This window comes from Glycine max, chromosome 20 (genome assembly GCF_000004515.6).
Source record: "Glycine max cultivar Williams 82 chromosome 20, Glycine_max_v4.0, whole genome shotgun sequence".
NCBI classification, from domain to species: Eukaryota; Viridiplantae; Streptophyta; class Magnoliopsida; order Fabales; family Fabaceae; genus Glycine; species Glycine max.
The window spans coordinates 45,846,652-45,916,810 of record NC_038256.2 but is presented as its reverse complement, the minus strand read 5'-3'; the positions used below and the strand labels follow the sequence as shown (position 1 = coordinate 45,916,810).

At 31.8% G+C, this 70,159-nt stretch overlaps 9 protein-coding genes and 1 pseudogene across 15 annotated transcripts in view; 2 read left to right on the top strand and 8 right to left on the bottom strand.

Annotated features, from left to right (window-relative positions):
* Positions 1–850, top strand: part of LOC100809527 (PRA1 family protein E) — a 1,418-nt gene extending 568 nt beyond the window's left edge. Inside the window, exon 1 of the mRNA XM_003556425.5 lies at positions 1–850. This exon is cut by the window's left edge and continues 568 nt beyond it. Coding sequence (XP_003556473.1) covers positions 1–354 — 354 coding nt within the window. The 3' untranslated portion in view covers positions 355–850.
* Positions 851–2,451: 1,601 nt separating this feature from the next.
* On the bottom strand, positions 2,452–3,798 carry LOC100499849 (uncharacterized). The gene is made up of 3 exons (NM_001249945.1): positions 3,713–3,798; positions 3,499–3,609; positions 2,452–2,828 (listed from the first exon to the last, which is right to left on the bottom strand). The coding sequence occupies exons 1-3, from the start codon at positions 3,719–3,721 to the stop codon at positions 2,568–2,570; spliced, it is 381 nt and encodes a 126-aa protein (NP_001236874.1). The 5' UTR covers positions 3,722–3,798; the 3' UTR covers positions 2,452–2,567.
* Positions 3,799–4,940: 1,142 nt separating this feature from the next.
* LOC124174248 (uncharacterized) lies at positions 4,941–10,360 on the bottom strand. Of its 2 annotated transcripts, NM_001401259.1 has the most exons (8): positions 9,931–10,241; positions 9,735–9,859; positions 8,992–9,091; positions 7,693–7,972; positions 6,977–7,479; positions 6,840–6,890; positions 6,001–6,073; positions 4,941–5,263 (listed from the first exon to the last, which is right to left on the bottom strand). In NM_001401259.1, the coding sequence occupies exons 2-8, from the start codon at positions 9,853–9,855 to the stop codon at positions 5,090–5,092; spliced, it is 1,302 nt and encodes a 433-aa protein (NP_001388188.1). In that variant the 5' UTR covers positions 9,856–9,859; positions 9,931–10,241; the 3' UTR covers positions 4,941–5,089. The 2 variants fall into 2 exon arrangements, with proteins under 2 accessions (NP_001388188.1, NP_001388189.1); NM_001401260.1 differs by having other exon boundaries at positions 9,735–10,360.
* A 4,496-nt stretch (positions 10,361–14,856) lies between these two features.
* Positions 14,857–15,587, bottom strand: LOC100815211 (wound-induced protein-like; annotated as a pseudogene).
* Positions 15,588–21,062: 5,475 nt separating this feature from the next.
* LOC100500393 (pathogenesis-related protein PR-4-like) lies at positions 21,063–21,815 on the bottom strand. Its single transcript, NM_001250418.2, has 2 exons — positions 21,387–21,815; positions 21,063–21,310 (listed from the first exon to the last, which is right to left on the bottom strand). Exons 1-2 carry the CDS (start codon positions 21,666–21,668, stop codon positions 21,140–21,142), a joined length of 453 nt encoding a protein of 150 aa, NP_001237347.2. The 5' UTR covers positions 21,669–21,815; the 3' UTR covers positions 21,063–21,139.
* Positions 21,816–25,071: 3,256 nt separating this feature from the next.
* LOC100808101 (pentatricopeptide repeat-containing protein PNM1, mitochondrial) lies at positions 25,072–29,700 on the top strand. 4 transcript variants are annotated; one of them, XR_001387011.3, is made up of 3 exons: positions 25,072–26,709; positions 28,045–28,166; positions 29,269–29,700. XR_001387011.3 is itself a non-coding variant. In XM_003556422.4 (2 exons), the coding sequence occupies exon 1, from the start codon at positions 25,158–25,160 to the stop codon at positions 26,685–26,687; it is 1,530 nt and encodes a 509-aa protein (XP_003556470.1). In that variant the 5' UTR covers positions 25,079–25,157; the 3' UTR covers positions 26,688–26,709; positions 28,045–29,700. The 4 variants fall into 4 exon arrangements, 1 of the variants encoding a protein (XP_003556470.1); XR_005890331.1 differs by lacking the exon at positions 29,269–29,700 and adding an exon at positions 29,022–29,156 and having other exon boundaries at positions 25,079–26,709; XR_005890330.1 differs by lacking the exon at positions 29,269–29,700 and adding an exon at positions 29,017–29,156 and having other exon boundaries at positions 25,079–26,709.
* A 1,105-nt stretch (positions 29,701–30,805) lies between these two features.
* LOC100499872 (AUX/IAA family protein) lies at positions 30,806–33,740 on the bottom strand. Its single transcript, NM_001250283.2, has 4 exons — positions 33,351–33,740; positions 31,346–31,681; positions 31,199–31,260; positions 30,806–31,115 (listed from the first exon to the last, which is right to left on the bottom strand). Exons 1-4 carry the CDS (start codon positions 33,596–33,598, stop codon positions 31,078–31,080), a joined length of 684 nt encoding a protein of 227 aa, NP_001237212.2. The 5' UTR covers positions 33,599–33,740; the 3' UTR covers positions 30,806–31,077.
* Positions 33,741–46,297: 12,557 nt separating this feature from the next.
* Positions 46,298–51,399, bottom strand: LOC100807570 (transcription factor UNE12). 2 transcript variants are annotated; one of them, XM_006606398.4, is made up of 7 exons: positions 50,750–51,399; positions 50,511–50,639; positions 48,594–48,719; positions 48,363–48,428; positions 47,905–47,970; positions 47,405–47,482; positions 46,298–47,054 (listed from the first exon to the last, which is right to left on the bottom strand). In XM_006606398.4, exons 1-7 carry the CDS (start codon positions 51,050–51,052, stop codon positions 46,824–46,826), a joined length of 999 nt encoding a protein of 332 aa, XP_006606461.1. In that variant the 5' UTR covers positions 51,053–51,399; the 3' UTR covers positions 46,298–46,823. The 2 variants fall into 2 exon arrangements, with proteins under 2 accessions (XP_006606461.1, XP_003556469.1); XM_003556421.5 differs by having other exon boundaries at positions 48,594–48,716.
* Positions 51,400–53,522: 2,123 nt separating this feature from the next.
* LOC100807037 (sec-independent protein translocase protein TATA, chloroplastic) lies at positions 53,523–56,585 on the bottom strand. 2 transcript variants are annotated; one of them, XR_005890345.1, is made up of 3 exons: positions 56,154–56,585; positions 53,912–55,457; positions 53,523–53,758 (listed from the first exon to the last, which is right to left on the bottom strand). XR_005890345.1 is itself a non-coding variant. In XM_003556420.5 (2 exons), exons 1-2 carry the CDS (start codon positions 56,439–56,441, stop codon positions 55,317–55,319), a joined length of 429 nt encoding a protein of 142 aa, XP_003556468.1. In that variant the 5' UTR covers positions 56,442–56,585; the 3' UTR covers positions 53,523–55,316. The 2 variants fall into 2 exon arrangements, 1 of the variants encoding a protein (XP_003556468.1); XM_003556420.5 differs by having other exon boundaries at positions 53,523–55,457.
* A 1,684-nt stretch (positions 56,586–58,269) lies between these two features.
* Positions 58,270–61,639, bottom strand: BZIP89 (bZIP transcription factor bZIP89). The gene is made up of 6 exons (NM_001250156.2): positions 61,190–61,639; positions 60,359–60,455; positions 59,857–60,076; positions 59,291–59,366; positions 59,056–59,181; positions 58,270–58,848 (listed from the first exon to the last, which is right to left on the bottom strand). The coding sequence occupies exons 1-6, from the start codon at positions 61,538–61,540 to the stop codon at positions 58,507–58,509; spliced, it is 1,212 nt and encodes a 403-aa protein (NP_001237085.2). The 5' UTR covers positions 61,541–61,639; the 3' UTR covers positions 58,270–58,506.
* Positions 61,640–70,159: the final 8,520 nt, after the last annotated feature.

Below are 70,159 nucleotides of genomic sequence, written 5' to 3'. Positions count from 1 at the left end.
ACGCTCCTCATCGTCTTCCTCAGCCTCCTCTGGCACCCTATCTCCATGATCGTCTTCCTCCTCGTCCTCGTCGCCTGGTACTACTTCTACTTCTCCCGCGACGTCCCCCTCGTCGTTTTCAACCAAACCCTCGACGACAGAACCGTGCTCTGCGTTTTGGGATTGCTCACTGTCGTTTCGCTCGTCTCCACTCACGTCGGCCTCAACGTCCTGCTCTCGTTAATCGTCTCGGTGGTTCTCGTTGGCTTGCACGCTGCGTTTAGGGTTACCGAGGATTTGTTTCTTGACGAGGAAAGTTCGTTGCTTTCCGTTGTGGGGACTCAGCCTATCAGAACAAATTATACCCCCATTTGATTATATTATATTCGCTTCCGCAACCACCATCGAGTTCTTGACTTCCCCCCCTTAATTTGACAAGTTTAAATTCTTAATTGAGAAGGCAGAGTTCAAATTTCGAAGATGGGTCCTTTGTTTCGGAGACCAGTCACTTATTGAAACAGTGTTGTAACTGTGTCTGTGGTGAGGCATTGATCAACATTGAATTGGAATTTGGAATTAGGTGTGTTATGTCAATTTCTGTCAGAGAGATACGGGAATTTTCTGAGGAACTGGATTGGTTAAAGTAGTGACTCACAATGGAGTTATTTTGCTTGTTCATCTTGTTTTTCAGTTCCTTGTTTAGTTTCTATTTGATAAGTTTGAGTCTCTTGCTGCTCATCCTCATTTTTTATCGTTGTTAATGTATCTCACTGATGGTTCTGTTTTTGTTGGCTGCTGTGTTGCCCTTGGTAATTTTGATCATTTGCTCGACCTTCAATTGAATTCATTGCGAAATGCTGATTGTATTTTACACTTGTGGTTTTGTAAATGTTCGTTTTCTCATTGCATATGGCTTAAGTTGGTTTGCCCTCTGTTGATTGCATAGCTATTTATACGTCAATTTTCTGTAAAATAAATTCTGGGGTATTCTCTTGCTTCTTTAAGCTAAAAGTAAGAGAAAGCGAAAAGCCTTGCTCATCATTGTTGATTCGTTGAATGTTGACGGGAATGAGGTAAGGAGCACAGTATGGGGGAAAAGGAGGATTTTGGTAAGAAAGCCATCGGAATATTATAATGAAGCGTAGTAAAAGGTTGGTGGATGATTATTATATGCGGATTAGTATGTGTGGATGCAATGATGAGTATCACATGTTCTCCCTAGAATTGGAAATCAGCTTTGCTACCTCTGGGTTTATTCATGTTTATGTGAGGAAAGAAGATCAACGCAATCATGAACGGTGGTGTGGGAATATCATTTCTGTCTTCACTTTTTATTTTCATTTTTGGTGATCTTCAGATGTGATTATTGATTTTTATGCTACTGTGAAATATTAGAATGCCAACTCTAAAGTGTATGCTTATTGCTTACAATCTCGGATAACACGCATCACTGCATGATGTAAAAAATAAATGTGATAAAATCTAACCAAAAAAAAATTGAATTTTGGTTTTGGTTTAATATTATTAGTTCTAAAAATTTCTCATTGGTGAACCGGACAATTGCACCTATCAAAATAACTAAAAGGATTATTGAAATTAGTTCAAATGGAAGAAAAAAATCTGTTGATAAATGAATTTCAATTTGTTGACAGTCCCACTGTAGTAGATATTGGGCTGTCCATTTTAACAGTTTCCTAGTTTATGATGAATGCTTGTTGTACACCTCCATGGCATTGTAGATGGTGATTATTCACGATAGAAATCTGTTTGAAAAATGCACAACTTGAACCTATATTTCATGCTTTCGTATTGTCTATTTGCACTTGCTGTAAACTTTCTCAATTGTGGAGGATTCCTTTCAATGATAAATCTATAACGTACGGATAAAAAAAAATTAAAAAATGGTGACAAGTTGATGCAGTGCTTGAGGAACACGATCGGGGGTCATTGCGAAATGACATGAAAGAATTGTGAGATAAAATGTATGATGCATTTTATGTTAATACTCAATAGAGTAGATTTTACCCACGAGATAATCATTCTTCTTTTATTAAGTTTCTAAGGTAATTGTAAAGATTTTCTAATAAAGAAAATTGCTATATGAACAAACAACTAAAAAATATATAAAACTATTATCTGTACCCAAAACATATATATTAAACTATATAACTATTATAGTTTAAACAAAAAAGTATACACCCAACACGCTCTACTATGCTATGTTGTTTAGATAGAACACGCTCTACTATGGTATGCTGTTTTCTCTTGATAGTTAGTATTAGTTAGTTATCACTTGGGCAGCAAAATATCTGTTTTCATCCATTGTGCACTTTAATAGAAGTCAAACATCTTGATATTCTCAAACCAGAAAGGCAATTTCCCCCCTTTCAGGACACAATAAAGGGAAAATGAAATTCACACAAGAAGCCAAAGAAAGCAGAAACAGAGGCCAAGGAGTGAAAGAGGTTCAAGCAAGATAACATACATTCTAAAATTGAAAGAAAATAGGCAGTGACTCAAAAATGCCAAAGGTCCTTAGGTCATATTAACAAGAAAACAACAACTAGAAATCTATCAACAAGAAGTTACTAATCCTCCTCAAGATTGATCGAGTCATTGAACTTCGCATACAAAATTTTCTTGAGTTCAGCCATCTGAGCAAGCACAGATTCTTTCTCCTCTTCAAGTTTTTCTAATTTTTGGCTTGTCACCTCTTTTATCTGTTCTATCCTGTTCTCAACTTCGTCCTTTGGCACATGAGCAAAAACCTCTCCTATTTGAAACCGAATGACCTCTTCATCTGTGAGAATCAACTCGTTGCTTGCATCCTCCAAATTATCGTTTGTTTCCTGTAAAGATTGAAAATTAGAACCTTGCCGTATTTGCATCATACTATGAAAAAAAAAGCCTACAATGGGTTTGCCATAGCAAAATGCCTGAATAGCAGTGAAATTAAAACCACGACAGAAATTGCAGAGCAGACACTTCAACAACTAAATCTCATTAAACCAAACACAGAACCAGAGAGCAGAACAGATTAATTAAGAAAACTCTAAACCTTATGTGTGCGTTTAAAGAAAAGACTCAAGCAAAGTTAGAATTAGTTAGTCCACATAATTAATTTTGGAGGATATAATTATAATCATGTAATCGTCGTCTATTTTTCCTCCCTCCATTTTCCCTCTAATTTGGTGATGAAATGGGACTCAATCTTTTTCTTAACTTCACATATTGCATAAAAGTTCTTTTTAGTCCACTGCTAAAGATTGTAGGCAAGATAATTTTTTTTCTTTTTTGGCTAATGATATGATTAATTCCTGATACAACTCACACCTAAGGTCTTAAGTTCTTAATCTTAAGCATACAGTGACTTTGGAGTAATATAACTAAACAAGAAGTGAACAGAATTTGTGCATAACATAACCTTTGATGTTCTGCGCATAATACACTAAACACAACACAAGGATGAGAATGATAGGTGCAGAAACTGAAGTGGAAATAAAGAGTTGAATAGATTACCTTAGCGATTTTGATCTCATCCTCAAGCTCGTGAAAGCGATTATTCAACCTTCCGAATTTGTTGATGTTCTGCTGGTCCTCCCATGTCACTTCCGTCTCCGAGCCTCCTCCCTTTTCGGATCCCCAAAAAATAAATAAAAAGAGATCAGCTTTCACATGAATCCGTCGAAATAACAAAGTGTGATCTCAAGATTTATTAGGGTTTTTTTGTTACCTGCTGCATGTTGTTGATTCGAATTCAATTTAGGGTTTTCGATCCGACAACAGTACCAGTACCACTACGAGGTTGACTAATAGCCCTTTGCGTTTATAGGATTTCGTGGATTTAAAAACGAAGAAGTGCTTAAAAAAAAAAGAAAAAGAAAGAAGAGGTATACTAAAACGTTTTTTTAAAATATTCATAAAAGAAAAGAAACAGTAAAAATATTATTTTTTATTTTTATTTAATTTTAAAAAATTAAAACAAATTTTTATTTATTATTAATTTAAAGTAGATTAAATTGTGAATTTTTTAAAATTAAATTAATCAGAGATAAACTTTTGTTCTTTCACTTTACATATTTTCTAGCCTTATTTACAAGCACCAGGGCAAAGTGATCGCTTTGTTTGGAACATGATTTTTTTTTTAAATTACTTTAAATGGTATTCAACAAGTAAAAATGTAAAGTGATTATTTGTTAGAAAGTTATAAAAGAAAGCGTAATTTTTTTTTTCATATGTACTAAGTAGTCAGCCAACACCAATCCTTTTTAAAGTGAAGAATTCTTTAATTTTCATAACACTTTAATGATGCCTTTTCCAATTTAATTAAGCACAATATTTAATAATTTATTTAGAATCAATCACTTAAAAAATAAAATTTAAAAATCTGGAAGAGAATCTGGGCCTTTAAGGCCCTGCATTAACTAAATGCAGAAAAGAAAATAATTTAAATTTAATATATTATTTAAAAGTTATACATTATTAAAATTTTACATCATGATTCGATTTTATAATGATATAGTAACATAAATGTATGATGTATCGTTTGCGATGGTATATTTTTATTTCACTTATTTAATTTTTTATAATCATTAATAGTTATACCCTTTCCATTAAAAACAATGTTACTTGGGTAGAAAATCACGGAACTTCAATTCTTTTTTCATTAAAATATACATTATGATCAGAAACATCACAATTCTCATTTCAAATAACCTCATAAGATTTGGTTGTATTAAAATTAAAATAAATAATATTAACTATTTCATATAAAAATGATTGCATCTTGGATTAGAGAAATTTTGGTAGAGTACTTCCTGATTTATAACCACTCATTTTGATTCTTACTAAGGGGAAAGGCATCATTGGATCAAAAGGAAATAGTAATCATGATCCAAAGAACAGCAGCAAATGAAGCAGAAGAAAACTGAAAATTGCTGGCTGCACATATTCAGTCATGAGCAAAACAAAATCATAGATTCCTCGCATGCTACTAAATGAACAAATCTCTAAGCAGTAATATCGGTGAGAATGCTATCAAAACAGTTGATTGTGTATGTATGTAAAGTAGCGGAGGGAAAATGATATATAGATAGAATAGGAAACTTTGTCAAGGAGGCAAGGCCTTTCGACAATATGATAAAACCATGACAAAATCTTTGGCTGAGGAACCCACTGATGCTGGTATCTTTTTTGAGGTTGATGCTGTCCGGAACCATAGATCTACTAAATTATGCAGTTGTAAAGATGGGAGCACTGGCTGACCTCCGCACATTATTTCCACCTGCGCAGATTACAAAACAGTATCAATCTATAGCACCAGGAATGCACCAGCCAATAACTTGAATTATTATTTTTGATTTGGAAAGAAAATGTGTTGTCAAAATAGAAAAGTTCACATAGATTCGTGGGACTTTAGGAAAAGGGTTGCATTGGAGATGACAAAATTTCAGACCAATATATGGGAAATTCAGGTATTGTTTTCACCTGGTAAAACCTGGACCCAAGGTGAAAGGACCAAGAGTCATTATTTCAGTACCTTCAATGTTATTTCAGCACCGAGTGCCTACTTGGTGACTTGTTAAAACTTCAACACGAGAATTTTGTTTCCAATATTTTCATTTTCATTACATAGCTAATCATGTGGGTGCATGGGATCATGCCAGTGGAGACTCTATTTCTCTTCTACCCAGTTGTTCGTAGTTGTGCATTTGTAATATATTATGTAGAAGCATACAAAGTTGTACTAATTTCTCAAGATAGCCTCAGCCCCCAGACAATGTCCACAAGGCTTGCAATATGTTGCTTGACTTCCTGGAGCGATATCTCAGTTATCACTAATTAACAACAATAAAGACACACTAGACACACCTTATACAGCAAAATGATTCAGGACAACAAATTCTTACTACAATTTACACCCTTAAACCAAAGTAAGAGAAAACAAGAAAACATAAAGCAGGAGAGAGAAAGTGCCAACCATTCTTATTTCTTAGAAGGTAGTAATTACAATTTACTCACCTCTGCTTCACTGGCAAGATTAAGTTTCTTCATAAGGTACTTTTGAATAAATGAGACAGGCACAGTACCATCCCTGTGATGAGGTAAGAAACAAAGAATTACAATTATCACCTATAAATTCTTATAAGGGAATATATTGAAGAAAATTAAAAGAGAAAAGAAAGAGGACAAGCAAGTAAAGCAACAATAGAATGAAAGAAGCCAGAAAAATCAACAGATTTCAAATGAGTTAATATAGAAGCTAAGTTTCCCTTTAATAAAACTGTGATTCAGACAATAACCACCAATCCGTGCATCTGCCATCTAGAATAACACAGCAAAATCAAATCAACATATGACTTATAGCCTGTTTGGCTTCACGTCACAAAAGACTCATGTTTAATTCCCACTTAAAGGGAGAAGCTACATAAATTAGCATTGGTTTCTGAGTCTCTTGTGTGTGCTGTAGCCTATGGGACACAGAACCAAACAGGCTGTAAGACAATGATCTAATCTGCTGATTTTTGAATCTATGGTTGTTCTAAAGAAATTAGTCAGTCCAAAACCAAGTTACAAAATATGGAAGACTAAATTTCACTATTTGCTTCCTGAAAAACATGGTGAACATACTTTCTTAGAATGCAGCATGGAAGTGTTTATTTGAACATCTGTCAGTAACACTTTTTTTTCTTATCTTATTATTGTTTGTTAGCTTGATTTTGACACCAAAATGAGAAAAGTTATATTCTATTCAATTCACAGACCAAAGTCATAGTCACATAACAGAAAAATAAAAAAAAACTTAGAATAATAAAATAAAATTAGATAAACAGAATGGCAATGAGAGTCACAAGAATTACTTTATTCGTAAGTAACATGCTGAGATCTGTGGCAAGGGAAAATCTCCTTTCCTGAATAATAACATCAATTTCTTTAATGACTGCAGAAGCTCAACATTTTATAATTAGTACGGTTGTTGTATATATAAAAAACTTACTGGTCCTCTGAAGCAACTAATGAAAACCAAATAGGACTGTTTTTTCTGTTGCACTTGCCCCCTGTTGCATCGAGTGGGGCTGGGGATGAGGCAGACATCTCAGATGCTGCAACCCTTTTCTGACCAGCAGGACGCAATCTTCTTCGCTTCACTGGTCCTGAAGGCAAGCTGTTTGCATCCTTGTCATCTCCAAATATTGGTTTAAGTCCAGTATCCTTATTTTTGGATTTTGGAATGTTTAATTCACTCTGGGCAGAAGCAGGTAGGTCTGTTTTGGTTGTAGTTTCAGATGCATCCTGTCCACCATGAGGAGTAGTTGGGGACTCTAATTTGGCAAGAGGAGTTGCTTGTGAATTTGACCTGGAGGACTTTGTTCTGTTGGCAGCTTCAACAAGACAGTTCAGTGGTGTCCAAAGATCAACCTTCCCTTCTGTATGTTGCACACTGTTCTCTGTATCTTCATGGGGCTTATGCTTCTTAGAATGCTCAGGCATGGGAGAATCCTATAATATGGCGAACCAATGATTATACATAACCATTATCGCATTATACATGGCCATTATATGAAACAGAGGCTTAATTAATGTCACATAGAAACCAGCAAAAGTCAAAAACACAAATAGAAAAGTAACACCAAGTCCTGTTGCCCCCATAACCCACACCTGACTTTCATTTTAAGAAGTCATATTTGATGAATCAGGTAAAATTGAGCTTACCATATTATCATCACCATTTGTTTGTTCCTTCTTTATTGATTCGTCGAGAAGAAAACTGCATCCACGTAAAGCAGCAGCCTTTCTTGTACTGTTTTTTGTTCTCTTTCCTGTAAAGCCAGGCTGCATTGAAACTTTGGGAGCACTGACTACCAATGATGAAAGTGATCTTTCCTTCCTTTTTGCAGGCAATGATATTGAAGACAAAACTTCTTGGGCTTTGATCTTTTTTCTTTTAAAAGGGAATATTTTTGCCCTTATATCATGCAAATTATGGTCCGGCCTGCATATAATTAATAGGAACCCTTGATTATTTTTGCAAAGATCTTCCTACAGATTTACGACACTGCTGGTTTTTAAAAATCGACAAAATAACTTATGCATGCAACCTCTAAGAATAACTCATTCAAATCTAACATGCTTGAATATGGGAACGACATCACTCTGATTGTGGTTTTCATAATGAAGATCCATTATATAAAAATATTAATGTTCACCAAAAATCACAAGCTGCAGATGAAATTCACATGTAAGACACAATTTCATGAAAATGCTAAGCTATTGGCAGTCTTTAGACTTTAGAAAGAAGATGCCCTATAAAATATAATAGATACTATTTGTACTAAACAAAACTTTGTATCTGCATTCTGAAAGGTCAACAGTTAAACAATTATCTGTGACACAAAATAAGACAGATGAGACAAATAATACTTTGTGATAACATTTCTGAAAGTAGGGAAAACAAAAGTAGAAATCTTACTGAAAGAAATAGAATGAGTTTGGCGAAGTGTTTCGGCAATACATTGGGAAAGATATTTAAGGCAATGTTATCGATGACAGATGACGGAACACAGTGGAAGACCAAAACTCAGCCATATAAACACACAATTGCGGCCTATGGTGCCACTGTAGCGGGCCTCCCTTCACAAATTGACTATGGTGGTTGGCAAAATAATTTCCTAACATTCCACCATGGTGGCCATAGCGCCGCCATTTAACACTGATTTAAGGCCACAACTTTCATGCGCTCATACTAGATAAATATGTTTTATAACAAGAAAGAAAAAAGGTAGAGATTGATCATGAGCATTCATAAACATTTAACAGCATGTTCTCTCATACAAGCAAGCAACAAATACTAACAAGAGAAGGAAGGAGAAGACAAAACAGAGTAAACAAAGTACAAATATTAATTTATCTCCAACCAGAAATTGCAGTGGCATGTTTGTTCAGTCTAATTCAAAGAAGTTATAAGTCGCACAAATTGCAATATTATGTTGGCAACCAAAGACAGCAGCCGACCTGAGTTTCTCCACCGGAAGGCAGCCTAAGTCAATATGGCACACAGGACAGCAATCCATCTCCTCATCCGAGAGTTTCTCATATATGCACTTCCTGCAAACTGGTGTAAGGTTCACAGTTCAGTGCATTGCACAGAAGATCCTTGAAAGTGTCAACAAATGATCTCAAAAACATGTGCAAGCAATAAGGTGCAAGTGCGTGATTCAGGAATGTTATAAATATCGCACGCTGCTCGAATTACAAAACAAACATATTATGAAAGTCCATTGCATCCTCAAAAAGAACTTCATAACAGTAAACCAGCTCAAGACACAAATTAAGATGATTTCATTCCTTACCCGTCAAATCACAGAAACCCCACAGAAAAGTAAAACATGTAAGCTCAGGTATCATGTCAATCTTATTGCTCTACCACAGTAACAAAACAATTTTTTAACCTTCTCTTCACGCAATAGCAATGATAGGAAACCGGATCATTGAAATCACCAATCAGAAACAATTAAGGAACCGCATTGAAAACCCAAATCAAGAAAATCCAGGCAATTGAATATAAATTAAAGAGAAGAACAACGATAAGCAAGAGACCGGGGGGGGGGGGGGGGGGGGGGGGCAAACAAAGAACAATGCATTGCAATTAGCGGGGGTAGGTAAACAAGAGCAACGTCAAAATCTAAAAGAGAGAAAGAAAGAAAAAAAATCAGAAGCAGCATCGAAATCGAAAGAGCAGAGAGAGAGAGACGAACAGGTGTGAAGGCAGAGAGAGATGGTGGTGGCATCTTTGAAGAACTTGTGGCAGAGAGGGCATGTCATGCATGGTCGTAGCGTATCTCTCTTTACTTTCACCACCTGGCTCGACGACACCATCTCGCTACGATAATTGATTATTAGTATTAATCAATTAAACTTGCATTCCAATCTTGTCTAATGAATAAAACACACCACACCGATTCGACGTGGAAGCGATATGGATCTGGGGAGGGAATTCAACTCGCGGGGTTTGAGGAGGCGAAATCGCAAGATGGGATTCGATTGTTGCCGCAATAATTACGTAAAGATGAAGCCGGCACCGTTCAATGTTGTTCTTGTTGGGTTTGGGTGTTGTTGTGTATTAGACCAAGACAAAAAAAAAGAAGAGAGCATGAAGAGTTGGAGAAAGAGAAGAAGCAAACAATACACACGCCATACATACACTACTAACAAACCAACGCTTACTTCTTTTGTGCCGTGCGTGTGTTTGCGCGTGTATTCTCACATTTGACTTCAACTCTCTCTCTTGTGTCTCTTCTAATTTACTGTTTATTATCACTATTCTTCAACCTTATGCCACCAACTTCCTATTTTTTTTCTTTTCTATGTTGTTGTTTTGGCCGAGGTAAACTCATTTTTTTCGTGAGAATTTTAATTGATCGCTGAGGGGGTGTGTTCCATTAAAAAAATAAAAGACGACTTATTAGCATTATTTTGATTCATTATCAGTTTTAACTTTTTTTTTAGTTGTGGATTGTTCATATGGAGTTCTTATAAAATTGGACGTAAGTAACTGAGCTGTGTTGAGATGTTTGTGGCTAATACTGCGTAACGGTGTAACCTTACTTATTACTTAATGGATACAAACACAAGTGTTAGATGGGTTGATATGTTTTGAGTACAAAATATTGATAAAAATGGTTTAAGAATTTCTAACAGAGAAGTTGACTTTTTTTATGAAGACTAGATCCTATCTATCCATCATCTAACTAATAAATCACGTAGAATAGTAGTTATTTATGTGGTCGTTGTTAACTTGTTATTAGACGCTAAGACGCTAATTAGCCTTTCACTAATTAGGTACTCAACGGATTTATTTATTTATTGACTTAATTATATTTTTGGTTTCTTTAATTTCAATTATTTTGATTTTCATCTTTCAGAAAAATTTTAACAGTTTAAATATCTCTATTTTGAAAATTAAATAAATTTGGTCAGAAAAATTTTAACAGTTTAAATATCTCTATTTTGAAAATTAAATAAATTTGGTTTTATCAAATATTTTCTCTGCTTAAAACACTTGAATTTTTATTTTCTATTTAATATTTTACGGTTTATCATAAATTTGGAATATGAATTAATTTTAAAACTTATGAAACTAGAAATTTGATAAAACCTGAAGGATTTTTAAGATTTGAGAGTAGAATTTGAAGATTTTTTTTTTTTTGTGAAATTTCATATTTTAGTTGGTAAGTTTTAAGTATATTAATATTTAAAATAATTTAATCCATTTATTTTGTGAAAATTTTCAGTAAAAAGATAATTTGTGAATTTTATTGAGAAAAATATATTGGTAACACTAAATCGTCCAATTTTAAAAGCAAAGGAGCTTAGCTAAACTTAACTGGAAAGATTTAGGAGATCAAAATCATATACAATCTAAATCAAAGCAATCCAAAGTACAATAAAAATTAACTAATTTATTTATTTTTATCGTATTAATTAGTACTTCATAAAAAAAACGTAGATATGGCAGAAGTTTATTACAAAACACGTAATGCTACTGCTTATTAGGCTAAGTTCATTTATGAGAGGAAAAAAAACAAAATTCACCCTTTTATTCCATTAGATTTATATATAATTATATATGGAACAAAATTAATTGACGCCAAATGTTAACTTGTTGCACTACATTACCTTATAAGTTTGGTACAGTATAAAATTAACCAATTTAATCATTAAATTAATTTTTTTATAAAGTAGATTAAATTTATAAAATTTTGTTAATAAAAAAACTAATTAATACTTCGTTACACTATTTTATTTTAATGAACAATATGTTATTTGAGATATAAATATCGGGCTGTTACTAAATAATACATAAGCAAATGTCTAAATTAAGTATATAAAATTTGGTATATATAATCAAAATGATAATATCAAATAATTTAATAACAGAAATTAGAATTGATTAAATTTTTATTTTAATAATATATATCGATTACTATTAGACCTGTCCCATTATACATTCAGGTCAGGGAGGTTACTTGACGCACATTTGGTTTACTTCTGGCTTTATTATCTGCCATTTGGAGAGCAATTTGTTTTATTTGAAACCATCTTCTCTTTTACTTTAATTATTAAAATGTATGAGATGAATAATAATTTAGCCTTTCCTTGCATCTGTGTGTTCTTTGGTTCTCAACACCACTGAGTAATTGTAAGAAGATTGTTTGGTATTAAAAGATACACACGCAATGTGCAAGATGTGGCTGATAAGTATTTCTGCAATCAATTAATGCTGTCACCATTCATGGTGCATGCAGCTAATGTAACTAATCACATGCAATCTATCTATCTATATGTATAATTATGACCATATATATATATATATGCCAAATGGACATTTGCTCCTTTGCCCGCTAACAACTTGGAAATAAGAATATGTGAAACAACTACTTGTTATTTCACTCATAAACCTATCAATTTAATCTTGTTTTATCTGATTAAACCTTGCACAGAACGTGACCTTAATTATCATTACGTTGTATTGGAGAGCAGAATGGCTGAATGGGGGGACTAATAAAAAAGAAAAACAAAAGGAAAAGGGCCAAATTCCTCAGTTGTCTGTTTCTAATATGATAATATATATTCTTTACTTGAAATTGTTTGTGGCAAGTGATTACAACAAAACAAAGAAAGCATCTTGAATGATCAGATCACAATCATACCGCAACAACATAGGTCAGAGTTATCATCCATCATTGGCATGTCTATATTTATAAGACAAAAGAAATGCTAGTTGGGTATATCCAATGAAACAAGCCCAGCTCCACAGCAAGTCCAAATGACAAATATTATTATCCCATCTTCATGGCCTCAACACAATTTTATCTGTGTTGGATTGGGTGAAGTGAAGACTAAAGACTAGGAGCATGATTATCTGAAGTGAAGATTAAAATACACACGGAGGGGCTCCTATCTTTCTAACTCCTCCAATCATATATTTTCCATATTTCTCAAACGACCCACACAACTAGGTAAAAAGTTCCTCTCGGATTGTGATCTTCTTAACCACCCCTTATTTTTAAAAGAAATTGTTAATGGTTAAGAAATTATATTACAATTTTAATTATTCATTATAAATTTTAAATATAATTAATATATTAAAAATGTTTCTTATTATAATTTAAAATTATATAAAATAAATATTAATCTATTATAATTTTTAATTATATAAAAATAAATATGTATCTTGTACTAAAATACTGGTTATATATAATAATTGTTGGTATAAATTATCCTATCACTGTTTTTTTTCTGAAGAATCACTGGTTAATACGCATTAGCACACGAATTTGAATTTAAAGAGAGATTTATTAACAAATATATAACTGTGACTAAAAATTGAAATTCGGTACCGTATGAGAATTAAAAAACATTGCATATCCAATTTACCCTGATTTTTCTTAGTGTACATAATGTAAAAAAAAAATATTCCCAATGTCGCATCAATCACAAAAGTTGTATATTTCACCAACAGCATTGTTTAAGGTTACGTATTTTTTTTAGACAAATAAATTTATTTCTTGTCATCAAGAGGATTAATACAATTTGAAATATCACCAAATTGGATGCAAGTATAAAACCTAGAAGTCTTAACAAGAGAATGAACTACTTCATTCGTTTGTCTCTTATGATTATAAAACTCACCTTTGAGACTAAATTTAAAAAAGCATTACACCTAGCAAGGATTAGATGGAATTCAGACGAGCCCTTTTGGGAAGAATAGATGCCATCAACAAGGGATTTGCAGTCAGATTCAAAGATTACTTGAGGGTGATTCATATCTTGAGCCCACGATATAGCATGAAAAAGACCTAGGGCTTCAGCTTCTCTCGCTAGGTTCAGGCAAACCTGGCAGGAAAATTGTTTTTGCTTTTACGAATTGGGCTTGGTTGTCTCTGATGTAAATGCCAATACCGAAGTGTTGCTGGTCCTCAAAACTTGCTGCGTCCACATTGAACTTGAGGAAACCGTGTTTGAGGCTTGTTCCATGGGGTAGTAGAATTGACTTGAGCTGCTGTTGATGGCGCAGCTTTCTTGTAGCCATTCATAGAGGAATTGCAATGACAATGAAACTGATATATTTGGTGCAGTGTCCAAGTCATCCCACAGTTTTTCATTCCTTCTTCGCCATATACACCATAGCATGATAGCAAACTTCTGCAAATGATAGGGCTGGAGCATGCCCAAGATTTTGAAGATTTGGTTACGTATTGACTTCATGATTGTAGATATATTCCTTAAAAGAAAAATGTTAAAATTTACATGCTAAATCAATCAAATAATATTATATGTTTTCTGAATTTTTTTTTATTAAACTCATATATTAGAATCTTTATAAAAGCTACTCTCTTATCTTGGTATTGAGGAGGCAGAAACACCCAAAACAAATTACAAAGCATATAAGCAAACCCCACAAGGGTTGATTCTAAAACATGAAGTCCTACAATATAAAAGCTACTCTTGGTTGGCCTTCATAAAATTTATCGTGCCACGGTATCAAAACCAACGAACTCGTTAATCTTAACCAAATATACACTTTATATATGCATCCGATAAATGGCAACTTTGATTTCAAGCTCGAAAAGGGAAATAAAAGGAAACACTTTAGAGAAATCCACTTTAGACTTTTATTATGAAAAATGAAATGAAATAAAACAACAAACGACAACATTCTTCCTTACAATTTCAGGCAATTGGTAACTACCTAAAATAACTTTATTATGATCGTACTTTTGCTAAATCTACTAAAAATAAGCAACCCACGGGAACCAATTTTCCTGGACTTGCTAGCTAGTCGTTGCAATTTGAGCTCAATTAACAAAGACATGTTTAGTCACCACAGTCCACAAACTCATAGTGGACTATAAGATGGCCTTGAGCATTTCCACTTCCGTCCGAGTCGAGTCTTTGGAACACACCAACGTCCAAGTCCAACGCCCCATTTTTGCATTGATCCACAATTCTCTCTTTGCTGATCTCCTGTTCGAGTGTTTGTCACCTACAATTACCCCCATCAACAAATTATTATCCTTTCTTAATCAAACAAAAGCAAAAGTAAAGAAAGAAAGAAAGAAAATTTAGGATATGTATGTAACACATGTTAAATGTAGTAGCATTTTTGTGGGGTCAATAAGCAGTAGACTGTATATATGCATCTACAATGCAGTACTATTAAGGAGCTTGCTTAGTGCATGTTTGGATACCAAGCAAAATCGATTATAGTCCCAAAAATCATAATGAATAGTTGGAAATGGAAAAATAAGTAAGGTGCGGTGACCATACTGCCTATCCAAAGCTAACACTTAATTTGTTTAACAGGGAATGAGGGAGTAGTGCATGCATATATACCCTCAAGCACCTGCCACAAGAAGGTGGGCCTTGAGGCCCAACAGGTCCACAGAAGGCTGTCCAACCATATTTGCTTCTCCATCCCAAGTGGCGCAATAGTTATGCTGCTCAGGTTGGTATAAATGATACGTAAACTGCACAATGGCACTTTGCGCAGAGGCCAAAGCAAGTACACACACCAATAGGATAAGCTTTGCCATCATTGTTATTTTTGTTAAGCTTGATTAATTTGCCACTTTGCCTTGCTGTTGAATTAGATGTGCTGCTTGCATTTATAGGCTTCATTAGGGCCGGCATGAATGATGATAGTAAAAATCAAACCTTATGCAAATTGCCAACTGATTTTGTTTCCTCGTATAGCATTGGAATTACATTACAATATTTTACATAGTCTTTAACGCATGCAATTCGTGAATGATATCTTATTTTTAGAAGGAATATTCAATCCTCAGATAAAAAATCATGCATGCGGTAAATTAATCATTTTAGACAAAAGATAGAAGAAAGAAGAGAAAAGAAAAAGCATAAAAGTAAGAAATATTATTCTAATTAAGAATTGATGACAAATCTGCTGTGTCAATATAATTTATTTATTTTTACATTGTTCTTCAATTATATGTGTGTGTGTGTTTTATTTAAAATTGACTATGTAATAATACTATTTGGGAGCGAGGTTAAACTACTATAAGATGAATACATTATAATATAAAATAATTTTAGAATAAAATGAGTATAATCAAAATTAAAATATACTGTTAATTATATACAAGTTTATGAAAATAATTATTTATTTTTATATTTTCAGTTATAATACATTATAAGTTATAAGAGAATAATGTTAGCAGCACATGCAAATGATGCAGACAATATATATTCTGTTATTATATGAATTATTTTATATCAACAATGTATAACTATAAAAAAAAGTTAAATTAGTTTTTTATATGTAATTTCTTATTACAAGGGTTGGTTTTGGGTATAAGTCACTAAATCTAATTGTATTTAATAGGAGTGTTTGCAGCGGGATTTGATTTAATAAAATTTACATTTTATATAAAGCTATTAATGATGTAACTTTTAGTATAATTTATATTAATTAGTCTATATATCCTACCAAAAGGGAAAAAGGTGTTATATACCTATATAGACTATATTTAATAAAATTAATTGATAAGTTATCTTAATGTTGAAAGTTGTTATATATGTCAACTTATTTAAATTAAAAATTTTAAGTAAAAATGGCTAATAAGATTGTTGAGGAATATAATATAATTACATAAAAGACATGTTTATAATACATCATTATATATATATATATATATATATATATATATATATATATATATATATATATATATATGAGTTTTTTAAGTTATTATAGTTTTAAAATTTTTAATTAATTTTGTTTACTTATAAATTTGGTTTAAAAATTTACTAAAACATGACTTATGTATTATTAAAAGATTAGTTACTCAAATAACTAACATAAAATTAAACGAAATGGTATATCGAATTTTATTAAAGTGTGAATAATAATAATAATAATAATAATAATAATAATAATAATAATAATAATAATAATAGTAAACTATAAGTGTTCCCAACATTATTGATGCATGTTTTGGATTTGAGTTACTTAAAGAAGTAGTCTGGGCTTGAATCCGACTCTTAAGTATCATGCATGGAAAAAAAAAATCTATTTGAATTAGGCAATCTACATGAGTGTCATCAAATCTCCCAAGGGAGAGATTTGTCTCGGTGAACAACTAGTTATATTTCTTACATTTATGTACCCAAAAAAAGTCAGTTTGAATCTAATTAATAACCCTATAAATTAGTTAAATTAAATTTATTTTATTTCTCACATATATTCTCTTTTGAAGACAATCAGATTTGAAGCATGATGAAACGCATCACTAATATTATTACTTATCTTATCTGAAAGGAAAAACATTAATATATATGCATATATACAGAATATGAGAGACCATATATATAATTATAATCTATTAGGAAAATTGTGTACATACTACATATACTTTAATTTCTCTCCCTTTAGAATCCACCAAACATGAGAATAAGATAACACGCACCCAAAAAATAATGATAATGAGATACATGCATGTTTGATTAACACCAGTGAAACCATTGTGATCCAAAGATTGCCATTGAAAATTATGTGGAATATAAACTGATTGATGACGGTCACGTTAAGAAGTTGATTTAGGTTGAAATTTCCAGTCAGGAATAAAAAATATATGATTTTTGAAGCTCTTTGTCTTAGTTTCCCTTGCACGCGGCGAATAATCAATATATAATTAACTCTCAATTAACCGAGTATTTGTCCTTTAGAGATTGTTTGGATAAAACAATTTAAGATTAAAGTAATTTTTCAAGAGAACTTAAATTTTTTTAATAGAAATTTAAATTTATAAAATTTTAAAATAAGAGTTTTAAACAACTAAAAATATAAAATTTTAATTTTTTTTAAAACGTTAGAGATTGAAATTCTTCTTTTATATAGGCTTTTATCTTTTTCGAACCTCCAGCTTTCCCTCTTCCCCTTCAAACCCCACACCCTCCATTGCTTCCGTCACACAGCTCCACGTGTCCTCTCTCACCTCCTCCACCCCTCCCCCACCACCACCTTTGGCAAGACCATATTCTTTGATGGCATGGCCTACTACGGCAACCTTACAACGAACCTCCTTCTTGATTTCACCCTCTTTTGACTTCCCCTGACCCTTGTCACGGTCTCACACGCCATGTACTTATGCTACAGGTTCATCACCTCCACGTGACCTGATCTCGAGCCTCACGGGGCAGGACCACACTGACTTCGGCTACAACGTGATCAAGGACGTGCTGATCGTGCAACGCTTCATCAGAGAGTGGGGCGACGTCGTTATAACACTCAAGGAGGGCATCAAGGTCGATCTCAAGAGTGTTTCCAAGTTCAGAGAAAACGTCAAGTACTACCTCGTCATGACTCAAAAACCCCTCATCTTTGACGAAACTGGACCCAAAGACTTCTAGGTCCAAACACAAAATTTTTAAAATTAAAAAAAATAATTTCTTTATCCAAACACGGTTATGTTTAACGGATTTTGACACAATTTGAATGATTTAGTACTACTCCATTATGTTAGTAGTAGTGGTGCTCAATTATGTTATGAGCATAGTACATTATGATAACATAATGGAACACTACCAAATCAAACAAATTGTGTCAAAATTCCTTAAACATAATCCTTCGGGTGAGGTGTATTTTCTCTCCTAAAACACTCTTAATTAAATTTCGCTATCTCGCACATGCAACTTGAACAATGTTTCTGCAATCCTATCTGCGATTTTATTTAAACATGGACTGTTTCCACTTAATTTGTAGTTTATAATTTCTTTCTACCTTCTAGAGCTATGCTTATGACTGAGCATATATGATGCAATTTTCACTGGATTGAGATGGGACGAAAGGTTCAGAGACAAAAATTAGAGCTAGCCTAGGCCTAGCCGCAAATTGCGCATTTCTTGTCTTTAGAATGTGAATAAAGGAATTGACACAAAACAGAGTAGTTTTCCCAGGCAATGTTGTCTTGTCCAGTTATGTTCATGGATCTCTTAACCATATCAAAGAGAGCTTGGATTTTGTTTGTCACATGTGAAAAAAATCGAGTGTATTATGGTATCTGAAGCAGGCTTTATTTTCGCCTTTGATTAACCTTGTATTCTATACAGCTTTTATTTTATTATGTTTGAACACCTCAATAATGTAAATCTTACATTGATACCTATCATTTTGATTTATTTTCTTATTGTTACATTATTAGATCATCTATCACATCTACAATATCTTTAATGTCTTTGCTTATTCTTTTTCTCTTTGGGTCTCTTTTAACATGAAGGTCCTTAATGATTTTTCTTATTTTATATTCAAAACACAGTTGGTTTACAGTGGTAAATATCGCAAACATGTATTAAAATTTAAAAGTGTCCTAGTTCAAGAATTAAGAAATGTACTAAGTTTTATTTAAAAAAATACTTCCTTTAAAAAACACTAACACCAGTATTTATTATTTAAAAAATCCAGATTTAAATACATTATTAATAATGGTTTTAAAATCCTAATTATTATTAATACTTTTTTTGTTTTTAGATATTTAACAAATATTGAAAATACTTCTTAATAATTGCCTTTTAACGTACGTAAGCGTGTATCTCTTGTCGCATCACATTCACGAATTCTAAAATAAAGTTAACACCAGTTCAATTTCACCACTAATATAGTATTAAGTGGGACCACACTAATTAAATTTTCATCTACTTTATTTATTTCGCCTGCTAAACGTCAAATATCACAAAAAAAAATTTCAAAATGGGATGAATACCATAAAATTCTTCTTATTCCATTTGCTCGAACAGTATTGCTAATCAGTTGAATTAGATACTTTTTTTTACTTTATTAATTATACTTAGACATTAAAAATGATTTGTTATAAGGCGAGATGTGCTTTGTAAATTGAGCTCTCTCCAGGCTGCACCACAACTCTTCTTTACATAAATGATCACATAACATAAGACCTAAAACCGTGGTAAATTAAACTCATACAGGAAAGCATTATAATAATCTATCTTTATTAGTATATTTAAAAAATCTTCAATGAAATTCCTGAATTACTTAACTTTCATTTTCAAACAGTTGTGATGATTTCTTTTTAATAAATATAGGGTGTAGGATATTTAAAATTCAGTACAAATGCAGCTTATTTGGTTGTATCCTTGCGTTTATCATTTATATGACTTACGGTTATACTGAGTTTTGCATAAATATATTATTATATCCACAATTAATGGGTTAAAATATTTATCCAAAAGAAAAATATACTATACATTAGCCATCCATCAAATTTAATTTTAAGTAATTATATTTTTGGTTAGTAATTTGCCAAATGAGTGATTTCGATTCCTGGAGTACTCAGTTTCAATTACTTAAATTAAGTTCTCATATCTTTCAAATCAATAAAGTTTGGTCCAATCATTGATATTTTATTTACAGTAATTTTTTAACATTTAAAATAGTGCGAATCACTTTTGTGACGTGACAATAACATTAAGTAGCATAGTAATTAACTGTTAAAGTATAAATTCAATTCAGTCATTACTAATATTTTATTGAATTATTAACAAAATACGCTGATGCAGTGATGTGAATAATTTTGTGACATAACAGCAGTTTCATGTAATATAGTCCATCTTGATTAAATTTATCGTCACGACAAAAAAAAATGCATTTCATGTCAATATAATTTTAATTAGACTGTATTCCATTGATTTGAAAAGTATAATAAAGAGCTAACTTAAGTAATTAAAATTGTCACTCGTGTTTCATACTGCATGAGTATATAGAATATGATAAACGTAATCGCGGCTATTTTTTTTACTGGATCAGTTTCTTTCCACCCTAGAGCATTGACGCTCACAAAGATTATCGTTTTATGGTGCTCTGCTGCGTGTGTGTATATATATGTATATATATGCGGGGCTATATATTACTTGTTTAATTAATGTCTGAAATAGAAGTTTTGCTTATGGCTACCCTACCGCCAGAGCCAAAATACGTGGCAATTAAGTTATATATAGCAGATGAGGGAAGGGAAGAAGAAGTAGTTCCGAATAGCACCGTTTGTTTAATTTGAATTTAATTCCAACAGCGCTTTATTTTATTGATGGTGTAGTCATAGAGATAGCTGAGATGAGAGATATTTCGTCAATCAGCGCAATTGACGAAACGATAGTTGAGAGTAAGGTGACCCTGCTGGTTCCCGACTCCATTAGTGTCCAATTGTCGGAACACGTTGACGTCCAAGTCCAAGCCTCCATTAGCACACTGATCTACAATCCTCACCGTAGCCTCAGTCCCAGTTCCGGTATTCGTCACCTGATTAATTAGCAGCACGTACAATTTCTTAATATTAAAAATCATCATCATGCATAAATTAATTAGTAATACATACCCTCAAGCACTTGCCGCAAGATTCTCTGCCACGAGGCCCAACGGGTCCGCAGAAAGCAGTCCATGCATATTTTTTACGCCAAGCCAAGGGCTTGTTGGCATCCCATGTAGCGCAGTAGGCACTGGCAGTGACCAAGTTCCAACCAATCTGCTCAGGGTTATATAAATGATATGTAGCCCTCACGTTCTTCGCACTCTCACCACTCACTAACACTCTTGTTCTCGTTCTTGTTGCCATCATCACACACCACACCACACCCAACAATCTTAAGCCGCTCCGCATTCTCTACTCTCTACCTTCTTAATTATCTTGTTCTAGTTTTTGTGTCTAACAGACTAGAGCCTGTTCTACCTATATATAGTAAAGGTAGGCAGTCCTAGGAGATTAGTCATTCATTTTTTATGAATCTTTCTATATAATATACAGATTAAAAAACAATCTGAACCCAACGAGATTTGTACCTAAACAAATCTAAGCCATATTTATAAAACGATGAGGCTGCCAAGACTCTCGTCTCATGGCCAATTCGTCAATCTTGGCAGCTCAGAGGCGCACTAACCACTCAATCTTCCTTCATTCTTTTTGCCGTTAAATTAATATGCATAAGCACTAACTAATACTCCGTCCGTCGTTAATTTTCAGGTCAAATTTTTACCCCCTCTATTTCTTTTATATATATATAATATGATATTAAGTGTAATGTAAGGTGTATAATTGATAAAAAAAATTATCTTAAATTTTAAAAATAACAGATAAAAACAATTTTTTTCTTAAAATTCAACAATTAAATAGAAAAAATTATATAGTCATCATATTACAATCTTATCTGTTAAGAATATACCGTGATTTAAGTATTGAGAAATATTGCTTTTGCTTCTTTAAAAAAAAAAATTGCTTTTGTTTTATTTGTGTAAATACCATATCGAGAAAGTAAGCTATCATTTCAATTTTGAATAAGCAGTGTAAATTGAAATTATATGTTTCTTTTGGCCAGTGAGAAGGTAGGTATGCTTGAAAATGAAAATAAAGTAAACCAGGTGATTGCGATGGCTGAATAAATCCATTCGCATACTAATAGCGAATTTAACTTTTGTCAGCAACGGATTCACCCTATCTATTCCATGATTGTAAAATAAATTATTGGTGGATTATTTTGTGTACAACTTTTATAGATGGTAATCCATTAAACTAATCACAACACAGCAATCAAGAAGCATGACGGCTTTTGATATTCTTTTTTTTAGATGTCAATTTTCTCACGGAAGTTAATAATTCTCTCGTTAAGAAATAATTCTCTCGTGTTTTTATCCAAAATAATTAATTTAATTTGTATACAAAGAGGATTTTAAAAGTTGTGAATTTTTCACTTACTAAATTATGAAAACGTAATTGTCTATTTTTTTTAAAAAATTGCATATTACATGTTGAGCATATTTTTTTTATCGGTAAATTGTTACTAACTTGATTTAATTTGATAAGGTGCTGGCCAAAAAAAAAAAACTAAATTGACAAGGTTAAAAAATAATTCAATATTTTTTTTTATAAAATAGAGGTAATTAAGTTATAAATAAGTTAAATTCAAGTTTTATTTTCAGTTAAACTTGTTTAAAGTATTCAATTTAACTGGATTATTTACCCTTCTAGTCATGTGTGATAAAAGGGGGAAAAGTGAATACTAAGAATAGATTTAGGGTTTTGTTATATCTATCCTCCTGCTCAGTACACACTTCTATTTATTATTTTTTATTATCATATATATCTTTCATACCCATAATATTTCACAAAGTTTTTTTGGAATACTATTATTTGTTATGAAAAGATTTTTTTGGAATGTTAAGAAAAACATCCAAAAAAACCAACCGAGTACTAAAATCATTAAAAATTTCATATATACAATTGTACAATAGTGAAGTAAATGAAGTGAAGAAACACATAATTAATATTGATTATTTAATCTGAATAACTCCAAGAGGTGCTTCACTGTAGTAACTTTAAGTTTTCAGGATGAAAAAATCCTAACACTTGGAGCAAGAGACTAGGCAAGAAAGAAACAAAGATGTAGAGAGACTAAAGCAAGAGATTGAAGTAGATGAAGATAGTGAAAGAAAGGGGGAATGAGAGGAAACATAAAAATAGGATAAATAGTCATTTTTGTTTATGAATATGTAATTTGTTGATAAGTGTGTCTCTAAACAATGAAAATATAAAATTTAGTCTCTGAAATTGTAAAAAGTGCAACAAATATATTCGGTTGTTAACTTTCGTTCGTCGTCATTAATAAAATAATATGTGTGGCACCGAGACAAATTTGTCACTCAAATGATTGTCAATGTAGTCATTTGTAATTCCTAACATAAGAACATATTTGTTATATATTTTTTTTTTTACTTTTCATCTTCTCAAATAGGAATGGGTAAATAGTCACTTTTATCCCTAAATGTGTAATTTACTAACAAATGCGTCATTGAAATATGAAAATACAAAATTTAGTCTCAAAAGTGTAAAAAGTGCGATAAATATATTCGCACATTAATTTCCGTCTGTCATCATTAATAAAATACTAAAGATTCAAAGAAGTGAAATATAAAATATATTTATCTTTTATTTAGAGTAGATTGTGATCAATTATTATAATTTGAAAAGATTTATAATGATTGATACACTGTTACAATGTTTATTTTGATAAACTGGTACAATGTTTATTTTGGATAATTTTTATTGTGACAGACAAATTAAGATTGATAATCAATATTATTGTTATTATCATGTTTGTTTTAAATTATGTTTGTCAATATATTTTTTTAAGTGATTATTGTAATGTTATGTTTGTAACGATAAAAAATAACGAAAATTTACCCTTAAATGAAACAAAATTTTAGGTCTAACAAATTAGTTCAATAGAAACATACTGATATTCAAGTCCAATAAAAAATTATTGACATTTTCATCCAATAATGATAACTTATTGATATTTTGGTCCAATGGAATATACTGACATTTAGGTCTAAAAAAAATTACTGACATTTACATTAAAAAATTGTATCTTACTAAAATTTTCATCTAATCTAGTCAGCATCGTCACGTTGATAATCATTTTAGTGACAGATTCATCCCTCTATACCATGTAGATTATTTTATTAATGGTGACAAATATAAATTAACGACCGGATGTATTTGTCGTACTTTTTACACTTTTGGAAATTAAATTTTATATTTTCATTAGGGACAAAAGTAACTATTTACCTATAAAAGAATGTATTGTTGCTATGAAAAAAGAAAGTGTGTTCTTATCCTGAAAATGGAGAAACATTGAGGAGAGAACAAGGTTTGAAGTGGTAAGATTATTCAAGTAGTTTGATTTCACAAGAACGGAACATATATATAACAACATTATAGATTTTAAGTGAGGAGAGAATAAGATTTGAAGTGGTAAGATTATTCAAGTAGTTTCATTTCAGAGAAAAGAAGCATATATAACAACATTATAGATTTTAAGTAAGATAACATTGAGTTAAAAATTCAAGAATTAAATTAGTCATTTACTTTTTTTTTTTTTTTGAAGGAAACCTTGATCATTCACTTGCGAAAATTGAAGAATGAAGAAAATATTTTTTGAGTGACCAGGAGAATAATTTACCCTACTGCTCAATAAAGCCCAAAAGCCCAAAATTGAATTGGGCTAACTTGCTGTTGGCACGTTTAGCTTGTAGCTTGTTCCTTCTCCTCCTTCTTCTTCCTAGTCCCGTTCTTACTCACTCTGAAACCCTAAACATGCCGCCATTAGCGCCTCTGCATCTTCGGAAGCTCTTACTCCGTTCTCGTTCCTTATCATTCACTTCTCCCACTCCGATTCACCCTCCTCCTCTGTTTCCCCAACAACCTTCTTCCCATTTCCATTCCCGAACCCTCCTCACTCCTTCTTCGCTCTTCATAATCAGACATTTCTCATCGGAAACCCAAACGGATCAGATTGCGCACTCCCTCTCCTCAGAGCTTCTCAAAGAGCCAGACTCGGACGCTCTCTCCGTCTCGCAGCGCCTTCACCTGAGCTTCTCCCACATCACTCCAACCCCCAATTTGATTCTCCAAACCCTAAACCTCTCCCACGAATCTGGCCGCACTGTATTAGGGTTCCATCAATGGCTCTCTTCCAACCCCCAATTCTCCCACACGGACGACACTCTTTCCTACTTCGTCGACTACTTTGGCCGCCGTAAGGACTTCAAGGCCACGCATGACGTCCTCTCCGCCGCTTCCCCCGCCGCCGGCCCCAAAACCCTAGCCTCCGCGATCGACCGCCTCGTCCGCGCGGGCCGCCCCAGCCAGGCGGTTCAGTTCTTCGAGCGAATGGAGAGAGACTACGGGCTGAAGCGCGATCGTGCTTCCTTAAAAGTGGTCGTGGAGAAGCTGTGTTCGAAGGGTTTCGCTAGTTACGCGGAAAAAATGGTTAAGGATTTGGCGAAGGTGTTTTTCCCCGACGAAGCCACGTGTGATATGTTGATCAAAGGGTGGTGCGTTGATGGGAAGCTCGATGAAGCTCAAAGGCTCGCCGGTGAGATGTATCGTGGTGGGTTTGAGCTTGGTGTGGGGTCTTACAATGCCATGCTTGATTGCGTTTGCAAGCTTTGTCGCCAAAAGGATCCGTTTCAACTTCACTCGGAAGCAGAGAAGGTGTTGGTGGAGATGGAGCACCGTGGGGTTCCAAGGAATGTGGAGACATTCAATGTGTTGATAACGAATTTATGTAAGATTAGGAAGACCGAAGATGCTTTGGGATTGTTTCGTAGCATGGGAGAGTGGGGGTGTTACCCTAATGAGACTACTTTTCTTGTTTTGATTAGGAGTCTGTATCAGGCTGCTAGGTTGGAAGAGGGGGATGAGATGATTGATAGGATGAGGTCTGCTGGGTTTGGTGAGTTTCTAGATAAGAAGGCTTACTATCAGCTCCTCAAGATTTTGTGTGGCATTGAGAGGGTTGATCATGCTTTGAGTGTGTTTGCTATGATGAAGGATGGTGGGTGTGAACCCGGGCTTATAACTTATGACTTGTTGATGGGAAAATTGGGTGCTCACAATCGTATCGATAAGGCTAATGCTCTATTCAATGAAGCGAAGAGTAGAGGGCTGCCTGTGATGCTCAAAGAGTATGCTGTTGACCCGAGGTATTTGAAGAAGAAGAAGGTTGTCAAGGGTGTGAAGAAGAGGGAAACCTTGCCTGAGAAAATGGCTAGGAAGAGAAGCCGCCTGAAACAGATTCGGTTGAGTTTTGTGAAGAAGCCCAAAAGAGTGATGGGTCGTTGATCATTTTTTGTACTTTATAAAGGTTTCGGAATAGATTTCCTTATTTAATCATCATTTTCTTTGTTTCATTGTTAGTTTTGAATATTTGGAGATAAATCTTTGCATGGAAATGGCTCCATTGTAGGACATAAATGCCGCCACATATTCAGAAATAATTTTTTGTACTTGGTGCTTTATGTTGGTTCAACTTCTGGGAGATGTATGCTGGGCTTCTTAATGATTATTGACATTGACATCAGGAAAGGGTACAAATTAAATGATAAAATAAATGTGTGTCAAATTAGCAGAAAAAACTGGAATCTGATTAAAAAATTGTTGCTAATTGAATAATCAAATGATGTCTCAGTTTAATCTGGTTTTAATTATGTATTTGTCTCTTACCATAGTTTGCCCCATTCATAAGCTAGTGTTCAATGCTTTGCTGGAAGGTTTACTGCTGAATTTTCAGCATTTGAAACTGAAAAAGGCAAGCATAAAACTTAAGTGTAGTGCAGATTGTAACAACTCACTTTGTAGTACATAGAACAACTGAACAAGAAAAGAAGATGCATGGCAGACTATAGGGTTAAACCAAGATTCTATTCCGCACCAAATGTTTAAAGAATCACCTTGGTATAGAATTGGTTGCTGAAGCTCAGGTCACTAGCTGGCATTGTTGTTGTTGCCATTCAAATCTGTTGCAAAGACTGTCCTTGCAACTAGAGAAAGCTATGGGTAGTTCTGGTAGTGACTCAGATTATTCCAATGATTCTGATGCAGAGGTTAATGTTACAATCAGGTGAAGTAATCATTACAGGCTTAATTAATTGACAGCACTCAATGTGCTATGTTGATCCAAATTCCTATGACTTGGTCATTTCTTTGAATGTCTAATTAGCAGTCGTGATGTGTACCACATGGTCATGCTTCTCATCCTGAGATTGCTGATTTTCTCTTTGAGCCACATATGACTATTTTGATTTCCTCCAACATCATGGCTTATATGTTGTTGGTTTTTTGTTTTTTTACTGATTATGCTCCTTAACTGTAATTATTGACCATTTTATAGTTGAGACGTAGCAACTAATGCCAAGGACTGAATGCTAGTGATGCTTACCTCTGTACATGCTTTTTCGCTATGGTCATTCTTGTATTAATATGTTCAGATGATGATTAAGAAAATAAAGGTGGTTTGAAAAGCATCTTACTTTCTGTTCTCTCTTGATTTTTGGAATGTGTATCTCAATTTCACATATTTATTTGATGATTTGTATGGGTTATTGCCATGTATTCAAGCATCTTTGAAGTTCTTACATGGAGTTCGTTAGTCTTTTTGGATTTGGATTTTTCTACAATTTAATTTGTTTGTCATTTGCAGATTGCTGGAATAAGATTCATGTGGGAAAATGCAGTCAATCAGAAAAGTGAAGTCTGGAGATATAAAGGTCTTGGCTGTATTCTAACTCATACCATACCATGGACCTTGGTGAAACTTTTCAGGTATTGTACTCATTATGGAGAATTTATTATGTCGATATAACTGAAGAGTGAATACTGTTTTGTTGAAAATACATGTGACAGATCAATGCCTTTTCTCTGTGAAATTGCCCTTGCTTGAATACTGAACAAATATTACTTGACAACGTGGCTCTTTGTGTAGTCTGATGCAGCTATCATTCTTATTGTTTCTTCCCCTCCATTGTTTCTATTTTATGTAATTTTAATAACTTATTTCTTCTTATAATGTCTAGTCCTTTTTCTTTTTCTAAAGATAGAGAAGCCTCCTTGCAATAATTGTATGAATTTAAAATTCAAAATTTAAATTCATATTCAGAGTATGGGGTGACGTGCAAGAATGTATCAAAATACCCCTGTAGTGTAGCACTATTGCCAACGCCAATGCTCTATGGCAGCAATCTCCCCATCATGGTGGATTAGGGATCATTAACCACACATATAGGATATTATCCACTGAGGTGTAAGAGGAGTAAATCTTAGTCTTTCAATTTAACTGAAAGGCAAAATTAAATTTATCTAAAATAATCTTGATTTCCTTTAGAAGATACCTGTGATCCTAGAGGCCTAGACCAAAAAAGTATGGGAGAAGTAACTTCTAATTCTTTGTTTTTGTTCAATTTTCTATGTAAACTACTAGAATGTGTTGCAAACGATTTTCTTAAATGTCATGCTAAGAATCTGTTAGTTAACTCAGGATTTCACCGTACAGAGCCATATTTTGCTCTCTAAGTTATAGCATTGTCAACTATTGTAATCTAGAACCAGAAGTTCGATTTATAGGTAGGTGTTGTTGAGTCAGTTGACAATTTTTTTTTCTGCAAATCTGATGCAGTGCAGTTATATTTCCCTGTTCGATTATACTGCAAGTCTGTAGCATTATCTGGTGGAAATGATGTATAATTAGTTTAGTTATTGGGTTATATAGTTGAGAACTTGAGATGTTAATTTAAGCCCGTACTTTTTAATTTTAAATTGCGATTGAAACGTTACTAAAAAGGTTTCTGTTAAGTCTCGTTTAAGCGTCTTTTTGGTTAAACATGCAAATGGAAAATCGGATGTTAATTTTGTTTAATTAAGCTTTCAGTTTCAACAATTGGGACTGGGAGTGTCAAGAAGTTGCAGATGGAAGAGCAACAAGCATCTAAATGATGTAATTAGTATTGTTGCTGCTGACAGTTCTACTCCAAAGCCAACCGAAAATTATGTCTGTTTCAGTTATTCATTCATTCGTGTTCCTAACTAATCTGAATTTCATTTTTCTGGGCATATTTCTGCTCATGAAGCATGGTCACATGTGCTGTCTGGATCTTAAGTTTAGCACGTCTAGGACCCATGTTCAACCAGATTTTCTACATCAATAAAGATTGTAGACTTTAGTCAGGTACCATAGACTAGCGATTTTGTGCTAGAGTCAGATCTGTCTAAAATATGGCTGCTGGTGTTTAATTTCTATCTATTTTTTTAGAACAAGTAGGATGTATCTTACCTTTAATGTTTATTATTATTTTTCACTCTATTTCTCACTTCTTTTTCTTTCAGTTAAACAATCCGACGTTCAACTTTATTTATACAAAATGTTTAACAAAATTAATTCAAAAGTTACCTGAAGTGAAAAATTAATTGTAACTGGAAGTTTAAAAGTTAGGTTGTTGGATCATGAACTTTTATAAGCATTTAACAAAATTATATGTTGAAATAGCTAAAAAAAATATATAATGAAAAAGGGGAATATATTTATGTGATATTTTTATATATTCTAATTTTATTTTAACAATAAAATATATTTTGGGTATTTATAAAATTTGTTTTTGATTATTTTTTAATACCTATAATTTTTTTATTTATGCGGATCAATTATTTTAAGAATAGTCTTATCTAAACTAATTTGACCTATCATTCTCAGTGTACTCTTTGATTAACTGATATGAGAGGATATTTACTTGTATTTTTATTTGTTTTTATTTTTTAACTACAAAATTGTCACATTATTTTTAATTTGTTTCCTACTTTAAAATTTTAAGTAAAAACAAAAAATAGAAATAAATAACAAAAGTAAAAACTAACTTGTACTTCTATTTTAATGACTCTTTAATTTTTAATATCAAATTTTACTAAAAGATAATTTTTTTTAAATGAAATTAAATAATGATAGATAATTAATTTTAGAGTTTAATGCTAATGTAGTATAAAATATTTTTATATTATTATTCAATTAAAAAATATTATTTAAATTATTTTAAAAATAATAAATTTAGCATACTTTAGGATAATTCATTAGTTTTAAAAAAAATTAATGAATTGTCTTCTTTGTTTTCAATTGTAATTGAGAGACCAGAATGAATAAATAATAAAGAGGAAAAAAAAAGAGTTGAGAGTTAAGAGGGAACATGTGAAGAAATTAGTGGATCCCTCAACTTAGGCCGTAACAGGAAGCACATGGCCCGGGTCCACCTTATCTCTTTGTTTACAGATCCAAAGGTATCTAACTCCTTAACCAACCGCGTCACTTATAAGTTATAATTTGACAGACAAGAGAACTTTGAGCATAATGTGAAGGAATCTTGCACAGTACTCAATTGAATGAAAATGGGAGAGGGACAAAACCCAGTTAAGATTAACCCGAAACATTGACATTAGGTAAGCAAGCTGGCAATGGAATAGACAAAGTCACATTTTTTACTTGGAAACAAAAACGGGATCATATAAACATCTTCTATATTATTTCGTGTCCCTAACGAATTTCCAACTATTTTCTCATATTCATATAATACACATATAAGAAAATTACAAAAAAGATAACAAAGGCACATGATAATTAAACTCTTATTCCTATATTAGACTCGATCTTGCTCGAGTCAATTTGCTTCCTTGTGACGCAGATGAAATCACTTCTTCAGCTTCTGTTCTTGCACTTTTCCACGGCTCTTGGCGCTGTGAATTAGAAATAAACAATTTTATGTAAGATAAGATAATAATTTTCTTTGAACATAGGATAAGTGAGTATGGTGACTAACCAAGACCGATTGCCTCGGAGCCTTTCATTATGCGAAGACGCTTGCATGATTCAACGAACATCCTGTGAAATTGTCAAAAAAAGGTAGTATTAAATAGGTTGATAATTAAAGAAAGAAAAGGAAATGAATGAATGAAGGGGCACTGACTCCCAGGGCACATCACCGACGAGCATCCAGTCTCCGTCCTTGTCTTCATATGTGGGTACATAGTCAGAGCCATTGGTCTCATTCATAAAGTCCTTCATCCCTTGGGACCCACACTTTTCAATCGTGAAGGAACTGAACATCTTAGCCAGCGCATCTGACAGCTCCTGGTAGCTCTTGTACAACTTTATGTCCACCTTTCGTAGATACGGTGCACCATCCATGCTCACCTTCACGAAAGCATTCTTCGTGCTCTTCTCTGCCTCTTCTTCATTGCTGTTCCTTTGAACTATGTTCTTTCTAAATGACCTAACTGGTGGCCAACCCACCACTTGTGCCCTGCAATTTCAACTTTGATAACCATCAATAATTCATCCTCTTTATCCCTCCTACTAATAACTAATAATTTTAATTTAATTAGCATATCGTTATCATCGAGGTATTGCTTCATGATTCCTTTTTTTTTTTTAGGGGTCAGAGATACTAGTATCACCCAATTCATTAATCTCATCCATGATGTTCATCAAAGGCGATGAGAATTGAAACTTTAAGGTTACTGCTTCCTGGTTCAAGTCTACATCAACTATTATACATTTTTGTAGTGTTTTTTATCTGATAATTTCTTAATGGAGACAAGAGATTCGATGGAGGGACCCTTGAAAATAGTAAAGCAAGATAGAAATAGGAAATGGGTATGTGCAATGTGTTAGGCGACAGGACAGGGGGGCGTGGTGGACTATATTATCCTTTTTCCGCTATTTTGTGTTTTTGCTAGAATTCAGCCTTTCAAAGAGTTGAATTGCATGGACGGAAAAAGTAAAGATTCCATATGTCTTGTCCTTTTCCTCTGTCTACCCGACAACCAACCATGCCATCCGCAAAAGAAATATCAAATATTAACTTGGTTGCCATTCTATTCCGCCATCCTTCAACACTTTCCCTTGCTCATTTTCAGGATCACAATTCTCTTTTCACACTCCAATACCTAATTACACACCCATTCTATGTTTTGCTTTTTAATTACTTAATAAACTGTCAAAATTATAAGTGTGATCTCAATTGATTATAGTCTTTAACATTAGTAATTTTCATGGTAGAAATCAAATAAAAAGGTTTTCAAGTAAAGGTTCATTAATTTTAGAAAGAAAAAAAAACCAAACATATAATTTAATTTTAATGTACTCTTGACATTAGACAAATTTAGACAAGTCATTCAATGGTATGCCCGCTGTATCAATTAGACTCCAAGTGAATTAAACTAAACTCTTACAAATTACACTTCAAAATTATTACAAACAATTTTTTTAAAAAAAAAACTTTCAGAAGCAATCATACTTTTATAACGTGCCAAAATAATTAAATTCTTTAATTTACAATCAAATTTTTAGATTTATTTTCTTACAATAAAATTCAAACATGTTTAAAATACCAGGTTGGCAGAGTAAAGCTAGGCAGAGATCAGCAATAAGAAATATAATAACTAGTTAATTACTCAACTGCGACCTTTTCAACCAGAAACAAACTTCAAAGTTCTAAGTAACTTGTAGCAGCATCTCTTTTTCTATTATCTTTTTCAATTGAAAGTTAAATCAATCAGTTTTTTCTTTCTTCCTCCTCAAACTTCCACACTCTACAAACAAGGTAAAGAAGAATTCCTCGTTCTAATTAGTAATTTTCTGTGCATCATCGTTTCACAGATTGAACAAAACCTGCTAATCTGATTCCATTTCATAAACAAGGAAAATATTCATTTTTTCGTCAACAGCTATATATTACCCTTTCTATGTCTCAGACAAAATCTAAGTTACATATGTGCCAGGTTATATAGATCAGATAACAAGAGGAAAGAAAAAAGGCACAGCATAGCAGAATATAGAATCCTCAAATTTTTGTCTCAAACTAAAACTTTTCATACCAACAAAAAAAAAAAAAAAAGAACCAAATTTTCTATGGGAAGAAACACATGGAATTGAAATCAAGGGAAAGCATAAGGAGAAGAAGAACTGACTTTGCAGGTGGTTTTGCTGGATCATTAGCTGGAGGAGGTTCAGCAGTGGTAGTCTTGTTCTCTTTGGGCTTCTCTGTAGACACAGATGAGGGTGAATCCGAGGCAGAGTCGTTAATGCAAGAAGAAAGATTAAGCTTCAAATCAACAGAAGCAGTTTCAGAGAAGCCTCTCTTGGCAGCACTTCCCTTGAGTGCTGAGTCGTTGCCAGGGAGGCCGAGTCGCAACTCGGTTTCTTCGAAGTTAATCATCTTGTGGTTGTTGTCCAACACAAGACGCGCCTGCGAATTAAGGGTATCTTTTTCTCAGGTGGAGTTCGGGAAAGTCAAGTTATTCTTCGGTGAAAGCGAAACAGAGAGAGAGAGAGATAATGAGAATTTGGGAAATGGAAACATAGAACCATGGTTTTGCTGATAATAATATGGGGTGCAGTGGGCCGAGGGAACCACGCCGTTAAGATGCTACCACGTGTAGGGGTTGGATCATCCGTGGGTTGTCGGGTGGTGACGTCACGGGTGATGTCATGATAAGAATGATTGTAGTGCGGCTAGTGGACATCCCAGTTTCCCTGCCTGCCTGCCTGCCTGGGCTCCACACCCCCAATTTACAATTATTCCTTTCCTTCTCAACCTTTTTTACTCTTTCACCTCTTTTTCTATTTCCTTTTTCAATAAATTAACTAAACCGTAGTAATTATTAGTACAGAAAATAAAAAAGCAAAAGCACTATAAAAAAGAAATAAATATTTTTTTTACAAAGCCAAATAAATATGTCAATAAATACAAAATTAAATTATAGTATTATAATGCAGAGTATATTAATATAATGATATTATCAATGTGATTGGATGCAGCAGAAAAAACTAGTTTCTCATGATATGATAAATTAAAGTTTAATTTTTTCATTAAAAGAAATATTCATATTTAATAATGTTGTAAAAATCAATCCAATCATCAATTCAAAGTTAAACCAGTGAATTAATAATTCACCAAATTTAACTATGTATATATTGAAAACTAAAAAATAATACAACTACATGAATTCATATTATAATATAAACATATAGTATTATTACTAATATTTATAACATAATATAAACTATAAAATGAGACTATACTAAGAATAATATATACTATAATCTATAACTTATCATTTATATTATATATTATATACTATATTTTTTATTATATATTATTTGATTAATAATATATGTTATATATATTCATGTTTTTACTTAAATAACAGCTAACAAGTTAGTTTAATGGTATGATAAGCACTTATGGTTTGTTAATTAATATGTATAAAGATATTAAATATTATAAGTGGATAAAAAATTATCTAAAATATTTAAAACGGTCATGTATTTTTATAAAGTATTAAATTTTGGTGCTAGAAACATACAAACACACAGAGAGCACACTGGTCGAGATTTCCAATCTGACGGGACACCGTGCAACATGCAGAGATGGAAAAGTGTGTAGCCATTTGACAGCATTACACTATGCCTCATGCATCCATCATTTTTATTTTTTTTAAAAAGGTTTCACTAGGTGAACTGCAATGCCCGATCCAATAACTCAACTTCTAAATTACATAGAGTATGTCTTTATTGTTAAATTGTTCAACATTCTATCATCTTCTACCTTTTCTCTTTTCAAATGACTATTACGTGATCAGATAAAAAGATTACACAGTTAAATGAATATGAAATAAGTAAATGTACATAAGTAAGACAGATACTGATCAAAATATATAGTAGTTATAAATATATAAGTAATTATTTATCATGTGTAAAAGATGATTTTATTATTATAAAATGTGAGAGGTTATAGTTTTTCTTTTCCTTTTAAATAAGACTACGCACTCTCCGTCCTAGAGAGTATTTGTTCGAGACTATACTCAATGTTATTCAATTGAGAAAAGAAAAATACTTAATTCTGTCTAACGTTGCCTCAGTTGCTTAGAAAAAATATTACACAAACAAACATAACTGGATTCTAAGAAGCCTAGTATTTATCAGGATAGTTTCACAAAAATATCTTTGGTATCTCTCATAATTTCAATAAATATATTATTACATTTTTCAATACAACATTATTTATTACAAAATAAAATTAAAATAAATATTTGAATATCTTATTTAAAAAGTGAAAACATCAGTTAATTTGAAAAAAAATAATGACTAAAATTACCTTCATTTTGGAATGGAGAGAATGGTAAATAATCAAATAGTAGTAATCCTTTGAGAGGGATGGATCCATAAATCTATTAGAGGGGACAAAAAAAATTTCTTTCATTGCAAATTTTTAAATATATAACTTTATTATTACACATAAATTTAAATAAATTTTTATTTTAAATAATGATAATTTTAATCATTATCATAATAACAACAAACACAAAATTACTTTTATATAATTTTACACTAGTTATCACCTTAATTATTATCATAATAACAACAAACAAAAGTATTTTTTCATAATTTTACATATCCATATGTATATACATAAAAAAAGTATCAAGAGGGAGGGGGGCTAGACTCTGCGTTTCCTCCTCTAGATTTGTCATTCTCCTTGTATATAAGAAAAAAAATTACTTCATATCTTAGACTCAAATATAAATAAATCTAATTAATTTTACTCCTAATTAATAATATCATTTTTAAAATATTTTTCATTTAATTACAACTTTATTGTCAATTATTCTATTTTATTCGTGATGTCAAATTTTAATAAATAACATTTTAAAAATAACCTTATATTTTACTTAAAATTAGGAAAAATAATGATTTTAACTAACTTTTTTATATAAAAGTAATTATTTCTTCTTATATATCGTATTTTATTTGATGGACAACTTTTATAGTACATGCTTAAGGACACCTTTTCTTTAAGTTTATTTGGTCTTGTTAAATAATATTCTAAAGGCATTGTTAAAGGAACTAAAAAGAAAATATATTTATTTGTAAATCATAGAAGAATATAAAAAAGATCATGATATAATAATTTTTTCTCAATAAGAATATTTATATTTTAAAATTTTTAATTAATATCCTTAGGACACTGGTTAATATTTATCAAATTTTCTTTTAATGAATTTACCTTGAAAAAGAGAGAAATAAAATTGAAAAGGATATTAGACTTTTATTGTTTATTTGAGAAAAATATGAATTAGGAATAAGACAAATTATTTTAGTACAACTTAGAAAAAGACATTTTCGTCCAAATTGAGATTAAATGAGAGGGAAATTCTCTCTCTCTCTCTTCAATTTTTGTTTTAATTTATTTAAAAGATAAATAATTTTCTAGAAACAAAAATTTAAAATAAATAAATTTATGTTAAGAAAAAATAATTGAGAATAAATTATAATTTTTTAATAATCAAAATACTTTTCATGTAATTTATTTTTTTCTCCCCGCTCTATTTTTCACTCTTCTGGACAAACGAAGAGAAAATTGTCCATTTCTTTTTCTTTATATTTCTATCTATTCAAACAATAGTTTTTCACTTTATTTTTCTTTTATTTATGTCTTTTTAATTCTTTATTCTAATGTCAATCTAAACAGCGCGTCCCCTCCCTAAAGATGGTTCCTAATAATTATTACAAGTATGCAGATAGGTTTTTTTTACAAAAATTAATTATCTACAAAAATAATAAATATTTTACACCTATTATCTATAAAAGTGACAGAATTCTTATCCATATTATCTAGCATAATTATCATTATTGTTTTTAATTTAATTAGAGCAATAATATAAAGGTTTTTTACATTACTATTTAATCATAAATTATTATACATGATAAAATTATTAAATCTAATAATAGTTACTTTAAAATTAATATGTAATATTATTTTTCTAAATGATTGACAATATTTTTTTTACATAAATATATAAACATTAAACTCTTAATTTTTCTCCAACACTAAAGACATTTATATACTGGTAAATGTATGGAAATTGTTAGTGAGATTATTAGTCATTATATATATTTGGAAGTTTAAAATTATATTTTAATAGTATATAGAAATTTGGAAAGTAACAAATCGCAAAGGGTGACTTTAATTAGTTTCAATTCAAATGAAGGATGATTTTGTTTTGACTTACATAGCATTCTATTATTTCTTTAGAGAATTGATGATTAAAAATGTAATAAATATATGACAATGCACCGTGGGATTGAAATTCTACGATGTAATTATTATATCAACTTAAATTATAATTTTTCAGAAATCTTTTTTTTCTAGTAATTTTAACTTTAATTCTTAGATATTAAGTTAGATTAAACATTTAAAGAGAATTCTTTGTGTTTATGTTGATCCAATCACTCGAATAAAATTATTTCTAGTAAAAAATATACCTATGATGTAGACAAAAAAAAAAAAACATAACTTTAAAACAAATATTAATCACTAATTACACATTATTCACGGTAACAGGAAAACGAGTTTCGCACGTGTATATATATAGGATAATGTTAAATGACACGTCATCCATTTTTTAGTTATCTTTTTATTTTAAAAAAAATACTATTCTGATTAAAATATGTAACTAATATCTTTATTCATATTTAAGTTATTTTTAATTTCTTAATATTATATTTCTCATTATTCATTTATAATAAATATATAAAATATTTAAAGATTAAATAAAGATGAGGATATATTTTCGAAGATAATAATTACTAATATATTAGTGAATATTTAATCATTGCCGCAAACTAATCTAATCTGAATTTAATTGCTAGAGGAACATCATCAATGAGGGAATCTTTTTTCATTATAGTACTACTACTCCTCTTTTTATTGGTAGGTGTGGTAGTACTCCCTTTAAGCTGGTCTATTTGTTTCAAGGTTTTAGAAATATTCTAACAAAAATCACAATCAATATTAAAAAGGATAAAGTTTACAATTAAGGATCATATGTATTGTGTAGTAAAAGAGAGATAAGGTCTCCTATTATTGTGACTAGCATTGAATCATTTTAATTACAGCACTTATCATTTTCGTGGTGCCTATCTAAAGCGACCCACAAGAGAGGGGTCCAAACACAGTTCTGCATTAAAAGTTTCGTTGTCTTCGGTTTCATAAACATAGGTTAAATAATTTGTACGGAAAACATGTAAAAAAACATGGCTTAAATAATTTTGCATCATTTCTCAAATTTTCAAATTAGGTAGAGTAGTGTTACTGGCTTTTAATTCTTCTATGTCCTAATTAACACGTCAAGGTTCTGCTCTGCCTCGTATCAATTATTTGATAACCTGTTGTTGCGTTGAGCAATTGTCGAATTTTCTTCCATTGTCACTATACGTACGCTATCACAAAGCATCATTAATTAGACATTCAAACAAATTAATGGCTGAAAATAAGGAGAAGGAAAATACTTATGTAACCATTTAACGAATTATGTTTTGGTTCTGTTATTATATTTTTTTGTTAAACCAAAAATCAACAATGGCATATACCTGTCTGTCTATCCTAAGCCAGAATAGTATACTCAAGTCCCTAATTTCTCGTTTTTCCTTTATTCAAAAGTGTCACGATATGGGTACTGATAAATTTTGTAGGAATGATTCAAGATAGGCAAAGCCATATGTGAAATGATATTTTGATGAGATTAGGATACGAGTTTCTTCTTTAAATGAGACATTGAACTAACCTCGTCCACCGACTCACGAACCACCAATACAAAAACAACAATGCAAAATGTGTTGGATGCTCGAAGTTAATTTACAAGCTATTAACAAAGTAAATGCAATTATTTTCTCCACGTGACGTAAGTTTATAAATTTTCAGCAAGTAACATTATGCAATGGTTGAGTAAAGGAATTGCCTTGACGGGATTCGAATCTCTTGAATGATATTCTTCATAGCTGTGATGGTGATTTGAATGAAACAGGGGGAATATATCTTGGTGGTTGGTGATCCAGGACTTGCAATAAGGATGATACATGACCCGAAATGGAGATGAGGAATGCCCCGAAAAATATTTTTATTGTAGAGATAATCATATTTTTTAGATAAATATTTCATTTTTATTTTTTTAAAATATATTTTTTATCATCTACTATTACTAATTTGAAGATTGTAAATAATCTTATTTGCAATTAAATGATTTTATCAGTTGTATTTTTTTCATCAATATATTGATTTTTCATAATCAGAGCAAGTATATATGAATATATACTTACTTAACAAATATATGGATGAGAATCAAAATTAGAGTTTTGTTGACCATTATCATTAGCACATTAGTTAAAAAACTAAAAGAAAAAAAAATGAATTCATGAAAGGAAAGAAAATAAAATATATCATAAAAGAACTAAAATTAAGATCTTATTAATCAGTATTATTATTGTGTAATCATAAAATAGCAAAAAAAAATAAAAAATCTTATGAACAACATAATTTTTTTCCCACACCATATCCTATTCATTGTCATCCTCAAGTGACACAAAGGACCCATTTGCCCCATTCCTTAATACCAACCAATCCCACTCATTTACAAGTCACACCCTCGTGTGGAATTGACCCCATCCATTGTAATAGACATTGGTTCTACGTGCCTGGCCTCCCTGGTCTCTCCTTGTAGGGCTATATTTCTTAGTACTAGTATTACTATTAGTACTATTTAATACCAAGTACCAACTATTACACCACACCAATGACATTAATGTGATGAGAGTGCGATGAAGGTTGAACCAATGTCTTGTTTCCTCAAAAACAGATCCTTTTACTTTTATAATTGTTTTTATAATAACACTAAATATTTTATATAATTATTTTTTCATTAGCATTTTGATTATTACATTTAATACTATTTTTTAAGTTGGTTTTTTTCTTAAAAAAAACTTTAAACTGTAATTCCTACACTAAAAAGTGCTAGCAAATTACCGTTTCCTCTAAGTATAACACCAATATAAAATTGTTAGATTTGTCAATTTTTGTAACCTTTCGTATGTGATAAAGCAAATGCCATGGAAGATAAACCTTAAATATGACTGTAGCCTATGTTCGTTTTCGACAAAAGAAATGCCATGAGGGTGACTAAAACAGTGAAATGTGGAGAAATTATAACTTTCATTCGTTCGTTTGAGAAGAAAACTACAGTAAGTTTTGTACAAAATCAACGGGACACGTGCTTTTGGATTTCTTCGCAAAATTGAGACGATTTGCGAAGAAAAAGACAGTGAACAAAGTGTAAAACTGGTCTTTCCAAAACTACTATCTGGGACATGCACACCTGGCACGATTTTCATTCCAAATCGAATCTGCTGCATGAATATTCAATTATGTTTAGGAAAATTGAATATGGTAACCAAATTATTCGAATATGGTGCGTCCAACTTATAAGAAGTGCGTAAATATCCCGTGAAACTATCCATATTGAATTATCCTCACACATATTCGATTTTGTGGAAACAAAAATCTAATATCATGCATGCCAAAATTGAATATGGGTGCTTTCCAATTGAACGTTGGGTTTAGTAATCAAATGACTTTATTTGTATTCTTTTTATATTTATTTGCTTAAAATTGATTAAGAATTATAGTCATTATATTTTCAACCTTTACAAATGGGCAAGCCTACTAACCAAGAGGCATATGAAGTTTTTTATTTGGTAGACTAATATGCCTTCCATTGAGTCAGTATACACGCAACTCATTTCTTAAGTTGGATATTGATTAAGAAATACGAATATCAAATTCGACCATGTCTATCGTTTCATAGTATCACTAAAGTGTCCATGGTGGCAGAGGAAAGGTAAGAAAAAGAATGGATTCATGGAAGGAAAGGATGTGGCCAAGTTGGCTTATTGATGTATTATGGCTTTTACATTTAAAATGTCTTATATACTTATTACTTCTAATTATTATCCCTTATATATAATTTTAAATTGGCCGAATCATAAGCCAATTAGGTTTTCAAGTTATGTATATGTGTTGTAATATATCAAAGTTAAAAAAATAAATGAATTGGGCTAAATTAAACCCAATCCAACTTACCAACTTAATTTAGATCACCCATATATAATTTGCTTGAGGCTCTTGCTAAATAAGTCTCCCCCCCAAAACTAAATCATACCAAGAACCCACATCAATTGAAAATCAATAGATCATTACTCATTTTCACTATAAAAAAAATAAAATCAACTGAATCACGTTTGATAACTATAGAAACATATATTATGTCTGTAGCAAACCACCCCACCATGAACCTCTGCAAAATCTCAAAATCATTGTTAACCACACACACCATGAACCTCCACAAACCGCCCCTACCTCCAAACCACAGTGAATCCCTTAATATTCGTCGTCTCTACTCCCTCTTGCAACCTCAATCAGACCCAAATCCCAAACAACAAATTGAGATCCAAAATCGAAACCTTTAAAACAGAAAATGCGACTTCCTCGCCGATTAGGAGAAGTTGTCGTCATTGTCACTGCTGCTGGTGATAGCGACAGTATATCGGGTCCCAATTCATCTTGAACAGGACCCGCCTTTGGCCATGCTCTGGACCCAAACCCTAACCTCCAAGATCAAGGGATTCCCTTTCTCAACCATGGCGTCCTTAATCCTCTTTTCCACCGGTGCCTCACCGTTACAGTAACCTTCACCTCGCTTCTTAAAGTTGATGACACTGTCGAGATTCCCTATAGTGTGCGCTAGTTTCGTGAAGGTGAGGATTGGGGCAAAGGAGGAGATAGAGGCACTGGTAGAAGAAGGTGTCGACGATGATGTGGAAGCGCCTGAGGGCTTCATACGTTGACCGAAGCTTGGTGAGGGCGGGCTTTGCTGGGGGTGTTTTGATGCCTCCAACGACAGTGATGTGGGGTTGGAAGTGGGGCCCCCTGAACTCGTATCGGAGGGCGATCATGCTCTCGGAGAGGAGGTTGGAGAAGAAGGCTTCGAACCAGTGCTAGGAATTGTAGTGTGAATGTCAGGGATAAAGGAAGAACACATTTGTGGGGGTGTAAAAAAGGGTATAATGGATAATAACAATTTTAATTTGAAGAATGGGGGGCTTGCTTAGAAATTAGGGAGGCTAATTTAGCAAGAGCCTTACACTAAACAAGAAACTATAAATGGATCAATGGGCTAGAAAAAAAAAAAAGCATTGCTTGGGACACCCAGTAACGTGGATGAAAAGGCTAAAATGCCCTTCATTCTTTCATATAAAAAGCGTACAGTGATCCGTCCGTACGAGTCACTGTTCATTCTTCACTTCCACACATTATTTCTTCTTCTTCCTCTTTTCTTCTTCTTCCAAACCGCTTCTTCTCCCTCTTTTCCGCATGTGGTGGTTGGTTGTCCGTGGTTGCTGGTTGCGGCTTTTCTTCTTGTTGGTGCTGGTGCGTCTTCTTACTGTGGTGGTTTCGTCTTGTTGATCGCCTTCGAGGTTAATGGATATTCTTCCTCTTGTGGTGCTTCTTCTTCCTTGTTATGGTGGTTTGGACTTGTTTTTTTTCGTTAGTCATTGTGTATTGTTTTGTGTTTTGGTTTGCATTATTTCTCCCATGGTTGCTTTTGCGTTTTCTTTCTCCCCCGCCATTGCTTGTGCCTGCTTCTGTTGCTCCATGGTTTTTTTTTAAACCCATACAGATTGGCAATTCATATGGGTTTTAAAAAAAATGGACACAGTGTCAATAAAAAAATTTGTTCTTTATTTGTTTGTATGGGTTTTAAAAAAATTTGATTTTTTGTTATTTAGTAATTTTTTTGTATGGTTTAAAAAAAAAGGACAATGTCAATAAATTATTTGTTTGTATGGTTTAGTAATTTTTTGAAATGTTATTTTATTATTTGCCTTTAGCATTTGTAGTAGTGAACATAGTTATTTAATATTTGTAGTAGTGAACATAGTTTAAGAAAGATGTTAGTTAGTGTTTAAGAAAGATGAAAACATATTTTAAACAATTTGGAAATTGTTAGAGGATGATTGAACAATAAAATATTTAAAAATGTTAGTCATTGAAAATAAAGATTGACAACCTATTTTTCAAAAAAAATTGAAATTGTTATTTGTAGAGAATGATTGAAAACAAAAATTCAAATAGCGTTATGTTCGTTAAAATTTTTTGTAGTTATTCTTTTAATTTTTTTTATTTTTAGTAAATTTGTAGAGAATGATTTTTGTCAAATATATTTCAGAATGTCAGGTTCTACTCCACCATCATCACGGTTAAGCACCCTCAACTAGAAACTCGATATGATTCTTACGACTCTGTCTAGTAAGAATGTTTATCTTTCATATTTATATGTTTATTTACACATGTGACATGTTTGAAATTAGTTAGCTTTTGTAATTGTTAAGAATGGTTTCTTTCGAATATATGTCGAGTTAATAGATTAAGCTTTTGCAATTGCTAAGAATGAATTGTCGTTTATCATGATTGCTAATTGAATGTCAATTTTATTATTTTGTGTAACTAACTAATATTATTTTGTTATATCAAATGTAGATTTACGGTGAAGTTAATATGTCATTTGCTATGAGGTGGAAAGATGTACTTGACCGCTTATGACATTTCATTGACAAGGACGAAAATTTCCATATCGTTGTCTACAACCAAGATTTGGACAAACCAGCCATTATAGTAGGGTGGATAACACTAAGAGATTTTTATCACCTGTCAAAATTATTCCTAAGACGACACTCATTATACCATCAAATGTCAAATTTTGTCACTTTCAAGGTGTATCTCACTCCACAGAAAGTTACCTACAACAACTTGGTAAACAACTTTTCAATTTAGTTGTCAACAATTCTTTATCTTTCAAGTTTTAAATTTCATAAATTGTTGACATAACATTATTCTTAATATCAGGACGTTCCAAGCACCATGTATTATTTTCTTAAAGACAAAGGCTGAACTCATTTGTATTTGGAGGACGTTGTAGAATGTCGGCTTGTATTCAATCATTGGAGAAAGACACTTAAAATTGGAGCTGGATAATTTTTTTTTTTGTAAAACCCTGTCCTTGACAGATAGCATGGAAATTGTCTTTGAATTCATTGATTTGACTCTTAACCATATGTTATTTTGGTCATGTTTATGAACATTATTATGACTTGAAACATTAAAAATTTTAATTATTAGGAACATTATTATGACTTATGAACATTATCCCTTTGTTAGTTATATAATAGTTGTTTTATCATGTCTAATATTATCCCTTTGTTTTTGAATTAATTTGGTCATGTTTTTGAATTAAATTATTTTTAATTAATCACAATTAAAATTTAAGCAATCTAATTTAAAAAAAGTTTATATATATTATAATTTTTTAAACAATCTAATTACTAAATACATTTGTTTATAACACTATAAAATAATATCACAAAATCAATATTTTTGTTTATACCATAATATCACAAAATTAATATTTTTATCATTGCTAAATTTTTGTTATTTATGATTTTTTTATTACAAAAAAAATATTTTTAAAATATTCACAATTTATAAAAAAATTTACGTACCTACAGATCAACAATCCGTATGACCATATGGATTGCTGAACCGTAGGTACATACCATTTTTTTTTGCTTACCTTTCCTTTTCCGACGATGAAAATCGATCAAAATTCATCATATACTCCTCACAGACTCACGTACATCATTGTAGATCAAATATGCTTCCAAACAGTCGTCTTTAACAGAAACAACTTAGACTAAGTGACGGAAATTTTGTGAAAAAAAAAATGATGCTGCAAAAATGAAAAACTCAACCTGTTATTTATAATCAAAAATATCATAAAAATATTTTCATCATTTTTTAAAATTGCTGGATGCCCCAGCAGAAATGCTGGGTGCCCCAAGCAATTCCCAAAAAAAGCCTCTCATAAAGAAAGTCAAGGTCCCGCAAGTTCAAACGCTAGAATTCCTTCCATTTTATTGGGTTAACTTTGCTCGAATTGAAATGGCAAGAGATATCATGGATATGTGTCCCAGGCCTAGGAACCTGAAAGTGGCGGTAGCCTGTAGCACTCTGCCGTATTTTTTAAAATGTTTTTTTTGCTGGCAAAAACAAAAAATTTAAACACATTCCGCTCTCATGATCGAAGATCATTAACTCAATAACTAAATGAATAAGGATATAACGAACTAATTATCCTGGGTGGGTATAAACATTTAGGGTGTATTTTGGATAACGGTCAAAATGAAATTTTTTCAATGTATGATGGATTATTGTAATGAGAAAATAAACTGTAGCAAAGTAATTTTACTTTTGACATTTAATCACAAAAGTTTATTAAATTTTGTGGTAATTATTTTAAAAATCATATTAATAATAATTTATAATTTAGTGATTATTATACTTTGAGGATATAATCATTAAATTTTATTGTTATAATTGATTATAATCAAAATAATATTTTACAAATAACTTTTCTTCATCAATAAAACAACTAAAATCAGACATTATAATCTTTCTCAAACATGTTAATAAAACAACTAAAATCAGACATTGTAATCTTTTAATCTTTCTCAAACATGTTAATAGTCATTGACCCTGAAACTTAGGAAGTGAGATGAAACCTTGCAATAATTAGACCGTTTACATGCTAATCTCTTGAACACAAGTAGAGCCCCCAAAATATTTTTATGGTAGTCATCACCGCCACTCTTCTCCATCGTGATTTGGTTTCATCCACCAATTTCCACCGACTTTGGTAGAGATCGAGCGGCCTCATTCAATTCTTGTTCTTATCTGAAGTATTTTTCAAGTTTGTGACCGAACAACCAATAGTATTAAATAACAATTCTATTTTATCATCGAGCATAATTTTCTTTTTATATAAATATTAGTAAGAAGATAAGGTTTTGTTCAGTAAATTAACAAACTGTCATTTTCCACTTTCTCAGCAAGCAGTCGGTTCAGTACTCTCACCTAATTTTGTGCTGGAAATCACTTGTTTTAGAAGCAAACAAGACTCAAAATGTGTGATTATTTTAAAATATCTTTAGCTTTTCCAATGGTCAGATGCTTCCAAAACATCTTTACAAGGTAACTAACCATATTATAATTCAACTTGTATTAAAGTTTTCTCCCGATACATCATTCGTAACCATCCTTTCCTTTTAAATGGTCCCACTCCCCACTGACTAAAAATACTAAACCAAGAAAAGAGGTTCCACTACAAATATTTTGGTCATCCACCACCAACCCCACCACAGATATTTGCAAGAAAAACTTGAATAAGGCCATTGAAAATATTAATCTTCACCATGAAAAGGACATTTGCTGGGCTCCTCCGATTTTACTTAATAGGAATAACAATTACTCCTTCTTTGACAAAACTTGAGAAGAGTGAACCAGCTGCTGCACCGACTAGATCCTTCTCCATCCAATCAGGAAAATTAAATTATACAAGAAAGTAGAATATTACCCTTGTCATAAATTAAGGATGAAGAAATTTAATTATCTAGTGTCTGTCATGATACTTTTTGTTTCGGTTCTATCGCTAATATCAGTGACTGTTAGATTCAGGCTTGATGCCTGTTGATGCTTCTGATTGAGGCATACGAAAAATGGCTGAGGCTAGAGGTATGGGCATGATACAAAGTGCCTTGGACTGAAGAAATTGCATAGCTGCTCCCACATCTTCTTCCATAAGCTTAGCCACCTGTTGTTCTGTGCCATCATTGGACCACTTGTCCCAGGCTTGCTCATTGGCTCCACCTTCTATGTCCTGATCCCCCTGCTCGTAGAATCAATATATAAGTATATAACCAATGTAAGAATCTAAATGGAAAAATGTCTATAAAGTTATGGGAATACACATATATACAATATGTAAAGCAAAGTAGACTTAATTAAAATATAAAAACATAAATTTACATGTGTAGTGCAGTGATATGATTGCTATGATTTTATCTGTGATCATATCCCAGTTTAGATACGTAGCGTGGTACAAAAATTTGCAAGTGTAGTGTAGTGCAGTGCAGTGCTAGATGAAAATAAAGAAAAGGTAGATTGACATGATAAAAAGGGTATGAAAAAATATAAAAAAGTAGCATTTCAAAACATATTTGGAGTATTTATCATCACCTCCACTGCAGAAAGGGGAACATCAGCCACAAGCTGAGCAACAGCACCAGCTCCACCCAGTCTACTCATGCTCAGGACCTGTTTCAAAATACCGATAAAATTTAATGATATGAAAAGGACAGAAGGTTCTATTTACTTTAGATAATTGGTACGAAGAAATTAAGAGTAAAGATCTCTTATATATTCAATTGAGATCTCATTGCAATAGGAAGATCACACACGACACAATGTCAATCCAGGAATGTGTCTATCATGTACTAACATAAGAGTATGGATAATGGATATTTTTTTTCACAGTATTAACCACGAAGCCTAACATGTATACCAAATAAATAAAAAAATAGATTCAGCAACAGGTCTAGCATGCATGTTCCTGGGACTGATTTCAAAAGTCATCAATGAAAGTTCAACATAACTTTTTTGTAGGAAGAAGTTTCGAATAAAGATTCAGTCGTTCAGGAAATGAAAGACGAATGCGCATGCAATAGGAGCTTTCATACCTTAACCTGAAGCCTAAGGAACTTCACATAGTCCACAATTTCATCAAGCATCGCCGCTCTGTCCGTCTACAACCACAATTTCATAATATTAAGCACAAAAAGAATGGATATTTTAACAGTAGATAATCCATAACCTACAAAACCGTAAATTTTACTTTCTCTATGTAATCCACTATATTTTCAGTCAAAAGAAAAAAAAAATCTAATCCACTATTTTGAATATACACTTTATACCAAAGTACTGGATAGATGAGTTTTGAGGTTTAAAGATAAATAAACATCAATGTGCAGGCTATTAGGAAGTTTTACTTTAATTTAATGGTTATTTATAAATGGAAGTATCTTATGAAGCATAAAGAAATGATAATTTCCAAGTTAATTGAAAATTAAAATTGTGTATTTACTGAAAATATAAGCAAACAAGTTAATATTGTAATTGCATTTGCAAAACCACGAACCTTATTGATGCTGGGAACTAATTCCTGCAATGCCTTCATTCTTTCAGCGATTCTTTCACGACGCAACTACATCCAATACAAATGAATAAAAATCACATCAATTGTCATGTATTACTAATAAAACCATCTAGTCTGCAGTGAGTAATTGGTCCCTTTTGGTTATTAATTATGTCATTGATGCGATCGAGTTCTAAGGATAAATTAATTATGTGTCCTTCATTAATTAATTACCCGCTCAGCAATACTGTGAGGATCTGTAGCTTGCCCTCTTCTTGCTCTCACACGAGGGCGGATCCCAGGTGGTTGTGGCATAGCAGCCATTGACGCTGGAGCTGCAGCTGCCTGGCCCTGAAACTGCTGCATTGGGATCATTCACTAAACAACATCACAAATATAACTCATCCACATCCAAATTATTATTTTCAATTTATGTGCAAACATTACCATATGAGGGGTTGATACTTTTAAGGAAAAAGTTGTTTTCAATGATTTATACTCAATACTCATCCTTTTTAATGGAGATAAATTAAAAAAAATCTGGTCATGAAATCGGCTCTCCCAAAAATCTTACTTGGAGTGGAGCTGGTTCCTTAACAATTTTACATGGTTGCCTTTACCTGTAAGTTACTACTACATCTAGAATCATAAACTAAAATTCAAGAGTTTTTGTAGGCATGCATCCATGCACACGTATATAATACTACCTGACATGGACATAAATACAAGTACACAACGAATATTTGATGCGTGCGAATGCAGAAGAATAGAACACATCAGCATTCGTTGGAGTGTCCGTGTTTCATGACTTCATTAAAAAAAAATTGAATTATGCTAATATTATTTATATATCAATTTTCAAAATATTTTTATATTGTTCTTTTATGATTTCTCTTCAATACATGAATTATTTTTGTTTTCTATTTCTCTCTATTTGTTAAAATGTTGAATTTAGGTTGGGGTTTCCACTGTTAAAGTCAAGATGAAGGATCCACGTTTGCTAATGAGCACATTTGCTACCGTTGCAAAATGTCAAAATCTAAAGTCCTAACAAAATAGAAATATGTAAATACGGGTCCCAGCCAGTAAGGGCGTTGAAATTGAAACGAAGTCACCTATTGGCTCTGCGATGGGGCGAGAGCGATACTTACTTGAGAAGTTGTATTTGCATAATATAAAAATGTGCACGACTTTTCTATAAAGATAAAGAGAAATATAACAAAAAGAGAAGAAAAATTGGAGATAAATGGTGTGATATGATGGAAATATTTGAAATGTATTTTTTACACTTATTCAATTTAATTATATATTGCCATTTATAGTAAATTTGTTAATTATGTATTTCTTTTTAAAAAAAGTATATAATCTACCAATGAAAACGAACAAAGAAAACGCGTGGTGAAAAATATACAATCTACCAATGAAAACAAGAAAAGAAAACGCGTTGGGGGAAAGTAGTACTAATAAGTAATAACTAATAAATAGTCTCAATCGCTCATTGCAAAACCCCAAAACAGAAGAGGAAAAAAGTAAAGAAGAGGGTAGGAAAAAAAATTGCCACGATATCCTCCTAAGATTGCAAAACACATCCAACAAACTTCGTGCTGAAAAAATATTTAAAAAAAAAACTGAGCATAAAACAAAATTTAGGAATTTTTAAAATAGGAATGAAAAAAAGGCAATGATTCTGCGAATACGAATATTGGCCTTGAGGGAGCGAGTGAAATTGTAAACTAACAGAATGAGCGCATCCAGAGGCAGAAGAGTCAAATTGTAAAGTAAACCCAATACTGAGGTTTGGCTTTAGAAAAAAGAAAAAGAAAGGCAAGGCATATATAATATACAAACATATAATAAAATATTGGGAGTAAACTAGTATTTTAGTTATAATAAGAAATGAATGAATGGCCATGGATGAAGCACTTACTAAACATCCATAGGCATCTCTTCTTTATGCATTGTAAAGTGATCCAACTTTAAGGTTAATATATTATAATAATTTGTCTTTATATAGGTTAGAGGTAAATTATTGGGTGAGGGAAGGAAGTGGGAAATTGGCGGATAGATTTAATTAATAAATAGATGGATGAGTGATAAAAAAGCTAAGGACAATATGGTCATTGAAAGATAGATCAGATGTTAATAATTTACTTGGTTATGATGGTGGAGGTGGAGTTGTGGCTGACGAGGTGGTGGAGGCAATGGCAGCGTGGGGCGGATAGGAGTATGCAGTTGTCCAAACGCGGAAAATAAACCCCTCATATGCATAGAATCCCTATCCTGCATGCACGTAACATATATAACATCGATCAAAAGTAAATAATAAAAACCAAACCAAACCAAAACAAAACATTGGGTCGTACTAACTAAACTGCATGATATGTACATACGGTGATTGGTGCAGTGGAAGAGGGTGATGAGGAGTTGTTGTTGTTATGGAGAGTGAGGTGATGTTGGTGGATGGTGGCATCATCAACATTAACATGAACAACGTCGTCGTCAACGTTAACTTGGTGTCTTAGGAAGGCAGCTTGTTCCAAATTCAAGCCCAGAGGCATTAACCCAGAAGCTCCTCTGAAAGCACCAGTTGTGGACCCCAATTGCAACATTCCCACTGTGCCGGCTTCAGGCACTGCTAAGATCTGTTCGAAGAAATCATCGCCCAACCCCTCTGAACCACTATTACCTGCCATCTCAACTTTGCAATAACCACCGATTGTGTCAAATTAAGCCACCCGTTTTTTATTGCCACATTTGGGGGGTGAAAAACATCAAGAGCAGAAAACAAGGTCTGTGAAAATGGTCGGAATTCTGGGCGGTTACGCTTCCCGAGAATGTTTTGTTTTGTGTCTCTCGTGTTGAATTTGAGAGAGAGCACGAAAAGGAAGAAGAAAAAAGAGAGTGGTGGGATTGGATTTCGTATAGTGCTTTTGGATGGGTCTTTATATTTCGCCAGTTTAAGCTTTTCAGCTTTTGCTTCGTCTCAGTTCTTCTCTTCTGACCACGCACCGAGAACACAAGAGAACTCTGAGTGCGCTTTGCCTTTTATTAAGAGTAATAACCATACATACACATTAAGAAATTCTTTTTCATTAAATGTGATGTGATTATTTCAAGTATGATTTTTAAATATCTACATATAAAGTATATAAGTTATTATATATACTGATACGTGATTAAATTATAATATAACAAAATTACATTTTTTTTAATGTAAGTCCGCATGTATTTACCTAATCTCCCACCACTAAATCAATTTTAATGGGTTATAAAAAAAATCTAAGATATATTCTAATTAAATTTTATTCAATAATTTTTATTTCGTTTTATCATGTTATTTTTTTATAGTTTTCTCCATTTTTTTGTATTTAAAATTATAAGAATTTTTGTATGAAGTTATTATATAAATAAAATTTCTCTTTTTATCAAAAAAGATATTAGATATTGACTTTAAAAAAATACTTTTTTTTATTACATTAAAAAAAAGGACTACTATAAGAAAGACGAGCTGACTCACAAAACATAAACGTAGGAAGCTAAATAAGCAGGCAATGAAAGAAAGAAGGACAAACGATAATCGTGCTTGTTACGTGCACGCGCACGCGTGCCCTCTTTTTTTTTTTTTTTTTTTCTTCACTTGATATAGATTTTGAACCGAACTCTATGTGAACCCCCAAGCAGATTCAAGTTTGCAAGATAACGTTTTTTTTTTTTTTGGGGGGGGGGGGGGGGGGTATCTAGGGAATTAGCATTTGATGACTGAAATTCTAAGGTTTAACTCAATATTAAGGACACAATAATGAATTTTACTTTACTACAGTATCTACTTTTTTAAAAAGGACTTTACTATCTACTAAAGGATCGAAATCTTGTTTACATCAGTTTAATGACACGTATCAATGAACTTCTACAACTATCTACATAAATAAATGCATCTTAAATGGAAATTAGTCTTTGTTCATAAAGAGTGATATAAAAAAGATATGAAATGGAAGTGGTTTACAACGCATCACACTTTTAAAAGAAACTGGGTCCAATTCGTCATTGTTTTTAACCTACATGCCATTTAAGCATAGGTTATTAATGAATCTTGAAGTTGCAAGTAATCACATTTACATTGCATGAAATTGGTGTTTATTATTATACCAACACGTGTCTTCTTTTTGTCAGACTTTATATTCCTTTGTTTAGTTGTTACCACTATGAAGTTGTTGGTAGACAAGAAATTAAAAATAATTATTAATTAAATAATTAAATTTTTTAACTATAGTAAAGATAGAGTTTATATCTTATTAATTATAAAAATGTTACATAATTTGATTTTATCCATTAATTCATGAAATAATCTTGAACTAAATATAAACTAATGATACATCACTTTATTGAGAATGTAAAATATATATATATATATATATATATATATATATATATATATATATATTATTTAAGTATAAGTGTGAAATGAAGTCTCACATGAATTAAAAGTAAAAAAGTTGAATATCATATAAATTAAGACAATACCTATAAACTTGAGTTTTAAAATTTTGGGTTAAAGTGTGATGTCAAATTTCTTATAAATCAAAAAAGAATCAACATGATAGAAGTGATGATTGTAGATATATTACCAATTATGATTATTTATTGGTATAAATTTTTCCGGTGTTTATTCCGCTCAGATTCATTAAATTCTTCTCTATTATCATAAATCCTACTCTATTATCATTTGACTCCTCACTAACTCCAAGTAAAAACACACTTTAAATGCTTCCCATCCAGCTTAATTCTTGTATTGCCGTGCACATGAACATAAAGAGATCCAGCCAAAGATTTGGAAATAATGAACTAAAAGCTTGAGTCCTCTCCAAGCTTCTTTAAGTGTCTTATCTTTCACTGCCAATGATGGGTTGTGATTCAAGACATGTACTGCTCAATTTACTGCTTCTGGCCAAAACGTTTATTGCATGTTCTTTGCAGATAGGATACTGCGAATAATGGTTCACATTCTTTCAATTTGTTACTCCGTAATGTTGTGAATATGTTGTTTTCTCAAGGTGCATGTTGAATCTCTTAAAAATAGAAAAGAATTTTAATTTTTCTGTAAAAAAAAGAAAGAAGGAAATCCATGTTTTTAAGCTATAATCATTTGTAAAAGTAATCAGATGCTTCTTTTTTTTTTTATTACTAATGATGGTTGGCTTAATCAGCCCACATATTTCACAATGAACCAATTGCAGGATTTGTGAAGCTCTCCAAGTGCTTTTCATCAGAAATGGATATCTTTGTTGCTTCCCCATAAGACAATCCTTGCATAGCTGAGGGAGATTTCAGCAATGGCAAACCATTCACCGTTTATCTCTGCTGCAATGTGGTTCAAGACTTTAAAGCCCAAGTACCCATACCTGCAGTGCCAAAGTTGTAACTAGTAGGTGCTACAAGCAAAGATATGTCATATAAAATAAACAACTGATTTGCGGACATATTTGATTTTATAATCAAGCCTTTCCTAGGATATACACTTTACATTGCCTTCGCTGAAATATAACAATCAGTACCTTCTCTTGCAATTGTCCAAGACTCAGTAGATTGTTCTTCAATTCTGACACATAAAAGACTCGTGGTTATGCTGCTAAATCGATTCATCTCCAACCTGATGTTGCCTTTCCCACTGACCACCATATATTGGAGTTATTGTCGAACTTTACTGAATCTATGGACGTCTCATCAAAATCTGAAAAATACTTCCTTTTTCCACACATACAATTACTACAACCTGAGTCAAGAAACCAATGTTTTATGTACCTCTTTTTTCGTCAACACATGCCTTTAATAACATCTGTTCTTGACTTCTTTTTTTTTGTAGTTAGTCTCTCCTTGTTTTGTTAGACATTACCAATGAAAATGCCCAAGCTTGTAAGAAGAATAGCATTCTACCATTTGTTTATTGAAGCCTTGTCTACCTCTTCCATAGCCTCTACCTCTGAAACTTCCACACCCTCGTCCTCATCCTTTAGATTGGTCTCCACGAGTCACCTTCAAAGCATGTTTTTCTTCAGCATTGTAACTTATGAGTTGTTCATGCCCAAGTAAAGTGCTCTGCAGTTCGTTGACTGATAAAGTACTTATATCCTCGGATTCTTCAATGAAGCCCACAACATGATTGAACTTGGGAGTCATTAACCTTAAATCTTTTCCACAACCGCAGTTTCTCCCTATTAAGACCCTAGCTTTTCATCTTGTTGATGATAACGAGTGCAAGCAAAGTACTCATTCACCCATTCTCCTTTCTTCATGTGGAGCACTTCAAACTCCTTATAATGTTTGCAAATAAGCACGTTTGACTCGTGTTGTACCTTGATATTTCTGATTCAGAGTCCCAAATTCCCCTTTATGTGTTTTTATTTACTAACGATTGTCTTCAAGGTAGAATGACCTAATGCTTGAAATACATTGTTCTTTGCTTTTAGATACTTCAACTTCTAATCTTCACGACTTCATGGTTTTTCATGTCTCTCAGTTAAGTATCGCAGGTCACAATCTATATTCCCCGGTAAAATAGCTTTTAGGCTTGAATTAAGTTTAAACCCAAATTCTAAGAAGCATGGTCCTATTCACAAGTCATACGACTCTGTTCTTCCTTCCACTACCTATATCAATGATTTGAATGGTGTCACTCCACTGATATTTTGCATCGCTTTTGGCAAAGTTCCTTGAACTACCTGTGCCCCTGTAACAAATGAGGGGGCAATTCCCTCAACTACCGAGCACTAGCATTTTGTAAAAGTGCATCTATCCCGTGGTTGTTTCCGATTGATAGCTAGATAGAAAGAAAATTAAAGAATGTTCATACTTCAGACAACTTAGTCTCTTTTAAATGTTAATTTTAGAATAATGTTTCTTTTAAATGTATAAGGCAGCCATGGTAAAAAATTTAGCGAAATATGTCTACTCTTCTACATCTCATACACTATCTTTAGTACCAGACACCTTAGTCTCTTGCTCCTCCTGTTCACTCACAGCAATTGATTTCTCTGCAGCAGCAGGGTTCTCTTCTGTGGAATCAGGTTCCTTTTTAATCTCGGACTCAAACTCCTTTGCTGCCTGCAAGATTTTAAAATCTAATAAGCAACGACCAATTAAGCACAATGTAACTGTTAGTAGATGATACAGTCCTTGAATGACCTTGCTTTATTTATTCCTCCCATTTTTGTTTGTTTTGGTTGTTATATTTTACTTTTACCTTAGAGTTTAGAGTAGACACCTATATAAGTAGAAAGTCCTAAATTGTTGAGTTAGAAATTTTGGTCAAATTGAATCCGAAATTAAGTGAATGATAGTAGTTATTAAAAAACTCTTTGGCAGAGGATAGTCAAGGTTTCCAAGGATCACTAATGTTCTTTTCTTCTTAATTTTTTTTTGTCTTTTTCCATGAGTAGCTAAGTCTCTTTAGTTAGGCATTGATGTAATTTGGATTATTACTTGTACAACACAAATATTCAAATCTTCAATCCAATCTCACTTTAATTAAGCCACTAAAAGGGAGCCAGTTAAAGCAGTAATTCTTCCTCACACAGTACATACATATATGCTATGAGTCATAGTCATTGGCAAGGCATCGGGGTCTTCTAAAAAATTTTCAGCTATCTGGTGCTAATTGAATGAATGAGATAACAAGAATAGGATGTGATATTGATATGGTTTCACAATATGTTACAACTTACAAGTGTAGTAGCTGCTATATACATATTAGATGGGCATAGCAAAAACGTGCAAGTCTAAATAGAACAAGGAACAAACCTGTTGGAAGCTCTTAATGGTTTTGCCGATGGAGCGACCCACTTGGGGGAAATTCTTAGGTCCGAAAGCGAGGACAGCAACTCCAGCAATAACGACGAGTTCGGGAACGCCCAATCCGAACAATGCGTTGCAAGTTAGAGCCTTGCTTCTTCTGGTGCTGATTCTAGCTTTCCTAGAGAGAATTGAGTTGGTGGCCAAGAAGGACAAGGTGGAAGAGGATGAAGAGTAAGAAGGTCTCGAGATTACTAAAGAAGAAGAAGAAGAAGAAGGGGAAAGGGTCAAGTCCATGTTGGTGTGATTCTATTATCTGGCTTCGGCCAAGAGATTGGATAACATTATCAGCAACACGAACAAGATTGTTTCGACAACAGAGTCAAGTTGCGGGTGGGGTGGGACTGCTTCAAGACTTTTTATTGGTTCACCACTCTTATTTGGTATTGCATATCCGTTATATTATTAAGGCTAACATAACACAAAATTTTGAAATATCAAATATATGATTTTCGTAATACGCTTTTTGTCCAAATAAATTGAAATATATCATTTTTTTTATCTAGAATAACGTTCGTGTATCTGAACTTATGATTATAATTTTTCATTCATCAAACTTATATACACTTGATTCAAATATTAGAATCTCGCCCCAAGTCAAAAAAATGATGAATTTTAATTTTATGAGAAAAAAAAATATATTAAAAATTTTCTAAGATGAAAAACATATATTTTCAATCTTATAAAGACGAAAACATATCTAACTCTATTATTAACTCAGATTTTGTATTAAAAAAAAAAGTTCAAATGCGTGAGCATATTACATCCCACAGGATGTGCTAGTTAATCAGGCGTATCATTAAGAATGCTTGAGAATAATGCATAATATCTGTATATCCTCTAAAATCCAATCTTAATGAATAATCTCATAATTTTACTTTTTAATTTTTGAAATATTATATGTTTTTACTTTTATTTAATATTCTGTATTAATTTTGTTTTCAATTAAATATTAAATATCCTCTACGTATAAGTTCTGAATAGTGAATATGCCGCTGTATTAAATTGAGAGCTTGTCATTAAACAGCAAAATAAAAAATAAAAAAAATGAGAGCTTTGTCACCCAGTTTAAACCAAGTCATGAATATATCTCCTACCTGCAAGTAATTAGCATTTAAAACCGAGACCCAAAGATGATTAGAAAATTGTAGAATCTCCCAAACAACCTTTCCTGTAAAGTTGTTATGTGTCGCAATCCTTACTTGGTTTAGTCATCTCCTTCAAACCAAACCATATGCATGCCTTGTCTTGTTGCCCCTTCCATATAAACCTCGTCACACTTTTTATCAATTTAGTCAGACAAATATTGAGTAAACCAAACAATTTGCATGCCAATGCCATAGTACAAAATAGCGAGAAGAACATCATTAACAAGAGTTAATCCCTGTTAATTCAAAGAACGACTCTTCCAATCCGCCAACTTAGAATTAAAGTTGCATCTTTGAACTCTCCCATGCACAATATTGATGCCCAAATACATTCAAGTCCTATCTGTTAATCTTATTTGGGTAATCCAAAAAATGTAAATTATGACATACAACAAATAATGTAAATAATATAATATAATATCTAAAATGAATGGTATAATATAAAAAGATATCCAAAAAATAATAATAAAATATTATGTAAAAAGAATAAAAGATAAATTTAATAAACATTTTAAAGATAAAAATATAAAAAATAGATATTAAAACTCCACTTAAAATAACATATCAAAAAATGCTATGAAATATTAAAAAACACTTATATAACAAATACTAGATGATCTAGTATTGAAATGTTTATCAAATACTAAATATATAAAGTTACAAAAGGTAGTTTAACCAAAAAAAAATTATAAAAATAAATATAATTAAATTGTAAATAAGTTAAACAAGTCAAACACAATCTTTTTTTAAAAAAAAATAAGTCAATTTTAAACTATCAAATAGGCCCATTTAAATTAACGAATCAAACTTAAGTAACTCTTATTTTTTGCAAGTCTATATTTCAAGTTCTCGACTGGATTAGTTTGCATCCCCAGATGAGGGTATTTACTTGAAAAATTCGCAGGGATTAAGAATTGTTAAACTAGAAAGTAAAGTTCATTTTATATTATTTTTTAAAAAAATACGGGGTGCACTAATTGAATCCAACATCATGTGCCCCATCAATTGAATTACAATGTATTCCAGAAGAATAGGCCTCTAGTTATAACCAACAGAAATAACTGTTTTAGAATAATTTCCTGGCAAAGCATCCAGGAGATTTGGCTAATTAGTCACTGCTCCCCATTAGATGGAGGTCCACCACGAATCCGCTCCTATAGATGTTCCAAGCTAGCCACCCGCTGCAGGGATGCTGTTTGACCCATCTTGTTCCCACCTAGCACTACTGCAGCATTCTGCTGCACATTTTCAATTGAAGAAATGCCCCCCAATCCATTGTTGACTATCGGATCATGACTGGGAATAGGATTAGTAGATGTGGGTTGATAGAAGTGATGATGTGGATCATCTTGCACAGGAACAGCTGCATCAGCTGAAGTGTCTGAAGGGCTTCTTCCATCAAATGATGGCAGGCCCAGTGATGATATATCAGACATGGCATGAAGCAATGGGTTCAATCCAGTAATTCTTTTGACGGTCTCTTCGGCCATCTTCACCTAAAAATGAGAATAACATGGTAGGAAATGACAAACACACATGTCAGATAAACTTTGTCCAAACAGATGAAGCAACATTAATTCTAATTTAGCTTTTCTTCACTGTAAAAGATGACCCTCATTGGACACCATCCTCCATCTTGTCAGCCAAACCTATGGAACTTGTTAGAAAGAGCCAGTAGGTTTAAGTATAAAGTAGAGCTTTACCTTTGTTCTTAATGTTTCAACGTCAGCTTTTAAAACTCTGTTGTCAACAGCAGAGTCGCTGTATTTCTGACTAACATCAGTAAGGCGCTTTAACAAGGTAGAATTTTCACCTCTTAATTGAGAAACCTATGATAGAAACAAATGTCAGAAAGCATCAATATTTCCATTGGAGGACTAACCGTCCAACACACCAGAGGGGGCATATAAACAAATCTATAAAATAAAATATACACACCTGTGTTTCTAGGTCAGTTAAATGAGCCTGCTTTCTTCTTCTAGAGCGTCGGGCTGACTCCCTATTGGATAGCATCCTGAGATATAAAATGTAACTATTAGGCATTGAATTAGCCAAAGCATAATTTGTCCCCCAGTTAAACAAATGAATATGTTACAATAACAGAGGGTAAAAATGGAATCCTATTTATGAAAAAAAAGGCAGGGCAGTTGAACTTGACACCAGTATATAATTTGTTCAATTTACTGTATAAATTAGGAGATTCATAATCCCTTTAAGAACTATGCAACAACCTCAACAGATTATGCACAATTTTGTTGGGGGAAAATAAATAATAGAGTAAGCAGCATTACTCTCACTTCAAAGATCTAATGTGATACTAGATACAACTTTTCTGGCATGCCAATCATGAGTTTACTTAGCAGGAGCTGGCAAATCCTACTGAGTAAAACAAACTTCTAAATCTCTCTGAACACAATTACATGATAGTATATTTAACTCCTGAGTATACAAGAATCACTGGCATTTTCTACAACAAAGTCAGGTAATTTTGAGAATAATGTTACCTCCTTACTCGTTTTACATCAGCAGGGTCCGTGTTGTCATTCATAGATGTCTCTCCCTCAATGTCCTCATCATCTGACTGTTCTCTTGATGATCCACTTGTAGATGGCCTAATTGCAACAGCAGGTTTCTTTTGCATGGCAGGTATGGAAGGAATCCCAACTGGTACATTGGTATCTTTATCTTGTAACTTAGATGGATCATTTTCAGAAGGAATAGATCCTACATAGACAGATATATTTGACACAATTCAATAGGTGTTATCCATAAAAAGAGAAATAAAAATCAACCCCTAAAGCTGCTAAGTGAAAGAGAGCAATAGTTTTCTGACTAAAATAAAATGTTAGATGTAGATTATGCATTCACCCAACTCATGCAACTGCTGCTAATAGTTGCTAATTTATTTTACAATCAGCATTCAGGCAACTCTACTTTACTTACTGACCCTGTATTGTCATTAAACTTTTTTAATACATGTATGCATAAATATTTACCAATTCAAACCTTTAGAAGTAGTCTGAGATTCAACTAGAGAAGGATTAGTCGGCTGTGATCCACCTTCAGAAAAAGGGGACGGGTCTTGAGATTTAGCCAAAGATCCCTATTGCAATGAATAGGAAAAAAAACATTAGATACTGGCTCAATTCTCAGTGGGAAAAGATGAGAAAAAGTATATAAATAAATAAATAAAAATATATATATATATGTATAAAGTCGTTTATGGTAGCCATTGAAGACCTTTTATTTGGATGCTTCATCCTAATTCCTGTATAGCTATTTGTTGAAAGAACACACAGTCAATTTTCAATTGATTTGTACCCCAGGAAGTAAAAAACAGGTGATATATCAGTATTCAATCAGTATCACTCTGAATTACATAATAAATAAACCACCAAAATCATCCTTAAACAATTACTTTCTCTCCTAAAGTAATAAAACTACTTACAGTAATTACTAAAATATTGAATATTCTTCAGTTTAGTCCCAATAATTTAATATATTTCATTGAAGTTTGAGGACTAAATTGAAGGAGTTTTTAATATTTAAGAGACTACTTAGCATGTTTTCTGATCCTTGAAGTTCTAGGATCATTAATTAAGGATCATGAATATGTTATATAACATATACTGTGTACAAACTTTATGCACATGGAATTAAAATTGCCAATCGACTTTAAGAATTGATTTAGGTTTTAATTGAACATAAGGCACAATTTACAAAAGTTGGACAACGAGACCCGGAATGCAAATATAAAAACAACATACAGGCGAGGATAAACGCAAAAAGAGAATCGAATCGGAAGCATCGGAGGAGGAAGAAAGGGGAAAGAAATACCCTAGTCATGGCGACGGCGGCGCATGCGAGGTTGAGCTTGCTCTTGAGGAAGGCCTGGTATTCGTCGGAGTCAAGGGGGACGGGACCAGGGGCATTGGGGAGAACGGCGCCGTTTGTCGGAGGGGGAGGGGCGGGTTTAGGTTGATCTTCGATCTCGACGAATACGACGTCGGCGGCGGAGGAAGAAGACGGAGGAGAGGGTGCGGAGGCGGAAGCTTCCTGGAGGAAGCGTTGGAAGGCCCACTCGGAGGCGCTGCGGCTCATCTGGGAGGAAGTTTGGGCGGCGGAGACAGGGATAGGCGGCTGCCAGAAGTGATCGGAGATATCGTCCACTGAGAACACCCTATCCATATCGTATGATGCGATGGAGGGAGGCACGCAGCTACACAAAACGAGAGCCCCAGGGCATATTCGTCAAAATAAAATACCAGCACAATACCCAGGACTTTCAATTTTTTCTTTCCTATCGACCAATAATACTACTCCCACCAACTGCCCAACAGCTAGACCTTTTTTTATTATTATTAAATTTAAATGTTTCTTTCTAAATAATTATAAATATTTAATAAACAAATAAAATATCACAAGCAGATTTATAATTATTCCTATTTTACATAAAGTTGTAAATCACCACCATACTTAATAATCCCAATAACAACATTTTTTATAACAACAAAGTCGATAAATAAAATCAAGAGGACAAGTTTTTTTCTTTGAATAATGGTATGTTGGATTTAAGAAATAAAAACGAAAAGAAAAACAAGTGCCAGAAAATGAGTAACATTTCAGAAGTGAGCGTGGAGCCAGTTAATCTTTGTTTTTATATGACTTGAAAATTTATAGTAATTATTTTTTTTTTATCTTTGAGAATAAAAAAAGATGTAAAAAAAAAATTCTAACAATTTACACACCAACTAATCTTAGGTCCTCTTTATACCACTAATTGTACCTAAAGTAGATAATTAATACCTAACTGATTACCCGGAGTTACACTTTGTTTGTGCCTAAACTATATCCAATTAAGAACCAAAAAGTTAGGAACAAGATTACATCAATCAAATTTATTATCGTAATCATAAAATAAAATGGATATAAAACTTGATTTAAGGTGTTTTTATATGTGCTACAAACCCCTATTTACAAGTTGTTTTTATTTCTTATTTTCACTTAAAATATAAAATTATCACATTATTTTTAATTTGTTTGCTATTTTCAAAGAGTTATACAAGAAACTCAGAAAACGAAAGGAAAATTATTTTCACTACTTCATATAAAATAAATTAAAAACAAGGAGATAGTTTTGTAATCACTAGTAAAAAAAATAAAGTAGAAAATATTTTCTCAAAGTAAAAATACCCTAATTTCTTTGTAGAAAGTGAAAGAAAAAATATGCGTAACAAAAGTTATTAATATTACTGACTAAAAATAAGAATAAACCCTAAACCAAGAAAATCTTTAAAGAATTAAAATTAAAAAATATGTATTTTATGAAGACCAGAAGGTTATTTAAGTCTAAAATATATTCAACACCTTTAAATTTTACTCCTCCTACAAATAAACACTCTAAACTTTAATTTTGTATTAACTCATCCTTAAATTTTATCTTTTTTTAAATAGACACCATGAACTTTAATTTCATTTAAATAATTTCTTAAATTTTACTTATTTTTCACATAGACATCTAAATTTCAATTTCATCTCAGTTAATTATTAAAATTGATTCCTTTCATAAATAATTTCTCTTGTATTCAAAGATCAATTGAGATGCAATTAAAGTTTAGCGCGTCTATAAAAAGTTAAAATTTAAATATCAATCATAATAAATTGAAAGTCTACTGTGTCTATTTACAAAAGAGATAAAATTTAAGAATTGATTGAGATGAAAATAAAGTTTGAGATGTTTATTTTTTAAAAAAAGGGGCGAGTTTAATGCTCTTTTCCCTTTTTGATTTTATACTTCTATAATTGTATAGTTTATACATATAAAATGTTAAGATTAATAGATCATAATCATTCCAACAAATTTAGTCGAACTAGTCCTATTTAGTATATTGACTTTTTACTATGTTGAGTTCAAGAGCAAATTAAATCATACGATCCTAAAAAAAAATTTGGGAGAGTAAGAATTAAAACAAACTTATGTTACGAATACCTCCATAATGATTTATGCCTGGACACCATTTTTCAAAGGTGTATAAGATTGACTTGCTAGGACATTAATTAATCAATAAAAAAAGATGAATTGGTTTTTCGAGTTAAAGTCTACTAGATAAAGCTGCATTACCCGTCTGATGACTGCTTAACATGTTGACCCCATTTTTTATGATTTCGTGTGAAATATCTATTAATATTATTGATGATTAATTTTTATTTAAAAAAATTATTAATCCCCTTTAGAATATTTTTCTTTTCAATTATATTTTTTTTAATCTGCAGGACTTAAATATGAGATCTTGTTTAAAAAAAATAACATAAAAATACTTAGACCAACAACTTATCAAATATATTTGATAATTTAAATTAGTTATTATGAAAATAAATTTTGAAATTAAATCATTTCTTTAAAAAGTTAAAAATTATTTAGTTTAACTTTTATCATACTTTTTTTTTCTTTTCAATTTTTATTTCTTTCTTGGTCAAGTATCTAGTATTTAGTAAGGTATAACTATAGGAATTATTTATTCATCAGACGGGTTTTTTCAATTTTTATTTATTGCAGTCATCATCAGACGGATAATCAACATGTTAAGTATCTAGTGTTTACTGCACGCTTTGTTTAAAGTTATCTAAATAGTAATAATATAAATTTCTGTTGGTATATGATGAAATTTAATTTTCGCTTTGTTTTCAAACAAAGCGTGCAGTAAACAAAAAATCAAACAAAGCAAAAATTAAATTTCATCATATACTAACAGAAATTTATATTATTACTATTTAAATAACTTTAAATTAGTTTTGTTTTGAGAGTTATCATCCATATCTCATTACATGGTTGACTTGTTCACAACTTGTAAGTATCTCATGCAACCTATGAATATATTTATAAAAATAAGAAAATTTAAATTAACAATATAACCAAAAATTATTCAATTGAGAAAAATTATTGTAATGATAGTAAATATAAATGTGAATATATTTCAAAATTTCAAACTTTTAAAATCTAAAAAATTATTATAATTAATAAAAAATGGTTTTTTACAAATTCTTTATCATATTTAATATTGATTGAAAATTATTAAGTATTGATAAATGAAATATATAAATTCCATGGGTGACTTTTACCATGGCCTATTTGGATACTTAGATAGGTAAGATGCTTCGTTATTTGGGTCATGTTATTGAGTCTAAAGCATAGGACCATAGATTAGAAGAGATAGGGAGTTGCTTGGGGCACCCAGCATTTTGGTTGAGGCACCCAACAACTTCCCAAAATGTCGAAAATACACTTAATGTATATTTGGTTACAAATAGTAGTCACATTTTTTCATTTCTGCAACGTTATTTTTTTCCACAAAATTTTCGTAACTTAGTATAAGTTGCTTTCGTTAAAGATGGTCTGAAAGCATATTTGGTCTCCGGTGGTGTACGTTAATTTTTTAGGAATATATAGCGATTTTTGGTCGATTTTCGTCATCAAAAAATGAGAGGAGTGTCAAAAAAAGTTGACGTAGGTACGGATTGATAATTCGTATGGCCATACGGATTGCCATAGGGATTGTCAATCCGTACCTACCTCAACTTTTTTTGGCAAAATCGGTCTTTTCTTTTATACGGATTATAATTTTTTTTAATAAAAAACCAAAAATAAGAAAATTTTTACAATGATAAAACAAATAAATTCACATAATATTTTAATTCAGTTATTGCTTAAATTTAGTTATTAATTTTAATTTACTAATTGGTTAAATTTAGCAACGATAAAATTTAATTTAGTCATTAATTAAAAATAATTTATTTCAAAAGCATGACCGATTTTTTTCAAAAATAATGGGATAATATTAGGCATTACAAAAAACTATTATATATAAGTTGAAACAAATTTAGAATCAATATATGACAAAACAATTATTATAAGACAACTATTATATAAATAAATTGTTCAGGAGTAATTAAAATTTTCATAATAATTAAAATGTTCATAGTAATTAAAATGTTCAAAATCCTAAAAGCCAATAAAGCACACGGTTAAGGGTGAGATCAATTAATTCAAAAACGATTTTCATGTCAGCTTTCAAGGATAAGGTTTCACAAAAATGTTTCCATCCAGCTCCAATTTTAAGTGTCTTCCTCCAATGATTGAACACAAGCCGACATTCTACAACGTTCTCCAAGTGTAAATGAGTCCAGCCTTTATCTTTAATAAAATAATACATGCTGCTTGAAACGTTCTGATATTAAGAATAGCGTTATGTCAGCAATTTATGTAATGAAATTTAAAACTTGAAAAATAAAGAAATGTTGACAACTAAATTAGGAAGTTGCTTATGAGACTGCTATAGGTAACTTTTTGCTCAATGAGATAAACCTTGAAGGTGATAGAACCTAGCACTTGATGGTATAAAAAGTGTCATCTTGGGAATAATTTGAACATGCAACTGGTCTTGAATATGGTAAGAAAAAATGCACTCTTACCATAATGAGTTAAGGATACTAGATGATCTCCGGTCAGCTAGTAAAAATCTTGTAGTGTTGTCCATCTTGTTACAATGGTTGGTTGGTCCAAATCTTTGTTGTACACAACGTTATGATAATTTTTGTCTTTGTCAACCAAATGTCATACACTGTCAAGTACGTCCTTCCACTTGATAGCATATACCTTATTAACTTCATCGAAAATCTACATGTCATATCACAAAATAAGGTTAGTTACATGAAATAACAGAAAAATCAAATGTTAATTAAATCAAAATGAACATGACTTGGTCCCTGGCGTGAACGGTCTGGAATAAAGCCTCTGGTGGAGCCGCGACATTCTGCATCATGTTTGTCATTTCCCTCCATTCTCGATGCTCTTCGATTGTTAATTCTGACATAATCAAGCAATTAACAGACATTCAAGTCAAGTAATTAACAGAATTAACATTCAAGTAACCATATGTTAATTCTTACTAGGCACATTCGCAAGAAGCTGCTCTAGTTCCTCATTGAGGCTGGTCTAATGTGAGGACGACAGACGGGAACATGACATTCTGAAATATATTTGACAAAATAATATTTTAGTATTTTTGTTCTACTAACATTTTTCTATTTCTAATCTAATTTCTTTCTCAATTGTAAAAATCTAATATAATCTACTAATATTTTTGTATGTTTGTTTTAAAAATCTAATCTAAATTGTAATCTAATCCTACTAACATTCCTTAGATAAACTGAATAATAAATAAACTAAACTCAATATAAATATTGTTCATTTTTCCTATTTTTTTATAATAAAAATCATTTTTTTAAAATAAACTCATATGGATTGTTGATCCGTATAGTTCATACAGATTGTTAATCCGTATGAATCATACAGATTGCTAATCCATATAAAGGATTTTTTTTAAAAAAAGGCCATACGGATTGACAATCCGTATGGCTTTTTCACTAATAGAAAAAACATTTTTAAAAAAATAAACTCATACGGATTGACAATCCGTATGAATCATACGGATTGCTAATCCGTATAGTTCAATCCGTATGAACCATATAGATCAACAATCCATATGGCTCATAGGGATTGCTAATCCATATGAAGGATTTTTTTTTTTATTTAAAAAAAGCCATACGGATTGCCAATCCTTATGGTGCATATGGATTGCTAATCCGTAAGGCCTTTTCACAAAAAAACCACGGAGCAGACAACCATGGCAGGGAGGAAGCATGACAGGCAAGAAGATACACACAACAATACACAAACACAAGCAGCATCAATGCAAACCAAAACACAAAACAATATACAATACATAATATCTAAAGGCAAGGAACAACAAGCACCACAGGAGGAAGAAGATTTACTAACCTTGACGGGAGAAAAAGAGGTCGCAACAGCGAGGAAGAAGTCGTAACCCCGACGAAGAAGAAGACGCCGCAATCGACAATGGAGAGGCCACAGGAGAAGAGGAGGCAAAGCAAAAATGAAGCAACAAAGAAGAAATCTCGAAAGAAGAAGCTTCTCTCGGAGGAAGAATGAGAAGCGTTCTCTCTAGAAAGAATAAGATGATTTCGAAAATACACGAACGAGTCATTATGCTGCTTTTATATTAAAGGGTGAAGGGAATTTTCGCCCTTTCACCCACATTGCTGGGTGCCCCAGCAAAAATGCTAGGTGCCCCAAGCAACTGCTGAAGAGGTAGAATAATGGCTGAAATCAGTTGACATTCAACCCAAAATGACCCAAGAGATGTAAGCCTAGAGTTCAAAGAAAGCAAAACAATTTTAAATTGTTAAATCCATCTACAAAAAATTGATACTAATAAAATAAATTAAAATACATTTCTTTTATTTTGATTTGATTTGGTTTTCAGCTTTTTTATTATTGAACTAAATTTGAACTGAACCAAATCACACTCCACTTTTAATTTATTCATGTTAATTTGTAAAATAATATAGTAGTTTTTAAAATGTTGAAAAAATGACAATATGTTATTTCATTTGTATTGGAGTTTAAGACATTAGCAGTAAGTGACTAATTGATTATAAATGATTTGTAATGTACTTTTTTTTATAAAAAAATGTAATATAGATATTGACAATGTTTGGTTTTTTATTATTCTATAAGGACAACTTATCTTCAATAAATCAGAGAAAATTCTCATAAAATCGAAGAAGAGAAGGAAAATTTAGTTTAAATTAGTAAAGAGACAAAGGAATTTAAATTAAGAGATAAAAAAGAGAGAAGAGAGTTTATGAGAGAAATGTTTTAAAAGAATGAATATTTGTATAGAAGAATTGCAGTTCATCTTTATTTAATAAAAGATAATTTAAATAAAATCAAATATAAAAAAGTGAAACATCACAATTAATCAACTAAATAACTATTCTAATTTAACACAAAGCACAACTATTGCCGGAATACATCCAATTTGATCAGAAAGTAATAGATGCTGAACATCAAACTTTGTATGTATATTTTTTATAAGGAAATAAAAAAAATATAATAAGAACAAAAGAAAAGAAAAGTGCATGATACGTCCATCCTTCAAACAGAGAAATTGTATTGAAATGATAAGTGGTGTGAGCAATGCAAGTAGAAGCTACTTGCACTGCAGGCAGGGGAAAGCAGCTTCCAAGTAGCTTCCTTTCTCGTCTCTGGCTTTGAATTCTATTGTATATGGCAAAAATGTTCACTTCAACTTTACTCCACTGTCCCATTGGACCCCCTACACTGGCCCACCAAACATGGGCTTCAATCAACCCAACCTCTACGTCACGGTTTGCTCTCGTGACACTGTACCCATTAGATTAAGATTTTCATTTTGACACATCTTTAGTTTTTTTTATATTATTAATTAATTAAAAATTATCTTAAATATATTTTTTAAAGTGATAATTGTACGATTTAAATTTTCATATATTATTTGCACGTATATTTTTATACTATTTGTCAATTTAAAATAAAAATACACAAGATAAAAAATGTTTCTTTTTATAGAAGAAAACTCATTTCATTTCACTATCAATGGAAAATTGAATACAAGTTGAAGGATTATAATATATTGCGAAATTAGTTAGAGAAGTAGTCACTCTTGCAAGTATGTATATGGGCAATTATATATGTTTCTCCTAACAAACCTCACAACAAAATTTATATTTTTGTGTAATAGATGTCTACAACCTCAAATTATAGTCAAATTCAGAAGTGTCTTTTTCAGGTTGTTATTGCTGTGAATTACTGTTTGAAACTTAGCTCATATACTACCTTTGAAAATTGTAGATATCTCTCCACCTTAAGGGCTTCCGACAAAATATAATAAAAAATGTTTTATTCGTTTTTATATTATAAATTTAAATATTAATTTTGAACATAGTATTTTTAAGAAGTTATTTCTTTATAATTAATTCACATTATATTTTGTGCATCGAGAATTTGATTTTTTATTTTTATTTTTATATCCACTGTAATTAAGCCTCCAGAATATTTCTGCAAATTAACTTCAATCTCTTAGGTCCATTATAGGTAATGATTAGTCTCATAACTTTATTTTATCGAAACTTAATTTAAATATCAAATAAGATGTCTTTTATTTTCAGATAAAGTGGCTTTTATCTTGCTATCTTGATATATCATGTTTTGAATTGTTTTAAAAAATTCCAAATTTTTATCTCAAGTCAGTTGTATTTTAATTTTAATAATTCATCATTATCATTATTTTTGTTGTCATTATTATCAGGATCATTTTTATTATTGTCATCATTATTGTTAAAATTGTCATTGTCATTATTAATTGATATTGTCATCATCACTACTATTATTGTTGATATTGTCATCACTAATCATGTTTTAATTTGAATCAAATAAAATAACATCATAATATTACTTGGTGTGTAATAAATATTTCATAAGATTAAATTTATTCTATTGTTATTCTATCATTTTTTTATCTCAATCCCATGCTATCATATGTTAACTAACAAATAAATCTTTAATGTTTAATGTTTTATTATGAAAGTCAATAAATTTATCTTATATAACAATTTATAATTAGATAATAGTGTAAAAATCTTTCACATTATTATAAGTAAATTCTAAAATTCTAATTATATATAAAGGCACATCAAGTATTAGTAAATAAGTGGATATAGACTTCAAATTTTAGGTATGATTTTGGATTAAATAAATATTCTCATGTGAAATATATTTCTAATTAAAAAAAAGACACATCAAGTAAAAACTCTTAATATTTATTACAGTAAAAAATAAAAATTATAATAATTTTTTTCAACCAAGAAAGTGGAAACATTTAAGATTTTTTGTTTCACACCTAATCA

What these genes read in the sequence shown, in the direction of transcription:
- LOC100499849 (NM_001249945.1), bottom strand. An exon ending in ATGAGATCAAAATCGCTAAG is followed by an intron (nt 2,829 to 3,498) that starts GTAATCTATTCA and finishes CAATCTTTACAG; the next exon opens with GAAACAAACGATAATTTGGA.
- LOC124174248 (NM_001401260.1), bottom strand. Translation starts at nt 9,855, where the DNA reads ATGGTGTCGTCGAGCCAGGTGGTGAAAGTAAAGAGAGATACGCTACGA. An exon ending in CTTCCGGTGGAGAAACTCAG is followed by an intron (nt 7,973 to 8,991) that starts GTCGGCTGCTGT and finishes AATTATATGCAG; the next exon opens with GCCGGACCATAATTTGCATG. An exon ending in ATCTTGCCAGTGAAGCAGAG is followed by an intron (nt 5,264 to 6,000) that starts GTGAGTAAATTG and finishes TAATCTGCGCAG; the next exon opens with GTGGAAATAATGTGCGGAGG.
- LOC100499872 (NM_001250283.2), bottom strand. Translation starts at nt 33,598, where the DNA reads ATGATTAACTTCGAAGAAACCGAGTTGCGACTCGGCCTCCCTGGCAAC. An exon ending in GTCGGTGATGTGCCCTGGGA is followed by an intron (nt 31,261 to 31,345) that starts GTCAGTGCCCCT and finishes ACAATTTCACAG; the next exon opens with GATGTTCGTTGAATCATGCA. An exon ending in CTCCGAGGCAATCGGTCTTG is followed by an intron (nt 31,116 to 31,198) that starts GTTAGTCACCAT and finishes TCTAATTCACAG; the next exon opens with CGCCAAGAGCCGTGGAAAAG.
- LOC100807570 (XM_006606398.4), bottom strand. Translation starts at nt 51,052, where the DNA reads ATGGCAGGTAATAGTGGTTCAGAGGGGTTGGGCGATGATTTCTTCGAA. An exon ending in CTTCCACTGCACCAATCACC is followed by an intron (nt 50,640 to 50,749) that starts GTATGTACATAT and finishes ACGTGCATGCAG; the next exon opens with GATAGGGATTCTATGCATAT. An exon ending in TAGTTCCCAGCATCAATAAG is followed by an intron (nt 47,971 to 48,362) that starts GTTCGTGGTTTT and finishes TTGTGGTTGTAG; the next exon opens with ACGGACAGAGCGGCGATGCT.
- LOC100500393 (NM_001250418.2), bottom strand. Translation starts at nt 21,668, where the DNA reads ATGCGGAGCGGCTTAAGATTGTTGGGTGTGGTGTGGTGTGTGATGATG. An exon ending in CTTGCGGCAAGTGCTTGAGG is followed by an intron (nt 21,311 to 21,386) that starts GTATGTATTACT and finishes CTAATTAATCAG; the next exon opens with GTGACGAATACCGGAACTGG.
- BZIP89 (NM_001250156.2), bottom strand. Translation starts at nt 61,540, where the DNA reads ATGGATAGGGTGTTCTCAGTGGACGATATCTCCGATCACTTCTGGCAG. An exon ending in CCGCCGTCGCCATGACTAGG is followed by an intron (nt 60,456 to 61,189) that starts GTATTTCTTTCC and finishes TCATTGCAATAG; the next exon opens with GGATCTTTGGCTAAATCTCA. An exon ending in TAACTGACCTAGAAACACAG is followed by an intron (nt 59,182 to 59,290) that starts GTGTGTATATTT and finishes TTTCTATCATAG; the next exon opens with GTTTCTCAATTAAGAGGTGA.
- LOC100808101 (XM_003556422.4), top strand. Translation starts at nt 25,158, where the DNA reads ATGCCGCCATTAGCGCCTCTGCATCTTCGGAAGCTCTTACTCCGTTCT.
- LOC100807037 (XM_003556420.5), bottom strand. Translation starts at nt 56,441, where the DNA reads ATGGACTTGACCCTTTCCCCTTCTTCTTCTTCTTCTTCTTTAGTAATC. An exon ending in CCATTAAGAGCTTCCAACAG is followed by an intron (nt 55,458 to 56,153) that starts GTTTGTTCCTTG and finishes AAAATCTTGCAG; the next exon opens with GCAGCAAAGGAGTTTGAGTC.